This window comes from Danio rerio, chromosome 13 (assembly GCF_049306965.1).
Source record: "Danio rerio strain Tuebingen ecotype United States chromosome 13, GRCz12tu, whole genome shotgun sequence".
Lineage (NCBI taxonomy): Eukaryota > Metazoa > Chordata > Actinopteri > Cypriniformes > Danionidae > Danio > Danio rerio.
Window position 1 is genome coordinate 35,823,598 of NC_133188.1, and position 63,903 is coordinate 35,887,500.

Here is a 63,903-nt window from a genome sequence, read left to right on the forward strand (position 1 = left end):
ATGGCCTCCACAGAGTCCAGACCTGAATATTATATACAGTATGTATAGGCAATATTATAGGCAGAATGAGATTCAAATGGAGTAAAAAAAGAAAGATTAAACATGCTAAATCAAAGGAAGAACTCTTGAAAATGCTGAAAGATGCTCGATATTAAATAGCACACCATTTTAACAAAAAAGGTCAACCTGTTGCTTGAAGCTAAAAGGGTCACGTTAAACACCATCTTTTGATGTTAGTCGTTTGATTCCAAAAGTAATTTTGTTCTGAATGTTGTGTACATATTTCCCATATTTTCGGTTTGATATGGTTCACCCAAAAGTAATGACAATGCACTTGTTCCATACATTTTAGACAGAAAGATTTGTGCAAAAGTCTTAGGCTCCTAAATGTTACCTCCTAAACCTATGATGGCCTAAGACTTTTGCACAGTACTGTATGTAGGCACTGTGTCAACCAACAAGATAATACCAAACAAAATGACAACAATGTGAAAACAGCTGTTAAAAATGAATCTGATCAAAGTGATTTAAAGATCTGTAGATGCACTGACATCATCTCAACAGATGAGGGAATGATTTTTGAGACTACAGAGCATTTAGTCACACACTGGAAAACTACAGCAATTAATAGATTCACATTATTTCACATATAGCCCCTTTAAAAGGCTAATATCTCTAAATAGAAAATGCATAAATGATTACTACACTAAAGATTGTAGTCTATCTGTGATTTATAACCAAAAATAAAGTTGGAAGTTTGGAACAAAGTACATTAACAAGAGACATTATGGCTAGGGTAATACAATTATAGTATAAGTACCAATGATTTTACACCTTATATTTGTCTAATATTATACTTTTTTTTTTGTTTAGGTTCATTTAAATAATTCTGTACACAAAAAACAACAAATATAAAAGTAAATGAGCCTAACTGTTTAACATACAGTGCACCTGAAAAGTATTCAAAGCACTTCACTTTTTCCACATTTTTTATGTTACACCCTTTTTCCAAAATGGATTAAATTAATTTATTTCCTCAAAATTCTACACAATACGCCATAATGACAATGTGAAAAAAAGTTTTGAAATTGTCGCAAATTTATTACACATAAAAACCTGAAAAATCACATGTACATAAGTATTCACAGCCTTTGCCGTGAAGCTCTAAATTGAGCTCAGGTACATTCTGTTTCCACTGATCATTCTTAAGATGTTTCAGCAGCTTCATTGGAGTTCACCTGTGGTAAATTCAGTTGATTAAACATGATTTGAAAAGGCAGACATCTGTCTATATAAGGCCCCAGGGTTACCAGTGCATTTCAAAGCACAAACCAAGCATGAAGACAAAGGAAGTGTGTGTAGACCTCCGAGACAGGATTGTCTCGAAGCATAAGGCCGGGGAAGGTTACAGAAAAATGCCTGCTTCTCTGAAAGTTACAATGAGCACAGTGGCCTCCATCCTCCGTAAGTAGAAGAAGTTTGGAACCACCAGGACTCTTCCTAGAGCTGGCCGGCCATCTAAGCTGAGTGATCGGGGAAGAAGAGCCTTAGTCAGGGAGGTGATCGATAACCCGATGATCACTCTGTCTGAGCTCCAACGTTCTTCTGTGGAGAGAGAAGAAACTTACAGAAAGACAACCATCTGTGCAGCAATCCACCAATCAAGCATGTATGGTAGAGTGGCCAGACGGAATCCACACCCTGCCTGAAATTTGCTAAAAGGCATCTGAAGGACTCTCAGACTATAAGACACAAAATTCTCTGCTCTGTTGAGACTAAAACTGAACTCTTTGGAGTAAATTCCAGATGTTATGTTTGGAGAAAACTAGGCACCGCTCATCTCCAGGCTAACACCATCCTTACAGTGAAGCATGGTGGTGAAAGTATCATGCTGTGGGGATGTTTTTCAGCAGTGGGAACTGGAGGACTAGTTAGGATAGAGGGAAAGATGAACGAATCAATGTACAGAGACATCCTGAGTAAAAACCTGCTTCAGAGTGCTCTTGACCTCAGACTGTGACTACGGTTCATCTTTCAGCAGGACAATCACCCAAAGCACACCGCCAAAATATCAATGGAGGGGCTTCACAACAACTCTAAATGTCCTTGAGTGGCCCAGCTAGAGCCCAGATCTAAATCCTATTGAACATCTCTGGAGAGATCTAAAAATGGCTGTACACCGTCGCTTCCCATCCAACCTGGCTTGAGAGGTACTGCAAAGAGGAATAGGCAAAAATTCCCAAAGGAAGGTGTGCCAAGCTTGTGGCATTATATTCAAAAAGACTTGAGGCTGTAATTGCTGCCAAGGATGAAGTATTGAGCAAAGGCTGTGAATACTTGTGTACATGTGATTTTTCAGGGGGTTTTTTTATATAAATTTGCAACAATTTCAAAAAATCTTTTTTTCACATTGTCATTATAAGGTATTGTGTGTAGAATTTTGAGGAAATAAATTAATTTAATCCATTTTGGAATAAGACTGTAACATAAAAAAAGTGGAAAAAGTGAAGCACTATGAATATTTTGCAGATGCACTGTACACTGTAAAAAGCAACTAGTTACTTTACTTTAAAAAAGTGAGTAAACCCCTTGCTTTAAAAGTAGCAAGTTGATTTTACTTTTACAAGTCAGTAAACACCTTTACTTATGTTTTATGTTTTATGTTTTATTTATGCACATTGTTTCTTAAAATAGTAAAATTGTTAAGTAAAAAAATGTCAGTAAAATGGTCAAGTCATAATTTTCTCTTTTTTAAAGTCAATTAATGGCTTTTTACAGTGTACTCCATTTTACACTTACTCATTTACTGTAGCAGATGCTTTAGTGATAACTTACATGCTTCAGCAGTCCTTTTTGGCAAATATGTCAGTCATTCTATAAAAAAAAGGACATTTATTTTATTCAATTATCCTTCAACCCTATCACACATACACAAAAAAAAGGTGATGTGAAAGCAGAACTTTAAAAAATTGCACAAACACATTTTTTTACTTCCAACAGTAAGTTTTCGATTTAATTAACTTTCCACCACACAAGACTGAGAGTAAGTAGGGAAACTGAGATCAGCTCTGATAATTTCAGGGTGGCAACCACAAGGGTGAGCGGATAAAGATCTATCCACTGCTTTTCACGGACTGCCGGGTGGGATTTCTTTTCATTGAGAAGAAGTAAGCATGAATCCATGACTAATCATAAAATTTCTTTAAACTGCAGCAGTAATAACGTGAAGCTGGTTATGAGGAAACGGCAGACGCCAGAGCAGTTTATGGTACATTTTTGTCCAATTCAGATTAAAGGTATGGTTCACCAACCACCCACTGCTGGAATGATTGTGCAATGCTTGAGTTTTAGTTAATGGAGACCCCACAGAAATGACACACTCTCAGAATTATTCATTATTTTGTCGCCTCCAGGGGGCAGTGAGGTAAAGTCTCTTTTTTTGCTTCTCGCTATACTGTAGGCTTCTCTTAAAATATATTCCCCTTCATCGGTTTAATTAAAACCCAGACGAGAAAAGATTGAATGCCAATACTTAAACATGTCATATCCCATGATTCCATTCAACAGAGAACAAGAATGCAGATCAAAGCAAAGTTAATTCAATACATTTAAATTGCTGGCTTAAGGACAAAATTGGTTGCAGCCTATGGCTATCTGCAATTGGGAAAAGAGCAAAGCATAATAGGTAAAGGCCACTCTCAGTTGCTAAAGTAAACTGTACAATATTGAGATGAACTGTTTCAGCCCCCATGCACACGGCAATGGACTTAAGTCAATCCACAAAATTTTAATATTGTTTGAGTCCTTCATCCACACATCATTAGTACTGTCAGTGCCCTAAAATGTACAACCACTTGAAAGTAGGGTTGGTTCGATAGACGATGGCTGATAGACATCACAATGATGAGCCGGCATCGCGATCCTCTGCTTCGCCCCCATTGCAGCAGCAACCCGCACATGAAAAGTACACACTTAGGCCACATTTACACAAATGTATCTTATATATAAATTAGAATGAAAACGATCCACGTTCATACTGGCGTTTCACCTAGCATTTCTGAAAAGACCTCTGTCCACACTATGCCGCTGAAACCGCACATCATGTGACCACACACACTCTATCATGCACTGTAGCGTATGCGCACGTCTGAGCTCCAGCAGTCAGCGGGTGCTTTGAGCACAAAACCCCAGTGCACATCAGACAGTTTATCAGGATGTACCGCTGGATCGCATCTCACTATAGTTGGTAAAAATGTATTGATATTTAATCAGTCTTGTATCTATCTAACGACTCTTCTGTGTTTCATATTAGATATCGAATTATGTTAAATTGGTCGACATTGCCCAACACTGCTTGAAACGGGCCTGAAATTAGAAAGAAAATTCAGGCCATTTTTGTAAACCGATCGGATTGTTGAAAGACAGACATTACTGACAAAAAAAAGGAAGATTGACAAATGAACAAACTCAGACCAAAAATGAACCATAACTGATATGTCTGCCCTAAAGGAATTCTATGTGACCAGGAAAGAATGGAAGCCATTTGGAGGGGGAGGGAAGGTTATGCTATTCGATAAAAGTTTGAGAGCAAATGTATTATTACAAAATGATGAAATCCACAGATACATTGTTTATAACAAGAACTACTATATACATTTGAGCATGAGAAGATTACATTTTGGTGTCATGGCAACTTTAAAGGAAACATATTTTTAAACACATTAGGTGCAAAAAAGAAGCACGAATGTCCACAGTCAATCCACCAGAAAACCTACAGTAGCCTGTCGTATTGCGATCACATATTACCAAAAACTTGACAAATGCATATTGCAAGACTTAAAAACCAACCAATCAATTTGCCAAAAATTTACAACTGTTACGAATTGCCTCAAGAGCCTTTAATGTTGTGGGAATATGTACAGTATGTATATTTTATTTGTCAGTTAAAAACTTGACAGTAATTCTGATTAAGATACTGAAAACCACTGGATTACAGCACTTCAGCACAGATCAAATTGAATCCACTTACATCCTGCACAAATGCAAATTCTGGAAAGTGTTTTTTCCAATAAACTGCAACCAGTTTACATGCCGAACAAGTTCTGAGGTCTTCTACTCTGTTTGTCTTCAGTTAACCGACACATGAGAGTAACACCTGTAGAACATCTCGGACTGAATAAACAGTCCTGAAATGGTTGTTTTAGACTTCTCGCCATTAAACCATGTACTTAATTCCTCTAAAAGTTTGGCAAGCAGAATGACATGGAACGTGAATGAGCATTTGTCAGGGTTAAACGCGCAAGTCCTGCTCCAAAGAAAACAAATGCACAGCAAGGTGAGTCTACTCACAGCATTATAGAAGAGGGGAAATATCCATGTCTGCATATTTCACCTCAGAAATCCTCCGAGCCTGGGCATCCACCCAAAAATTCTCATGAAGACATGGCACACACTAGCTCCGCACACGGGTTGGGCACTGACACGACCAATCGTCCATCATGAGAGCTTAAATCTGTTACTTAATACAACCATTCAGAGTTATTGTGCAGTCATTCTTGAACAAATATTAAATATGAAGACTAATATCAATTTAAAAATGGTTTTCCGGAATACTGTAACTGAGCTCTTGTATGCAAATACGATATAGCCCAACGGAGCCCAATGGCATGGATCTGATCCGGTCTTTCCAAAGGAAAATCCTTTAATGAAATTCTGAGGTAAGCTGTACTGCACTACATCATGCTGTCAATTACATAATTTAACCACAGAAACCACCACCAACATCGCATTTGCTCCGTCCACAAGCAGTTTAACAAATACTGTTTTCTTTGAAAAAGCTACTCGACGGTCAGAAGTCATACATAAAAATAAATGGTGTGGTCAAATGTAATCAATTAGATCTCATAAAAGGCAGTGATAGGTGCTCGGGGCCTGTCAAAGGCCATGAGGTTAAGAGAAGCAAAACCCAACAGGAAAACCCCAAGTCTTGCGGCCAGCCAGCAGCAGGACAGGATTATGGAAGGTTTGGTTACTCTTTGGCTCGTCTTCCGCTTTTCATCAACTAACCTTGTCAATTCTCTCTCTCACACTTTCCGCTGGAATTTCCATTCGCTAATCTAACACATTACTAGCAAGATCCCTGAGCCTGACTGCCAGTACTTTTTCCCTGCTTCATTTTGAGCGAAGCCGTCACAGATGTAGTCCATGCCACGCTTTCAATCACTGGAATGCCTCATAACTGAGCATACTGTATATGGTGGATGAATAAATATGTACGGCACCGTTTTAGCCGTTTTCTGTATATTTGTAATGTTTCAGCTGCAGCTTTGTGAAGTTGACAGGGAAAGTGTTCTGCGAGAACGGGATTGGACTTAAACAGGAAATGCTTGAGCGTGGCAGCTGTATTTGACAAGGATGAATCACAGAACTCTGCAGAAAAAAAAATAGTTTTTTTTCTGTTTGTCTAGTTCTGCTCACTGTTATGAAAGATTTTACTGCCTGTATATTTACATGTAGGTTGATGAAAAACAGTATTTAAAACACACTAATATTAGCGCTGCATATATGCTATGAAAAAAGACCTGAAGTATGAAAGAAATCTACAGAGTCTTTAGCAAAAAGAGCTTTAATATCCGCATGACGTTTATTGGATTATAGGAGAATGTCTTGGGATAAACAGATGGCTTGAATTTGTTTACTCTCTAAACAAAAAATATCCAGATATATTTGCTGATTTTAATATGTATTATTTTAAATATAAAATTAATTTATTACAAATGTAAAAAAACAGTCATTTAACATTACGAACACAACAACTATAAACTGTTGATTTATCATATTTTATACTGAAGTCGTAAGTGGTAGTTTTAACTGCAAGTAGTGACAGATAAATCTGATTGGACATTCAGGAACAAAAAAAAAAAAGTAAAATGGTCGCCATAATCAGATTAAAATTAAAAGAGTGTCTAGGAAATGCTGAATACAAAGTAATCCATGCACATAAACCTACTGGTCACTTTATTAGGTACACCTTAGTAGTACCGGGTTGGACCCACTTCTGCCTTCAGAACTGCCTTAATCCTTCATGGCATAGATTCAACAATGTACTGGAAAAATTCCTCAGAGATTTTGGTCCAAAATGACACACATTTGCTGCAGATTTGTTGGTTGCACATCCATGATGCAAATCATTCGTTCTACCACACCCCAAAGGTGCTCTATTGGATTGAGGATCTGGTGACTGTGGAGGTCATTTGAGTACAGTGAACTCATTGTCATGTTCAAGAAAGCAGATTTGTGCTTTTTGACATGGCGCGTTCTCTGCTGGAAGTAGCCATCAGAAGATGGGTACATTGTCGTCATGAAGGAATGGACATGGTCAGCAACAATACTCAGGTAGGCTGTGGTGTTGACAATGCCCACTTAGTACTAATGGACCTCAAGTGTGCCAAAAAAATATCCCCACACTATTACACCACCACCACCAGCCTGATCCGTTCATACAAGGCAGGATGGATCAATGCTTTCATGTTGTTGATGCCAAATTCGGACCCTACCATCCGAATGTCGCAGCAAAAATCGAGACTCATCAGACCAGGCAGCGTTTTTCCAATCTTCTATTGTCCAATTTTGGAGAGCCTGTGTGAATTGTAGCCTCAGTTTCCTGTTCTTAGCTGACAGGAGTGGCATCCGGTGTAGTCTTCCGCAGCTGTAGAACATCTGCCTCAAGGTGGAACATGTTGTGCATTCAGAGATGCTCTTCTGCACACCTCAGTTGCAACGAGTGATTATTTGAGCTACTGTTGCAACAAGGCATTTGCAGCTACATAAATGCCACTTACTGAATATTTTCTCTTTTTCAGACCATTCTCTGTAAACCCTAGAGATGGTTGTGCGTGAAAATCCCAGTAGATCAGCAGTTTCTGAAATACTCAGACCAGCCCAACAACCATGCCACGTTAAAAGTAACTTAAATCCCCTTTCTTCCCTATTCTAATGCTCAGTTTGAACTGCAGCAGATCGTCTTGGCTATGTCGACATGCCTAAATGCATTGAGTTGCTGCCATTTTATTGGCTGATTAGACATTTGCGTTAATGAGCAGGTGGACAGGTGTACCTAATAAAGTGGCTGGTGAGTGTATATGTATGCAAATATATGTATATAATATAAATATACTTAGAAAAAATATAAATACACTTCAAATAACCTATAAAAAGATAGTTCCGTATAAATGGAGTCATTACTGAAAGGAAAAAAATGTAGCTTTCCATTGCTTTAACTACCAAGCTTGAAATAAAGCTTAATCAGAGTAAATTATTAAACAAGTCCAGTGTATGTCACTAGGGAAACTATTTAATCTACACTAGAATATTAGAAATCGAATATTAGCATATTAAAATCGATATTTACAAAATAAAAAAATAAAACATTTTGCATTGTTGTCTATTAAAAATAAATACAATTTTTCATAACAAATAAGTCATAAATCATTTTCATGTCTTTTATCTTCATTGTTTAAATGTCAAATCATAAAGTAAAGCAATTTTTTTGAAATGTGGAAATTTACTTTCATTGTAAAACCATTTCCCAGTACAAATCAATCTTTCAGTCCACATCATCTACTATACAGTATCTCATCTATTATGTATCTACAATGTTTATATTTGTCTCCTATAGGGGATGAAAGTGGCATGTATTTTTAAACGTGAGGTATGCATGCCGTTTCTGTCATGTGTGTGTGTGTGTGTGTGTGTGTGTGTGTGTGTGTGTGTGTGCAGTAGTCTGGGTTCCTCTCTGGCTGACAGGCCTCTCCACGTGTCTCCTGTATGACTGAATGTTTAGTTTGCTTCATACACATCCTCGAAACATCTACTTTAGTGTTTCCCGTCTTAAATATAATCCAGGTGCTGTGCCAGACCAGGAGAGCACAACAACCCTGCACTCATTCACCAGCATTACCACCTCCCATGCTCCTCACTCTCTCTCTCTCTCTCTCACACACACACACACAGCTGCAGATAGAGCAGGGGGTGGAGGCTTAAAGATAAAACATTTAGTGTTTATTATGAGAAGAGAGATGGAGAGCGGGAGAGAGAAAAAAGATGAGAGTGCAAGATAAAAGACGTGTGGACTGACAACATGAGAGAAAAAGCTCAATTTGTGGTATTAGAACAAGTGATGTCTTCATAAAAATTCCCAAGCTGATACTTTTATTTTCCTGATGATCTTGGTGCAGTTTTGAGTATCATACATGCACTCAACTTTGTAATCATTTCTATGGATTTGCCATTAATGGGTGCAGTTTATGGTAAAATGTTCATTTGTGTTTATTTTTTAACTACTGATAATGTGTCTTCAATGTTTCAGATCAGGGCATTATCATTTAGAGCATTTTTTTAGGTATAAGAAATAGGTCTTTATAAAATATTTCTTGTTTTCAGACCTTAAATATTGGGAAAAAATGGGATTTAAAAAGGATTTTTAATCCCAGATGTTCCTTGTGGTCTCAAACTTTCAATCTTAAAGTTAAAAGGATAGTTCACCCAAAAATAAAATTGTCATAATTTACTGACCTTTTACTTGCTTCAAACTTTTATGGGTTTCTTTCCTCTGTTGGACACAAAAGAAGACATTTTTAAGTAGGCTGGAAACTTGTAACCATTGACTTCCATTATATTTGTTTGTCTTACTATGAAAGTCAATTGTTTTTATTTTATTATTTATTAAATTATTTTATTAGGAATGTCCCATCGAGATCTCTCTTCCAACATGGAGTCCTGGTGAAGACAGGCAGTATAGGACAGAGTTACAAAAAAATCATATCACAACACACTGACAGTTTTAAAAATATTTTTAAATTTAGTGATAGTTGGTACAGATTTTATATGTAGTATATCTTGGAGCTCATTTCATAAATATGGAAAATTTACTAAACTCTGTTTGAAAAAATGGCATCTTAACCCTTTACCGCATGGTCTTGCCAAATGGCAAAATTTTATGTGTTAATTTCCCTGCCACCATTTCTTTAAGACCAACGTTCAATTTTTTGTTGTTGGAAAGAAAAAACCTTATAGCTTAGCCAATGATGTGCAGAAAATATTTATATTTACTGTATGTTGTGTAAATGATAATACAATATTATGTTTGTTTTCAATAATATTAATTTTAAAAAAATGGAATAAAAAAAGCTGCTGGAATATCAGTTGTTGAAAAGTATGTACAGTATAAGGTGTCATTTAAAAGTTCTGCGTTAAAGCTTATAATACTGCAACGATAATTAAATCATTTCATTCATTCATTCATTTTCTTTTCGGCTTAGTCCCTTTATTAACCAGGGGTCGCCACAGCCGGATAAACGGCCAACTTATCCAGCATATGTTTGACGAAATTTAGCTTACCCAATTCACCTATACCGCATATCTTTGGAGTTGTGGTGGAAACCAGAGCACATGGGGGAAATCCACACGAACACTGGGAGAACATGCAAACTCCACACAAAAACGCCAACTGACCCAGCCGAGGTTCGAATTAGTGACCTTCTTGCTGTGAGGCGAATGTGCTTCCCACTGGGCCACTGCGTCGCCCATTTAATCATTTCAAACATCAAAATAATTAATTTTAATTAAAATTCCTTATAAAAACGTTAGATCCACTATTGGATGCTATTGCCATATGGCAACATATCATAATTACCTTAAAAAATTTTCAAAAAATGTTTTACAGCACTTCAACTTAAGCCATTCTAAGAAAAGAAAAAGAGTCAAATATATTTATATTTTATAGATTTATCATAAATAGTGAGTAAACCTTCATTTTTGGGTTGTATATATGGAAATTTCCACTGCTCGCATCCACGGTGCAAGAGAGGACACCATCAGACTTTGGGCGCAAACTCTAGACAGACTTAAAGATTTACTAACTTGAATCAATGAGACATCAAAAAGCATGAACTTCTGGCTTCTGGCTTCTCACCCCCCTCCCCCCATTTTTTCCCCCTCATTTATTATTTATTCATTATTTCATTTTATTATTATATTATTTAATTATCTTTATTTAATTTTTATTTTTTATTTTCTCTCTTTCTCTTTTTATGGTAATTTAAGGTTCCCTGTTTGGGCTTCTAATAACTTTCATTGTCGTAGACTTTTTTCAGCACAGTTTTAAATACCTATCTCTGTGTATCACCATTCTTCTATTTAATTGTTCATTTTTGATTGGCTTAATTTTAACCTTACTTAACACTAAGTGCAGATTTGACTGATTGCCTTCTTTGGTTTAGAATTTTGTTTTATTTATTTGTATGCATGTGGCTATAAGTTTGTGTGTGTGTGTGTGTGTGTGTGTGTGTATGTATATCTGTGTTGATGTGTGTTCGTTTGTATGTGTATATACATATATGTATGTATGTATGTATATATATATATATATATATATATATATATATATATATATATATATATATATATATATATATATATATATATATATGTATATGTATATGTATGTATATGTACCAATTTATTTTATTTGCCATTTTTATTTGCATTATTATGTCCTTGTCATTATTCTTCAGTTTTTCCTTTTTACTGACAATATTGTTGTCATGGCTGACGCTATTATTAACACTATTATTTTACAACTTGTATATTGATTTATATATGTATATCTACACATTTTGTTTTATGCTGATTGTCTACGGCATGTTTTTCTGTGTTAAAAAAATACAAAATAAAATGAAAATTTGATGGAAAAAAAAAACTTCATTTTTGGGTGAACTATCCCTTTAAGTGTTCCAAACTGAGATTTTGTAGTAATGTGAGAGAATAAGCAATTTTGGATCTCCAAGAAACATGCAAGTGAAACGTTTTAAAAATAAATTTTGAATGAAATCTGAATATCTAATTAAAAGAATCTTCAAAGAACTGAGAGTTTTTATGAATGTCAAAGGTTCTTAGTGGAAGAGCTTTTAGGATGCCAATAAAGAACCATTATTTCTAAGAATGTGTGTGTGAGAGAGACCAATCTGGAAAAAGAAAGAGCAGGGGGAAAAAAGAAGCAAACAATCTGTGAAGTGTCTGCCGAGAGACAGATGGTGTAAAACAATGTCTTATTTCTGACCTCTAACCCTCTGCTTTACCCTACTGACGTGGATCTCTTATTATAACACTTCTGTACTCAGTTGAGCCTTTGACCTCAGCAGATCTGTGATCTTTCAGCGTGCACATGCATCTTTGTACACGCTTACAGAATAATAAAAACTATAATTCATCTTGTTCCATAACCAAATAGCAGAGTGATGACGTACAGGTTAATCTTGATCAACAGGTCACTGAGCAAGTGCTTACAAAGGAAATGACGTTCTCAAGTTGATAGACCTTCTAACAACTACCAGATTTCCTACAGCAGACCCAGACTTCAATTAAACCTTCACTTTAATACTCAGTCAAGTTAGTTTGTTCTCCTGATGTTTAGGCCTAGATGTACCTGATGTACTGGATTTACTGATGTCTATAAACAGCGGTAGACAGTAACAAATCTTAAATGTACTTGTTCAACCATCTGCACTTTGAGAATTTTAACTTCTCCACATTGCTTGGCAGCATCACATTGTACTTGTTACTGCACATATTCTCCATCATTTTGAACAGAAAAAACGATCGTCTTCTCCAAGGTGAGAATAGCAGTGTCTGATTTATGAACAGATTATTTTAAACAGTTAGGTCTATGAATTTGTTTGTAAACCACAGAACAATTTATTTGAGAATTGGACTGATCCAGGATTCTATGTATTTTTTTTTTTCAAATAAATAACTCTGAAAAGAAATTTGAATGATCCAATTGAGCCTCTAGTTAAAGGGAAACGGTCCAGTCACTGATTCAAATGATTCAGTCAGACAGAATGAGTGTACACTTAAAGATTCAGATGCAACAAGTCTCTGCTTAAAGATTTGATACAAATTATCAAATCAGAGTGAGTCTCCACTAAACGATTCACTCATTCAAATGATCCAGTTTAGTGATTCACTGATTCAAATGATTTAGTCATCTACACATTAGCAAATCTACTGTTAACATTTAATAAAAATAAAAAATAAAAATCACAAATCAAATTTTGATTTAATCATCATCAAATTGGTCCATGCCTATGCGAGTTTCTTTCCTAAATTGAATATTTTTAAGAAAAGCTGAAAAACAGTTCATAGTAAACTCATTCAAATGATCTGTTCTCCATTCAATGATTCACTGATTTAAATGATTTGATGTGGTTAGCAAAACTCACAAATCTCACTCAAAAACTTGCACAAAACACTATGCAGATCAGTAATTAAGTAAATAAAAATCATTTAGGTCTTGCCAGTTGTGAACAGGTAAGCTATTTTTTCCACTGTATGAAATGCTTGAATATGGACATGTCTGTATATGTGTATTACCGTATTAACAGGTTATGTGTTGGAAAGAATCAAATAATCAAAAATATTGTAAATTAATGCTTCTTTCCTGATCCAGTAGAACATTTTAGATAAAATGTTGAGTATATATTCATCAACATGTATTCTTTTAGATGCCTCATGGTATTTTTGTTTCGCTTGCTTGCCCTTTTTAACTCCAGCATTAAACGTCATTAGCAGTTAGTGTAAAACAAGGTTCATGCTAAAAGTTTACCTTTTTGATTCTAACAATTAAATAAATACAATTAAATCTGTTTTTGTGTGAGTGTTTTTTAATTAAGGCAAATTAAAAAGAAGTAAATAATACTTTTAGTAAAGTAATTTTTTTTAGGCATCTATATTTTTTTCTGGCCGTCATGGTGGCACAGTGAGTAGCCAGATCTCGCTGTCAAGCCTCGGCTGGGTCAGTTGGCATGTCTGTGTGGGGTTTGCATGTTCACACCGTGTTTGCGTGGGTTTCCTCTGGGTGCTCCAGTTTACCCAACAAGTTCAAAGATGTGGTAAAGGTGAATTGGGTAAGCTAAATTGTCCATAGTGTACGTGTAAATGAAAGTGTATGGGTGTTTCCCAGTGATGAGATGCAGCTGGATGGGCATCTGCTGCGTAAAACATATGCTTCATAAGCTGGCGGTTCATTCCACTGTAGCGACCCCAAATTAATAAAGGGACCAAGTTGAACAGAAAATGAAAGAATGAATTTTAAATACTTGACTTATGTACTGTGTCGATCATAGCATGCTAAAAAAAAAAACATTGGTTAATAAGCTTTGATAGCTAGATTTTACTAATTAACAGCATAATCCAACAGGCACATCAGCACCAACCCATCTTAAACAAACGTCGTCACAGAAATGCACACTGCTCTGAAATGCCAAAGACATGTTTTCCATTTACGAACATAAATGTTTGTCGCCCCTCAGTGGCCGCATATAAGAATGACCAGCTAACAGAAGGTTCATGTACAACAAACTGGCTGTTGCTTTGGCTTTTTTGAGCATCTTTATGTGTCGGGAATCTGCTAGTTATATTGATTGGAACAACACAGCAAGTATAAATCCAAAGTTATCCAAAAAGTTCTGAGGATAAACATACTGGATTTACCAACTAGTTAGCCAGAAAGCTTGCTGAATGCAGATTTTTTAGCAACATGACTGTTTCCCCTCTAACTTCCATAGCTGCTCGGATTGCTTACATCACTGTTTTGGCTATAGTTTGCACAGTAGGGGATCATGGGATGGTGAGAATGTGGCTACATCATGCCTGGCCTAATCCATTTCTCTTTCTCTCTTTCTCTCACTCATTCTTCAACACAAACAGTTAGAGGAAAGCACAGCACACTCGTTACCTCCAGTCCCGTTGCCAGAGAGGGGAAATAAACAGACCAAATTGGGAGTGTTTGGACTGAAATAAGATGAGCGGGAATCAGATTCAGCGCTGCTACGTCAAGTTCCCCAGCGCTGCTCCGCTTGGATCATCTATTAAACCCACTAAAGCTGGAAAAATAGAGAGATGTTGATGTTGGAGAGCGAGGAGGAGAGCAGAGTGTGCAGGTGTAGCATTATGTCAGAAATACAGAAAAATGAGGGAAGCAGAAGCATGTGATTGAGATGAGATTCTTTTTCCCACAATTACTCATTCACACATTCTCAGTCAAACACACACTTACACACACACCTTCCTTTTCCACATTTGACTCTCTCACACACACACACACACACACACACACTCCGGAATCCCTCAATTTTTTACTGTCAAATGTGATCCTTCCACTTGTGGTTTCAAGAAAGAAATATAACTACCCTCCAAATGTTTGGAAACATAGGTTTCAAAATGAGGTTATGGACAGTATCAGCATAAATCTTAATATTTGTTTGGCATGAACACATTAGCGTAACTTGAAATTGTCATTTTAAACATACAATAATGATTTTCCTTCTTTATTACTTAATATAGATGCCCCAGGCACACTGCCTTGAAGGCATTGATGAATGGGAATTAATCTGGCCATGATTAAACCGGTCAGAGTCTATTTTTGTGAATAGTATTGGTACAGCACACCTTTATAAATTGATAAATATTAATAAAACACATATAATTTGTTATTAAAAAAGATATAAAATATTTTGCAAAAACTTTTTAAAAACTTAACCTAGTCAGAGATGTAGTGTAAAAATTAAAATTCATTTAAAATTTCCTGTTAAATTCCACAAAGAAATGGCAAGTATTACGTCAATTTTAAGGGATGGTTTACCCAGAAATTACAATTATGTCATAATTTATTCTCGCTTTTGTGTTTTTAAACCTTCATGGGTTTCTTTGAACGCTCCTAGAGTGCATCAACTTCCATAGTAATGGGAAAAACAGGTCACTAAGCAATCCAGCAATCAGCATTCCTCAAAATATATATCTATATTTTTTGTGTGTGTTCACCGGAACAAAGAAACTCAAATAGGTTTTGAACAAGTGAAGGTAGAGAAATGATGGCAGAAATTTCATTTTTGGGTGAACTATCCTTTTAAACAATGTTTTGAAGTCATATTTGCAACTGTATTTTCTTGACAAGCCATACTCTTTTATTTACAATTTTTTACAGTGTACCGTTTCATACTTTAGAAAGGAACTTTATTGATGTAATTCATTCTTCTTAAGTAGACTATTTAAATCACATTTAAAAACTAAAAATTAAAAATAAAAAACAAACCAGATGTCCATGTTATAAAGCCTGATGCGGACACTGGCCAACAATAAAACAACAGGCCTATGGATGCAGGTTTACGAGAGTTTAGAACTGGGGTACCAGTATCAGCCCCCAACCCCCAAAATAACAATGCCAGTGACTCGCGACCCCCACATTCATACTGACAACACAAAAAAGTGCAAAAGTCTAACAGCCATAGGCTATAATTAATATAGTCATTTATTAATAGGTTTATTTAATATGAACCTCACCCAATGAGATGGCCACTCAGAGATCATCCTCAATGTTCAGTCGTAGCCTGTATTTACTGTATTTCAATGTATTTGATTGCCATAAAGGTGTCAGAAAGTTTAACTCAGAGCTATAAAATCAATCTGCTGCAGCTGACACTATTGCTGTGTTGTTAGGCAAGGCAAGTTGTATATTGTATACTTGTATAGCACATTTCATACACAGTGGCAATTCAAAGTGCTTTACATAAACATGAATAAGAATGAAAGAGACATGTATAAGAAAATAAAAACAAATAATAACAGATACAAACTAAAAACAAATTAAATACAAATAAAACAGAATAAAATTTGTTTAAAAAGGGTTATAAAAGAATGAAAAAGAAAAGAAAGATAATAGTGTGATCTGTCGGATATAGCACAGTGCTCATTCAGTAAAGGCACAGCTAAACAGATGTGTTTTCCGTCTTGATTTGAATGTGCCTAATATGTTGTAACCCATTTGACCATTTCCGAAAGCTGGTTCCAGCACCGGGGGGCAAAGTAGCTGAAGGCCGATTCACCCTGCTTTGACTGAACTCTTGGAATTTTTAGTTAATATGATCCTTAAGATCTGAGTGATCTGCTACTGTAGGTTTGTACTCAGTGAGCATATCTGTAATGTATTGAGGTCCTAGGCCATTTAGTGATTTATAGACAAGTAATAATACTTCAGAACTTATTCTGAATGTAACTGGGAGCCAGTGTAAAGACCTGAGGACAGGTGGGATCTGCTCTGATTTTCTGGTTCTGGTCAGAATCCTGGCAGCAGCGTTCTGGATGACTGTCTGACTATCTTTATGGTAGGGCCAGTAAGGAGTCCATTACAGTAATCCACCCTGCTGCTGATAAAAGCATGAACAAGTCCTCACTGGAAACAAAGCATCTAATTCTTGCACTGTTTTTGAGATGATAGTTTGCTGATTTAATTACTGCTTTGACATGGCTACTGAAACTCATATCTGACTCCAGAATCACACCAAGATTCTTGATCTTATTTTTTGTTGTTTGAGCCTTAGAGCCAAGATATGCATTTACCTTAACAAACTCATCTGTTCCCATATGCAATGACTTCATTTTTTTATTATTTTTTTGTTTAATTGAAGAAAGGTCTGGCATATCCAACTGTTCATTTCATAAATGCATTGGCAGAGGGTGTCAATGGGGCTGAAGTCATTAGGCAGTAAGGCTAAGTAGATCTGAGTGTCATCAGCATAGCTGTGGTAGGACATTTGGTTCTTTCTCATTATTTGGCTCAGTGGGAGCATATATAGGTTGAACAGGAGAGGATCTAATGTAAACAATAAAAAATAAATAATATAATTAATAAATAATTGAAAGGCTGACGCTTTTTATGTGCAAGTTGCTGCTTTTTTTAATGTAACTCTTAACTACTATTTTTATATTCTGTGGGTTATGAATAAAATACAGCAATTCTTACATTTTACAAAATTTATTTGAAGTTTGGAAATAACCAAGCGACCCCGTCATTGTCCTGCGACCCCTACTTTGGGAACCACTGGTCCAGAATATAAGCCCATACTAAAGTAATAGGACTTTTTTCCCTCAGAATTCTGAGATTACATTGAACAACGGACTTGTGCTGAACTGAGGTCATCTAATGAACAATTCATGGGAATGTAAAATCAAGTAAGACTTGTGAAGGGACCTGTACATGTGTTTTAGCTGATGACAACGTCAATGTTGGGGATGACAGTTTGATGATTCACCTTGGATGCAACCGAGAGTGAGCATAAAATGTAACACTGCAGAGTGAGTGCAATCAGAGCAGAAAATGAATGAAAATCAGCTTTCTCCTCAAGAGAAACTACTTCCAGTACACAGATTAAAAGCAAGGCTTGTAAACATGCCATGCACATTTCTGATGACGCAAGATCAATACAAATGCACTGTGGTCTAACGCAATCAAGCGAATGAAAAGTCACCTCCAGAATCACTGTGGTGTGAAACACAACGCCTGAAGATTTTCCTTAAATAAGAGATAAATCACAAGATAAATTGGAGAAAGGAACACAACCTTAAGTTTATAGGTTCACTTCTGAAACTTAGACCGCTGGAAGAACCCTTTTTCCCACTTCATTCCACCAGACCTCCCTGCTTTCAGGAAAAGCAGCGCAGTTCTGCACGGTCACCTGTGTACATTTTATCTGAAGATCGGATTATCTTCCAATGATGTAAACACACTTACAGATTGAAATAGGTTGTTGCTATGGACAATGGCGGTCCAGTGGAAGCTGATGAGCTCCTGGCAGCATCATCTCAGTAGAGAAGCCAAAGGGCAATCAGCAGAACAGAGCATGAAATGCAGACCATGAGATTCGCGAGGCCCCACACACACTCACTGACACATGCCTCACACGTTCATGAGCTCATACTGGCTGGTGGAGAGGCTGGATTTTTACAAGTGGCAGAGTCAATTGAAAAGATTAATTAAACTTAAAATCTGACAGTTTAACATATTTATCCAATTTAGTATTAATATGCTTTCATAATGCATAAACACTGTCAAATCTGTTATTTTACCCTACTGACAGCTAAGTTTGAACTGAAAGAAAAAAACAATGTATACTAAAAAATATGTGTTATTATTTGTATTAAATTACTGAATTAAAAAGAAAAGTAAAACACTAATATTTACAGTTCTAAATGAATACAATAGAATTAAATTGGCATATTGTCAGAGTCAACAAGTCGAATGCCCAACAGACATACTAGAGGGCACTCTAGACATCACAACTGCCACTGAACTGGAGTACACATCCCATATTTCTCAGCACCTCACACCTGATCTTCATGAACTTTGATTACACAATCTATACAAGTACCACTTTCACACACAATGCTCAGCCTTGTCTATCTGTATAGTGTGCATTACCAAGTATTTTCATTGTAGCCGTGTTTTGACCCATTATTTTGTTTATATATTTATGTTTGTTTGCCACCTGCCTTGACCTTTCGCCATTTTACACCAACCACTCTTTTGAAACTTAATCTTCCTGTACACACTACTCATTACACATATATTTGAATTCAAAAAATAAAATAAAATCACACACCAGCTTTTCATTAACTTTTAATAAAGAATATTTAATTAGTTACTACTGAACAAAATTGTAATCATTTGGTTTAATTACAAAATTAGGGTAAACTAACTTTAAAAACAATGTCTTTATTATCTAGAAAAAAAAGTTTGTAGAAATATATAGATATATATCTTTATGATGTCACAAAACATTATATATTACACTACGCATAAACACACAATTAAACATATTAGTCTGTATGTGTGTGTGAAACAAACTTGCATAACGTTAAAAACATTTTTCTATAAACATTTTTCTATACAATCTAAACCTAGCCATGTTTAGTGTCTGTTGGTAAATTTAATTCAAGTGGTAATCAGTATTTTTAGTGGTAAGACAATTTTGTTTACTCAATTCACTTTTACTCCATGTTTTGGAATGTAGAGGAAACGCATGCAATCACAGAGAGAACATGCAAACTCCAAACAGAAATACCAGCTGGTCCAGCCGGGACTCGAACCAGCGACCTTCTTGGGGTGAGGTGACAGTGCTTACCACTGAACCAACATGTCACCCAACCTTTTAAAATTTAACTAATAATCCTAACCCTAACGTAAAAACTAATGCTAAACTTTCTAACTTGCAGTCGTGAGTATGCAGCCAGCCCCAGACCTTCTAAAGGTTGATTTTTTAAGACTGTATTTCTTCAGCCGTTCTATAAACCAATCAACACTAGGCCTACAGTCTCAAGTGGACATTAAAGACAACAAGAGCCTGGAATGCTAACAGGGTTGCTGCTGATCCACATCAGGACCAGGCCCATATCTGTCAAACAGCCCCTCGAGATCTAGAATTCGCTCCCAGTTGTCTTTATGATTAGGTTTGTCAGGACACAACCTGAAAAATCTCTTGATGCCAGAGTAACCCTCTTCACCCGGAGCGGTTAAATGGGAACACAAAAGTGAGGAGAGGGTTAGAAAACCACCAAACAGCATCATTAATCATAGCACAGCTCCGGCCAGAGTCACTGACAGTCCATGACCACTTCAGTCAGCCAGCCCATTTGTTAACTTAGCTAAAGCTGGTTTTTATTAGCTACAAGACAAACCGACTTCTAACTGTTTTACGTATTCGGGTTTTGTGTCTACATGGGAGAACCCTGGGTGGATCGTGGGAATAATGCAGACTTCAAGGTGTGTTTTTTTGTTAAAAATGTTCGCTGCAGTTGATCAAACTGTTCATAATTTAGTTTTAATAAGATGAAAAAAGCCCAACAAAGGTTTTCCACAAATTGTGATGAAGACCAGCTAGATGTTCTGAACATGATCTCAAAAGCAGACGCTTGTGACTTGGATGAGACTTTGAAATCTTACACGCTATTAAGTAAAAAGCCATTGGTAATTCTAGCCAATAAATCAACTTCTATTGTCAGGTTGATCCAATAAGTTGTCAAATGCACTTATTCTGAGGAGGTCAAAGTTTAGGGTTATGGTGTGTTTAATGATGTACTTGTTTCTGATAAGTTTTTATGTTAATATAGCAACACTGACAAACTATTTCCATTCTGACAGATCCACAAAAAATGCTGTATCATGCATGCCAGGTCAGCTGTTTGTTTGTCACTTTTTTAAAGAAACTCGCCTGCATTATACAACTGTAATAGGTTTGGTTGTCATGTACTTGTCTGTAACGTGGCTCTAACAGTAAACAGACATCTTCTGTATACTTTCTAAACAGTGTACACAGTGAGGAAAAAATGAAGACAAAATAAATGGCATTATATTGCTGTATCGAGGTAAAAAAAATTATTAAATGTATTCAGGTCCATAAATATTGGGACATCGATACAATTCTAACATTTTTGACTCTATACACCAACACAATTGAATTGACTGTCAGCTTTAATTTAAGGGTATTTACATTCAAATCAGATGAACAGTGTAAGAATTACAACAGGTTGCATATTTGCCTCCCACTTGTTAAGGGACCAATGTTCCATGGCCAAGTGAGTGTTATTCTCTCATTATTCCAATTACAATGAGCAGACAAAAGTTCAAGAGTTCATTTCAAGTGTGCTATTTGTATTTGGAATCTGTTGCTGTCAATTCTCAAGATAAGACCCAAAGAGCTGTCAGTCAAGCAAGCCATCATTAGGCATCAAAGGCTATTTGTTTCATTTCAAATAAATTGTACTGTGTATAAAGCCAAAAATTGTAAAATTTTGTGTCTATGTCCCAATATTTATGGACCTGACTGTAAATGCATTAAATTATTATATAGTTTCCTACTCAATATTGATGTCAGGTTAGATTAGAATAGTGTTATTTCAGCATAATTTACTTTCGAATATAGCATTTTAATATCATCAAATAGCTTTAACTGTTATATTGTTATATTTAACCATTATATTATCAAATGTCACTCTTTATTTTTATGTATGTTTATTTTACATTCAATTTGCTACTGCATTAATTTTATTGTAACAGTTTCTAGCTCATTTCCAAATGTTCCTTAAATCTTATTCTAATTGTTATATTTGGTTTAATTTTGCTATTTTTGGTTCAACTGCTGTGTTGGATAACCTTTTAAATAAGAATGCTAATGTTCTAGCCTTTAAATCACTGATAGCCTGGAGACTATGTCTTCTTAACCTCTTCCCACTGTCTCATGGATGGATGTCTTTTCTATATACTAAAAATTTTAAGTTTAGATTAAGAGGTTCCACTAATATTTTTTTATAAAAACTGGAATCCTCTAATTAGTCAAGAATACAACACATTAGAGCTGCACGATTGTGGCTAAAATGAGAATCATGATTTTTTATTTTTTTTTGCTTAAAATCTCTATTCTGCAGATGTAAAATAAAGGTTGATATGAGTCGATTATTATTATTGTTACCCTCAAACATATTGTAAAACAACAAAATTATTACGCCTGTGTGTGTAGGCCTACTGTTGGTTAAAATGCTAAATTTTGTATAGACTTGGAATGGTGGACTTGAACATACTTTAAATTTGTCCTGGTCATTAATGCACAGTCAAAATTTTACAACAAAATGCAACTATTCATAATTTTAAAGTTGAATTATATTTGAGACATATGCTTGCCATTGACAACAATATTAGACCTTTTTGTTGCTGATAAAGTCAGACATTTTTCATTATCACATTCCCTGTTGAATTAAATTCAACATTATATAGGCTATACTATAGCAATACTATATTGCTATAAAAGAAAAAACATATCAAATGTTTGTAGAAATAATAACTTTACAATGCAGTATGATCATGTAAATGATGTGCGCGGTTTTGGTGTTACTTTCACTGCTGAGTGCAAGATAAATGCAAATCATACTTCCCACGATCGCTCCAAACTATCGCTCTGTGCAACAAACTGAACGTTATTAACAACTTTATTACCTGTTGTTCACAGCCTATGCAGGTTCTGTTCACTAAAGTATACATAATTCGTAGCTTGGCGAGTTTTCTCAGTAGTAAAAAAAAAAAAAAAAAAATGCGTGATTTCCACACCGCGAATCATTACATGAAGACAGACATGACATTTTTGGGTGAATTATTCCTTATAAATTAATTATATTACACTGTTAAAACCGTTTGGAGGTGTCCCCATTGCTGAGCAACATAAAACAATGTTAAGATTTGTGCAACCTCCTTTAAGCTGCTCCCGAACTTGAAAATATAATTGGCTGAATTGTAGAGATGCTGAATTAAGATCATGTGAGGGATAAAATTGAGATCACGCTCTTGTTTTCAATTAATTGTGTAGCACTACAACACAACTACTTGCTAATTTATAATGTTTGTTTGTTTTTTTTGTTTTTAACCAAGATCTCTGCCCTTTTAGGGCGTACTTACACTATGCTATCTGAACCGTGCCCAGGCCGGTTTCCCAGATCGTTTGAGAAGTGTGAGTGCGCTGAATCAGGCTCAGGCTCAGGCACAGTTCACTTGGCCGGCCCTGGCCCAGTTGGAAGAGGTGGGCTTGAGTGCGGTTCACTTGGGCTTTGGTGCGGTACGCTTGTGTGTGAGAGCAAACGCACCAAATCCCGAAACTGAAAGCGAGATAAGACTTTTAAGGGACTGTTTCATATAGATTTATTAATCAATCTTACTGTTCAATGAATGCAAACTGCCGCAAAAAAAACCCTCACTGCACGACAGCTGCGCACCTTCATTAAACCTTCTCATTCCTGCAGCACGAGGGTTTTATGATTGTTTATGAGCGCCAAAAGTCGTGGATCTGTTCGGCTAAATATCTGACTGCGTGTCACCGCATCCCTAAGGACTGTTTGGCAAAATATTTGATTGCATGTCACTGCATATCAAACGACTTAAACGATATAACTTGAGAAATCTCCACTGTGCTGAGCGAGAGCGCTTACTGAACAGTGCAGCATCGATGACGTAAACGTGCCCAGGCCCGATTGTAATGTGAGTGCGGGCCGTCAGAGGAGGCAGGAGAGGGGACAAGCGTGCTTTGACCCGGTTCGAGGCAACTGTACATAGTGCGAGTACGGCCTTAATTAGTGTGTGCATGTGTCATTTAGATTTTATGTATATTTGTTTAGTTGCTTAGACAATTCTTGTTGGTACTTGTTGTTGTGCTTGTTTTTTTTTATTCTCCTACTTGGGGGTAGGGGTGGGATGAGGGACTGAGGGTTTTTGAATGTTCTTCTTTACCCAAAGTCATTGTTTTAAAAAAATTAAAGAAAATGTTTAAACTATTAATCAATTATTGATGTGGGTTTTTTTGTAGACTCCACAAAAATAAACATTAAAACACAAATAAAAACATTACCAGCCTTCTTTCAAATTTCTCCTATAACTTTCTTGTGGCCCCCTGGTTCATTTTGTTGTGGTGTTTGACTCATTTAAAATGTTTGTTTAAATTTCATATATTTTTTTATATTTTGTTTAACCTTTATTATAATACGCAAAAGTGAATTTGTAATTGTTATAGTTTTACAATAATAACAAAACTGGTTGGACATACACATCTGAAAAGTAACATTGCCAGCCTTCTTTCAAATTTCCCCTTGAACTCTCTCGTGGCCCCCTGGAACCCTATTTTGAAAAGCCCTGCTCTAGACTTTTCAAAAGACCATTAAATGATCTTACATAGTAGACTTGTTGCATGTAAGAGCACACAAAGAGTGTTTTGTCACACGATCATGAAAAGAAAATATTAAAACATTCCTTTTAAATGCCATACTCTGTGACAGTCATGTTCCCTCTTAATTAGCCCGTGTTAATAAAAACAAAATTCATTCTCAACCTCCCTCTCAGGTCAGCTTGTAAAACAGCCTCTCTCTCTGTCTGTATCCACTACAAGCTCTCATTTCTGTGGCCTTAGTCACAAGTTAAATAAACGGCAGCTGCTGGCCGCACCACAGAGGGTGTTATGTAGCGGGAAACAGAATCAGGACTGATGACAGAAATCGGCCCCCATTTATGTGCGAGAGATTCCCAGGTGTGCCTGTGTGTGTTAGTGTGTGTGAAGTGAGAGATACCCCCACAGGATTTTGGGTAATTACATCATTGTTCTGAGTCTGAGAGAGCAGCGAGGTGAGAGCGATCATTTTTAACAGCATTCCCTTTAAAACAGTGTGTGCCTTTTGTGTGGAAACACACTTTAATGCACTCACATACACAGTCTGTGACAAATTTTAAAGACACAATACAGTCTCTTTACATGTTGTGATGATATTATCCAGATGTGGGCTTACTGGCACATTAGGTTCACAAACACGTTTAATAACTCAAAACATGCACGCACAGAAACTGATACAGCTTTGACAACAACAGCAGCATTGGGCTCCAGTGTGAGTGTAAAATGTGTGGGTATGTTTTGGTTGGCCATCAAGCGCCTTTAAATTCATCTGTTTATTTTTAGTATTATCTGGCAAACCAATCCTAAAGTGTAAAAAAATGCAGAGGAAAAACTGGGAAAAATAAGCATAGGTGTATATATTCTAAATGGAGAAATAATGGTGAATTACCACCATGACATTCAGGGTTTTATTTTAACATTCGAGGCGCAAAGTCTAAAAGTATTAGGGGTTTGTTTGAATGCACTTGTGATATTAGGCACGCATGGTCTAACACAGGAGTCACAAATCTCGGTCCTGGAGGGCCGGTGTCCCTGCAGGTTTTAGCTCCAACTTGCTTAAACACACCTACCTGGATGTTTCAAGTATACCTAGTAATACCTGATTAGCTTGTTCAGGTGTTTTTGATTGGGGTTGGAGCTAAAATCTGCCGGACACCGGCCCTCCAGGAACAAGTTTGGTGACCACTGGTCTAACAGGATTGTGCTTCTTCTCTTAATGAGTAATGGGAGTGTTTTGGGTGTAATGTGCATTAAACCAGAGTCTTATCTCCCATTTCCTTTAAGAGTCAGCTGCGTTGGGCCATGGTGCTTTTGCTATTTACATGGCAGACTTTGTATGAGGAAAAACTGAATGCTTCATTAGCGAGAAAACAGTTAATCAGACCATCTGTAGCATGAAAATAAAGAGCAAGCCTCCTCCATTTACATTCTCTTATACTCTTTACTTTCGTAGTAAGAGAACAGTGGAAACTCATTGCACTGAAGACATCCATTAGCTTAAATATTTAATTTTGCTTGTTAAGCACAAAGATGTCTTTCAAAACTCTTTCTAAATTCAGTTCTAATTTCCAGCAAACAAATAAATGAACAATATTAACAAAGTGTGGTCAAAACACACATCCTATTCTTATGCCCCATGGTGATGCAGACGTCTCCAAAACCTGACAGGGGGACAAATCTAAACTTGTTTTAATCAAAGCAAATATAAATATGCATATAATAAATAAAACTACTAATAATAATAACATCATACAAATGCAAATAGTCATATATAAACTGAAAAAGCCCCCGGAGGTGAGGCATGAAGGCAATGTTTTTCATATTTATGTAGAAAATAATCATTTTTGTAACATTTTGATCCTTTAATTTCTTTCATATGTAAAGATATTTGTGTATTGCTGTACATCCTGTGTGTATTAGGCAATGTGTAAGTTCGACCTGCATAGTTGCATAACTTACACACTCTGCGATGGACTTTAGATTAGGATTTAGTTGGTCAATGGCGCAGTCTACTTCAGTTCCTCAAATTAGCAACGAGCCAACAATATGCCTTAACACACCTCCTTTTTAGACCAGTACACTCATGAGTGCACAAAGTGGCGCAAATGGATTTGCTATTTAAACAACGTGGTGCAAAATATGAAAAACAGGGTTGTGCTTTTCTGAAAATAACAACAAATTGTGCCAAACGCATCTTGCGCCAGGTGTAAGATGTGAATTGAAGTACTGTACATACCCATAAAAAAAACAACAACAACAACAAAAAAACAGAAGTTACACAGTAATGACTAGGTTATCTACTATTAAATAATTGGTATAAAAACCAGACTGTGACAAATTTAGTATTAATCACAATGTATTGCAGACTATTGACTGCACTCTTTAATATGAGTCATTAAAACAGTAGCATTTGCTGAGGATAATTTTTCTGTCAAAAGAAAAGGCTAGTGATTACTCCATTGCCATCTTGCTGTCTGTGAGATTAAACTGAATTGATCCCAGAGCAAACCATCAGGATTTTTTCTATGCATCGACTAAAATAAAACAAACTTTTACACACACACAATGGCCACAGGTTTGATATTGTTATTTATAGAGTTGATTCATATTTACTGGTTATTTAGCATTCCATACTTCAGTAATAGTTTTATTGTGAAATTGACATTATATCAGCGAGATCTGTAAGGTTGATCATCAATTTCCCCAGAGTCCTGATGCCATTTGTACTGTGCAGTAAACTCTGATGTGTTGAATTTCAGGCTACCGTGAGTTAACAATTAAAGCTATAAATGAAAAGAGAATGATAGTAAAATAATGATAACGTGTTTATTTATACATCACCTTTTACAGAGGACACTTTACAATAGGAAGACAAATGTAAAAGTAATTTATTGCAGTCAGTATATTACATTTTTGCACAATTAAATAATCTCCTCAAAGCCATGTTTACTTCATTTTGCAATTACTTTTAAACTAAATTGTAGCTTTTACTCTATATTATAAGCTGATTTTGGTGGACAATTTATGAAATGAAGCAAAAGGGAGCTAAACATATTATCCAGCTGGAAAATGAGCATTAGAGGCCTGCCGTGTCACAGTATAAAATACAGCAGAAGTAAGTTTCATATGATGAGGCCATTACTTTCTGTGAAGCATGAAATTACGAGAAGGTATGCTGATGTTCCAGAGATAACCTTGAGAACAGTGATGCAGAGTTGCGAGTAGTGTTTGATTGTGTTTGAGATTTTTCAGATGAGTCTGACAGTATGGAATCAATTTAGTCTCAAAAGAAATTCATGCAAAAGACACGATGTACACATGCGTAGCCAAATTCAAGTGCATAAAATCAAATTCACGTGCGTAAAATATTTATTTATATTCACAAAACATTTTCACATGCTCAAAATAAAAATACATTTTCATAAAATATGTTTCACAAATGCAAAACACCATTTGCAAATGTATAAGAGTGTACAAAAAGTTTTGAATGTTTAAAACTTGCGAGTTTATCCTGAATGAGAATGTGCAAATCCTCTTTCACGTACGACTCCCCCTGGATACGTGTGTGAGTATTTTTGAGACTTTCCTGCCAGAGGCAGGGTAACTCGTACCCTTCATTTGCGCAGACTGTTTCTCTCCAGCATGGCGAACAGAAAAAGCAGCGGTCGCAGTCGCACTTTTTTCATTTATTTAATTATTTGACCATAGCCTCACTCTTTTTATCCATTATTTTGCAGCAGCTCCGCTCTTCTTATTTATTGTCTCGCAGCCTCATGAGCAGAATGTAGCCTGCAGAATGATGAAATATCATTCCGGTCATGCGAGCACAGCAGTACCATTGTGGTCAAGCGGTCAGCGCATTGCGTTAATAAGCCGCCGACCCGTGTTCGCTCCTCACCAGAGATTGACTTTTCTTTTTTTTTTTCTTTTTTATTGTTAACACATATAAAACTTTAAGGTAGTTAAACATTTGAAGTTCTAAAGCAGCTGTTTTCTTTAAAAAGACTTAATAGTGTAATTAGAAACTGAATTGGAAATGACCTTATTTTAATATAGTCAGTCGTGAACTGAGGTGGGCCGGTCAAAGGCTTGAAACTCCAGGGCAGAAAAGGAGTCCCACTCCGGCCCTGATTAAATCCAATGAATGTAAACAAGCTGTAAACAAGCTGAGTCGTACGTGAAAAAGGATTTGCACATTCTCATTCAGGATAAACTCGCAAGTTTTAAACATTCAAAACTTTTTGTACACTCTTATACATTTGCAAATGGTGTTTTGCATTTGTGAAACATATTTTATGAAAATGTATTTTTATTTTGAGCATGTGAAAATGTTTTGTGAATATAAATAAATATTTTACGCACGTGAATTTGATTTTATGCACGTGAATTTGGCTACGCATGTGTACATCGTGTCTTTTGCATGAATTTCTTTTGAGGCTAAACTGATTCCATATGACAGAGTCAACAATTTCTTTCAAAATGAGTGAGATTTGGAGAGGAGAACTTTGGCAGTATTAGAACTATTGTTCTAAAACTACTTGTACAGCTAAATCTCAGATGGCTCACTAGCTTAAGCCCTGTTATATTCCACTTGTACAAGCCACACAGCCTTGAAATTTGAAGAGGCATTTAAAGGAAACATCTAATCAAGGTGTTTAACATTGGTTAAAAAATTAAAAAATTAAATACAATTTAACATAATTAAGAATTATTTCTCAATATCAAAAAAGGGCCAACCATCATGATCATGTGGAATTATTTTTCAGGGCCCAAAGCGAGTTTTTTTTATCAGGACACTGTTATAATTTATGTACTGTTAAAACATACAGTACGTTCTGTACTTGGAAGTTCAATTAAACTGATTTACTGTCCAATGTACTGTATGCCTACTTGGTAACCTTGCAGGGTACAAGTCTAGAGACAAATAATACATTTTTATAAAATGGGACTATGCTGAAAGCAATTAAACCTTATTTGAGGACCTAATACCACATTAACAGAGCCTTTCAAAATGGATGAATGAATGAATGAATGAATGAATGAATGAATGAATGAATGAATGAATGAATGAATGAATGAATGAATGAATGAATATTCACAAAAACATTCACAGCATTATCATTGCTACTATACTGTATTTATTCATTTTAGGAAAGGTAAATTTAATTAGAATTTCAGGTCATGTTTTTTTTTTTTTAATGTACATGCAATAACAGCAAAAGCTGATTTAAGGTTTAGATGAGTTTATTATAATTAAATGGCGAAATTATTGAATAAACAATTTCCTAAATGTTCTAATATTGAAAGGCTATTAATGATATTAGTCCTGAACGTTTTATATTCCGTTAAAGACAGAATAAAAATACGCTATTTGTTAAATTTTGTAATTCTTTCTTAGTTCCTTTGAACAATATTACCTTGATAAGGTAAGGGAGCAGTAAACTGTTTTTTTTTTTTTAGAATGAGCGTATGTTTTTATCTAAAGGTAGGCTATTTCACACAAATAACAGACATATAACAAGCAAATAAGACGCATAAGTTAGGCTGTTGTTAAACAGGCGTTAAGCTGTAGTAACAACATAGCCTAAGGTAGTGTTTTTATAAACAGGGCGTCTACAACGCCACCTCCGAGAAATAGAAGCTATTTAAATATTGCTATTTATGGTGCTTTCCAAAAAGAACATGAAAAATATTGCATTAATATTACGTAATTCGTCATGCGAGGCACTTGCCTCGGTGACGTCACTACGTCGTACTGATGCTGAAAGGTACCGTACACCGCAGCAACGGGACGCAGGACATAACAATCCAGTTTTGTCCCTCTGTCACCACTACAACATGAGTAACCCTGATGGATCTGAGAGAGCAGGACAATCCAACTATGACAGCAGCGAAGAAAAAGACTGGGCAGCTGTCAAAGCCTTATTTGACAACTCGAAAACAACCAAGAAGCCGCGTCCGGTAAGCGACTGTTTGTGTCAAAACTGTGAATGACAATGACGCTCAGCGATACAGCATCTACACCACAGTCGACAACATGAACTAGAAAACAAACAACAGTTGTCTATATTAAAAACGAGTGCATTGTAGCTCATCGTGTAGTGCGCTGTCGGTATAGATGTTGTGTCATCATTATGCAAATGACACATACAGGTATCTCATAACGTTATATAAGCCCGGTTGTCTTCTACAGCTGTTGTAAACATTTGCATGCTTTTGGTTTGCAGCCCAAACCCAGCAACGCTGTGACCATTGCAGTGTCCTCGCGCACTCTGTTTAACATGATAAAGGAGAGGAAGGTGTTTGAAGAGGAGGGGCTGGAGAGGTACGTCGCACACCAACTGGAACTCGAGGATCAGCCTTTTCCCCCTGGGGTCTCGTTCCCTTTCGTTAAGGTAACAACAGGTTTCAGCCCTCAAGTATTTTATGGCACAATGCACTTATGATACTATGATATCACTACTGTCTGTTCATAACACTAGTTCTGCCTTCGTGATCACTGTCAGAATCCTGATGCAATTAGCAATGTAACTGGACCCTTACATTAGATTATAATGGAGTAAATAAACAATGCTTTTGGAACCAAACCAAATAAAGAAGTGAACTCCATTTTAATCTAATGTAAGGTATACTAGATTATAATTAAGTTCACTTCTTTACTGGGGTTGGTTCTAAAAGCATTGTTCATTGACTGTTCCCCTAGTGTTTTAAAATAAAAGTTTAAAGCAATAAATTACCAAATCTACAAACTTTCATTTAAAGCAAAATAAGGATAATGTTTGAAAACCAACAGTCTACTTAGCAGTGTTACTTATGGGGTAAAAAACAACAACATAATCCAGATAAAATGACTGCGAAAAACTATTAATTTCTTTAATGCTTGATTTAATTAATGGTCTGAACCAGCGTATCGGAGTGGATGCTGATTCTTTAAACAAATTATTTTATAATTATCATTTAAACTAAAGGGTGTCATGATGGCACAGTGCATTTGCATGTGCTCCCTGTGTTTGTGTGGGTTTCCTCCGGGTGCTTCGGTTTCCCCCACAAGTCCAAAGACATGCGGTAGAGGTGAATTGAATAAGCTAAATTGGCCGTAGTGTATGTGTGAATGCAAGAGTGTATGGGTGTTTCCCAGTGTTGGGTTGCAGCTAGAAGGGCATCCTCTGCATAAAACATATGCTGGAAACATTGGCGGTTTATTCCGCTGTGGCGACCACCCCTGATTACTATGGGGATTAAGCCGAAAAGAAAAAAAAAATACTAGAATTGTTTTCTCCTACATGAAAAAATATTTCTTTTTACTTCAAGAGCCTCTGTTTATATATAATATATATATATAAAATAGTGAAAAATAAGAAGTTCAGAATGAAGAATGGTGACTAGTTGTTTTACAAATTAATATTTACATCTTTTCATTAATCCATTCATTCCTTAATTACCACATTTAATCACCTGACACAATACAGTTATTGTGTACGTATATTTACATTGTACTTCTATTAAAATGTAAGAACATCTATAATTACACAGTTGTCTTTTACCCTACTCTTTAACCAACATTTAAACCAACTCATGCCACAACATGTCCCTAACCTTAACTTAACCTGACCTAATCTGCTGTTCCTTTCCATAAGCATTATCACTGAGGCGAAACACAAAGGTAATTCATAAAACAGCATGATGGAAAACAAATGTGTGCCTCCTCTTCTGCTCATGGACTTTAGAACTTTTTATTGCAGGGCAGGAATCTACTGTTGCATACTTCACTGCAAACTCCAGGAATTGTTTATTTCCTGCCCACTGTTTATGGTTTTAAGTTGCTAAACAACCATAAATCACAGTATCCTTATCCACCTCAAGAGCTGTTACTATCTCTGTTTTCCTAATCAACAGGCACTGATGAATGTAAATGCTCGTTTGAGAGATCTATATCCAGACAGCGAGGAGCTGTTTGATATTGTGCTGATGACTAATAATCACGCCCAGGTCGGAGTTCGTCTCATCAACAGCATCAACCACTATGGTATGGATAGAAAACATGTAATTCTGTCACAGACTTAACAGAAATCAAAACAATTAAAGTTGATATTTAAACAACGTTTTTAGTCTTTATAGATAGCATTCAGTGGAGACTGATAATACTCCATTAGCAACAATGGTTACATTCGATGTAGACGTGGTGTAAGTTCCACAAGACAAACTGCACTGTTTAGTAAATTTAAAAAAAGGCTATGTGCACACAAACTTTTAATTTTCAGCCAGGCAGCCCAAGGGCTTCCAGTGAACTGTCTTTCTATTACAAAATTGTCATGTTTAAGATCTGATTTCTTTAAAAAAAATCTGCGATCTTCACTGCCTGTTAGATATGCGATATAAAGTGGGTATCAGATCAGATAAGAAGCACTGCATTAAAATAGATTTCCCCCTGCAATGTCTTAAAAATATGACAGTTTGTTTTACCCCAGTAATTTCAATGGAATTTCTGCGCTAGCCTGTTGCTACTGACAACACTAGTGGTTACAATGGTCTTTCATCTCGTATTACGCTTGAACAACTAAATAAATGCTTAAGTCTATTTAACTGAATGCTTTAGCTCAGGGGTGTCAAACTCAATTCCTGCAGGGCCGAAGCCCTGCACAGTTTAGTTCCAACCCTGCTCCAACACACTTACCTGTAGGTTTCAAACAAGCCTGAAGGACTCAATTAGTTTGATCAGGTGTGTTTAATTAGGGTTGGAACTAAACTGTGCAGAGCTGCGGCCCTTTTGGAACTGAGTTTGACACCTGTGCTTTAGCTGGACCACCCTGTGACATTAAAAATAGTCACATTAAGCTTTCAACGGAAGTTTATCATTGGCTTTAAAAGCTGTGCATAGAGCCTGATAAACTTTTTTCAAAGACTATGGAATAAGCAAAGGAATGTCACTCATATAGTTCTGAATGGGGGAAATGCAATGGTCAAAATGAAAACTGGTGAAAAAAGCCCCACCTTCTAGTAAAGAGGAGGGACTCGGTCCAGTCGTGTGTTTTATTACGGTTTTTGCAGCTTCCTTCTTATGAATTCTCTGGGATCTGCAAATGCGCTGGAATCTCAGCTAATACTTTTCTCACAAACATGAGAAATGTATCTATACGAAGCTTGAAATCTTAACTTTTAAACGAACAAACTCTAACGGAGTTACATAGTTTGATTGACAGGATGATGGATAATTCCATCCTCCAGAAACTGCCATTAGGAGCTTGGTGTCGTAATCTCATTCCCTTCTAGTATGCATGCTCATTAGCTTCGGTAACCTAAAATAGTTCAGTTTTTGTTTAACTCAAATGTTTAGAAACAAAAATTGAGAGACATATGTTCAATTTCACTGGTTATTCCAAATATAACATTTAATCATAAGCTTGACAAACAGTATTGGAGAATTTGATGTTTCCCCATTCATAGAACCCTTTTTTTTCATTTTCTTTCTGCAGATCTAACCATAGAAAGATTTTGCATGACGGGTGGAGAGAGTCCAATTGGTTACCTGAAGGCCTACATGACCAACCTCTACCTGTCCAAAGATTCAATGAAGGTACAAGAAGCTATCGAAGAAGGTATTTAAAAAAAAAAAAAGTACATGATTGTTACAGTATTTAAATGGGATTTTAATTTCAATTAAGTCTTTCTTTAAATAATCAGGCATGGAATATTTGCTTTATATGGCCATTTCTTAGGAATAGCCGCTGCCACAATGTTTACCGGCGACAGTGAGAATGAGCTCAGTGACACACAACTGCGTGTAGCCTTCGATGGAGATGCTGTCTTGTTTTCAGACGAGTCTGAGATTATTGTAAAGGAACATGGACTGGACACCTTTTTTAAGCATGAAAAAGAGTTTGAGAATAAGCCTCTTGCTCAGGTAAACATTAAAAAAACTACTAATGTTTATTATTAGGGTGCATTTATATGAGATTGCAAGTAAAGATGCAAAGAAATAAAACATTCTGAAAATGCAAACTTTTAGATTTAAAGTGCAAGTTCTAGAAAATGATAATATAAATGGTAACAACATGTGTTCTGTCTATGTACCGATGTCTAGGGCCTTTACTGTGGGGGGAAAAGGAAGCTATACAGTGATTTTTGTCTTTATGGAAAAAAACTAAATTAAAACAAAAACAAATTAAAACTTTTCCATCACATTGTTTTCACATACAGTCAAGAAAATTCTGACTTAAAGTGCACCTATGAAGAAAATCTTCTTTTGTAAGCTGTTTGGACAAAACTGTCTGTTCAGTAGGTGACACTTAACTATGAGCATTACCGCCATTCCTTGTACCGCCGCCGCTCTAAAGGGGTAAGAACATGTTTTTAAGGTATGACCGCAGTTTGTGACTATGCCGCCAGGGAACACAAAGGGACGGGATGCAAACAGACAAAAATAGCCTATACAGCAGCTGTGAATATGCTACTTGTAAAAAAAGATGAAACGATAAAACAAAGCATTATAATTCCTTCATTATTCATTAAATATTTGTTAATCCTTTATTATCATTGTAAACTTAAGTGCAATGAGGATTCATTTGGGAAAGTAGAATTAAAGAAATAAAAGACAACTAAAATAAAAATACAAACATACAATACAAACAAATAAGAAGTTTAAAATAAATAAAGTCTAAATAAATAAAGCTGTTTTTAGCCTAAATATAGAGAGATGTTCAGTGTTTGCTATTTTGATAGGACTAAGACAGTCATCAAATAAGCTATTTCATTTATGTTTTCATTTACGTTTTTATTTACATTTTCATTGTTGATTATATTTTACTATCTTATTTTATGTCTCAATTATTGTGCATAATAATAAATGAATAATTAAAAATAAATGAATAATAAAAATAGGCCTAAATAATTATTTATTTAAAGACATTGCAGTGAAACACTAAGAAACGGTCCGCATGATCTAAAGGGCATACAGTATGTATAGTGTCCACTGTCATATTAGTAAGTAAATAAGTAAAAGTTTATTTATATAAACACAGGTGTAATGTGTGACCTCCTACCGGTGTTGGTTAAAAGCCTCGCCACTGCATTCTGCACAACTTACAATCGCTCCATGGAGGATTTGTTCAATATTGGAGTGATATAAACCCAAAAGTATGTTATTTTTTTTTTTAATTTCCTGACATTATACTTCCAAATCCCAGTGATTTTAAAGCCACCGCAACGTGACCTAGTAGTGCGGTTTTCCCCTCCCACTGAATCAATTGACAGGTGCCTTGTTTCTATAATAACACGTATACACATGTCCACAGAACTTTTTTTTTACAAATAAACTTGGATTCAAATATTTTTTACAACTCTCTGTGATGATCTTATAAGTTGAAAACATTTTAAAACAGAGCAAGTTTGTAATAAGGACAGTAAAATCGCTATAATCACCACGGCCGCAGGGTGTCAATAAATGATGGGCAGGGAGAAGCAGCTCATTTTTATTTAGAGCCACAGGGTACAATAACAGCTACAGTATACTCAGTCACCAAAATGGGCATAGCGTGGAGGCTATAATAAATAATCTGATGGGTGTTGAGCTAAAACTTTACAGACACATTCTGGAGACACCAAAGGCTTATCTTACGTCTTGTAAAAGGGGTAAAGTGGGTGCCCTTTTAAGTTACTTTTACTAGAAATGACACATGGCTTCTCCCAAAAGATAATAAGACAATGTACTAGAGGCATCATTTTGGGGGGAAAAAAAACATATTTAGGTAAAAATATTTTATCAAGACACTAAGTCAGAAGTTGGCAGGGGTATGAATAATTTTAGGCTTGACTGTAAATGTATCCTTAATTATCATACCCCTATACATTCCAATAGTATCTGGATGCAGCCTTTATGATGCAAGCTGAGACTGCATCACTCAGCGATGCAATGTCAGACACAATGCACTCAAATGGAGCAAGTGACATCACTGTGACGGGTAGGGTTAGGGGTGGAGTTAGATGAGCCCATTAAAAAACATTGGATGCAGCCCAGATTGCACTGCACCAGGTCTGCAGCCAGACCCCTCTCATACATTCTCTGTCAAGTTTGTTGCATGTAAAATTGTCTTCATCATTAATTTACTGTTTCATCATCCTCTTCTAGGGTCCCCTTAAATGTTTCCTGGAAGCACTGGGAAAACTCCAGCGCAAATTCTATGCAAAAAACCAACGTATCAACTGCCCCATTCGTACGTACCTGGTCACAGCTCGAAGTGCTGCCAGCGCTGGGGCCCGCGTCCTGAAGACCCTACGGAGCTGGGGCCTGGAGGTGGACGAAGCCCTCTTTTTGGCTGGGGCTCCTAAAGGTCCTCTCTTACAGAAGATCAAGCCTCACATCTTCTTTGACGATCAGATGTTTCACATTGAAGGTGCCCAGGAGCTCGGGACAATCGCTGCTCATGTGCCCTATGGGATTGGACAGAAGTATCATAAGGGGAAACGCATAGAAACAAGTGATGCTGAGAAAAAATGAAATGGTTTGATGATCAGCAAATGCCAGAGTCCCATTTCTTTTTACCTCAAAACCTATTCAGTGTCTTAAGACTCCTCTATAGACCATTTTGAGGGACGTAAACAAAAACAATGGTCCCAACGTATTTCCTGTTTTCGAATTTCTATAGCTTCTGAGAATCCAAGAAGAGACACATATTGCTAATTAATGTTATTATAGCTGTTTTAACATGAAGTTAAGATTAAATTGCCCCTTGTTACGGTTATAAAAATAGTTTGATAACAAGCTGGAAATGTTCAAGGGCCAATGACATGACCACATTGAAATGGTCTATACAACAGCTAATATATAATTGTTTACTTAGTATATTAATATATTACAGTGATATATTATGCGATGCACATAAATGAAAGTCTCTTCAAGTCACAATTAATTTTATTTATTTATTGTTGCTCAAGGTAGTATTTTAAACTTTTATCTGATCAAATGGATTTCTTGGAGTGTAAAAACGAAGAACTACGGTGCTCAAAATGACCTAGTATGTATTGCACTGCTCTAACACATCAGCACTACTCTAACATATCAGCGCTATAAGGGTAAAACAAAGCTCTTTCTTTTTAATTTTAAAGACAACAATGTGCAATTGAACACATCTTCCAGCCTGGATCATTAGTTTTTAGCATGTTTAAACAAGAATAACATCTAATAATATCTCAGGGAATGTATTTTCTATTTTATTTATAGTGTAAGATTTTACTCTTCAGTGTAAACATAGCAGATTTTAATGGATGTTTAACTATGTGGTTTTGAACCTTTTCATTGTTGTACTTCTACACATGGACTCAGGCTCTTTCTCCCATGGACGAGTAAGTGGCCCCCCACCAGTGTTCATGAGAATAAAGTAAACTGATAGGATATGTGAATAATCAACTGATTCTTGTATTTTGAATGTATTGTCTGTGTTTACCCTAAGGTGTCAAATTAGGATTAAAAATGACAAATGCTGGATTTGTTCATTATGAACATTAAGTAAACAAGTGCTGTTACGTTGTGTGTATGTGTGTTTTAATTTGTGCCTGAATGTAGCAGTTAAGTTTTTAGCTCTGAAACACGTATTTAAAACGGGTAGTACAATAATAGGTAAGGACTAAAAAAATACATCACAAAAACGTAGGTTCGTGAAGTTACAAACAAAAAAGAACGTACACAATGTATAAGAAACAAACGTTATTTTTTTTAGCTCAGTTTAAAATAACTGTCATTTTAGTTTGATAGATTAATGTTATCGTTATTCATATCGTTGTTATCGTGTACCACAGATGCACGTGGTTTGGGATTGACCCGCAATGACTTCTGGGTTATGTAGTTGAAAAACATTCTTGCTGCTTCCCACATGCGTGAATGTTTACGCCTACAAACCTACTGATGTCCGGGTCGTTGTCGATGGCTCCAGAAGGATCAGCAGTTAAGCATTTACTCCCCGTTACAAACATAAAGACGAAAGCGTCGACATGTTGCGTGGCAAAACTGTTATCGTGACCGGGGCGAACAGTGGCATTGGAAAAGCCACGACCACGGAGCTGCTGCGGCGTCAGGCCCGGGTGATTATGGCATGTAGAGACCGAGAACGAGCAGAGAAAGCGGCCCAGGAGATCAAGCAGGAGGCCGGACCAGAGCATGGGGAACTGGTGATCAAACTCTTGGACCTGGCGTCGCTAAAATCTGTCCGCGTGTTCTGCGAAGGGATAATAAAGGTACCTCACCAAAACAAGCACATAATGTGTTTGTCCTTTTTGGATATGTATAAAGCATAGGGTGCGTACGTTATGGTGCTTTACTGTATAGTTTTCTACTAGTAACAAGTGCTCTATTCTACCAACAAAGAGTGCACAAGAGTCACGCGCTTGTATCTGAAAGCGCGAGATGTTTGGGAGGTGCACGTGGCTGCGCGCGCATGACTAAAGGGCGTAGTGAACCATTTTTAATTATGACAGGTTTATTTTTCAAAGTCTGTTTCTAAATGCATGTTTTCTCATCCATTAGAACATTGTCATTATTATTGCTTAAGAAAAATAGGATTTAGAACATAAATTTTACTGTAATTTAGTTGACTCTTTATTCCAAAGTGATAACTACTAGTGCATAAATAATTAAAACTATTTCAAGCCATTACATTGTTTTAGGGCCTTAAATATTGATTCTAGTTGAATAGAGTAGCCTAATATAGGCCTACTTTAACATTCCACCCTGAAAAAAATATCTTACATGGCTAAAAATAGTTTGTAACTTTAATTTTTCCTATTTTTGTCCCTTCTTTTAATAGTTATTGTTCATTATAAAAAATGATTTTGTAATATCATATTATCTTACAAAACTTACGAAATTTCAGTTGCTGGGATGTAGCACTGATTTCACAGAAAATTATAGAGGTCACCCCATAAAGTTTGGAAAATACAGAAAAATCACATCCATACATGCATTAATAGGCAAGAAAAATAAACACTTGGATAATGTCACGATGACGTATTTCTAAAAACATTTTAAAGGGATATTGTACTAAAAACAGTAAGTTAATATACTTAACGTTTTTAAATTTATCGGTTTAATTTTGTGTAAAAAAACTGATTAACTGAATAAAATGTTCATTCTAGAACACTGCAAAACCTTCAACTTTGCTTTTGTTTGTATCTCTAACAGGAAGAGCCGAGAATCGACATCCTGATTAACAATGCAGGAATTTACCAGTGCCCTTACACCAAATCAGAAGACGGCTTCGAGATGCAGTTTGCTGTCAATCATCTGGGTCACTTCCTGCTCACTAACCTCCTGCTGGACCTCCTCAAGTGCTCTGCCCCAAGCCGCATCATCGTGGTTTCCTCCAAGCTCTACAAGTATGGCGAAATAAACTTTGATGACCTAAACAGTGAGCAGAGCTACGACAAAGCTTTCTCTTACGCCCGGAGTAAACTAGCCAATCTTCTGTTCACGCTGGAGCTCTCGCACAAACTTAAAGAGACGGGAGTCACAGTAAACGCTCTCACCCCAGGAATTGTGAGAACTAACCTGGGCAGACATGTCCACATCCCACTGCTGGTGAAGCCTCTGTTTAACTTGGCATCAAGGGCCTTCTTCAAGTCCCCTGAGGAGGGGGCGCAGACGTCTGTCTATCTGGCCTGCTCTGAGGATGTGGAGGGGGTTCAAGGGAAATGCTTTGCTGACTGCAAGGAGGAACAGTTGTTAGCTAAAGCCACAGATGAAGAGGTGGCCAAGAAACTGTGGGACATCAGTGAAGTAATGGTGGGCATCACAACCTAAATCTTACACTTTACAAGACGTATGTCCATGATTATTTCAAAATTGGCAACTCTGAGAAAATAAAAGCTAACAGATTATCCCCATCATGTATTCTGGACAAACTTTTAAAACATACTCATGCTAACATCCACAGGGGGGAGCTGTTTTTGACATGCATGTATTGTGCATTTGAAATGCTAACTCAGTAACAGCAGGCAGATTTGTAGATATGCTGCAACAGTAACAATGCTTTTGTCAATATATATTTAAGGAATTTATATTTTAATGAAACTGATCTGTTATCACATTTTATTTTATGTTTTTTTATGACACGTTGGCTAAGGCTATACTCAATCTAAACAGGGGGACAAGACTGCAGTCAGTAGTGTACAAGGACACTTCACTGACTGAGACTAAGTGCACATAATGAGAATTTTTGATCGCAGTATTGGGTTGTTACAGTCCCTTCTGTTAAGAGTGGAATGTTTATGCATTTAATTGTACTTTACTTACTCAACAACCTACATGCTCAGTTTTAAGATACTCTAAACAAAGGAAATGTACAGTAGCAATACCTGCATTTCATGTGTGTGTGTGTGTGTGTAAGTGAGTGAGTGAGATATAACTAATAATATTAAAAGAAAATAATATTTTTAAAGGAATAATTGCTGATCAGTGTATTTTGACAGGAATAAAATAAAAGTTTAGTTTTGAAAGGGTTTCAAAAAATTACTTTCTTGTTACACACATACTCGCTGGCCACTTTATTAGGTACACTTTACTAGTACTGGGTTAGCCACATTTTTGTCTTCAGAACTGCCTTAATCCTTTGTGGCATAGATTCAACAAGGTACTGGTAATATTCCTTGCAGTTGCTGCAGATTTGTCAGCTGCTCATCCATGATGCGAATCTCCCATTCCACCACATCCCAAAGGTGCTCTATTGGATTGAGGTCTGGTGATTGTGGAGGCCATTTGAGTACAGTACACTTTTTGTCAGGTTCAAGAAACCAGTCTGAGATGATTCGTGCTTTGGTATGGAGCGTAATCATGCTGGAAGTAAAGGGATGAACATGGTCAGCAAAAATTCTCAGGAATGGCACCCAATGTGGATCGTCTTGGTCCACATGCCTAAATGCATTGAGTTACTGCCATGTGATTGGCTGATTAGCTGATTAGAAATTTGCGTTAACAATCAGTTGGACTGTTGTACCTAATTAAGTGGCAAATGAGTCTATATATATATATATATATATATATATATCCCCGTTTATACCAAATTTCTGTTTAACAGAGAGAAGATTTTTTGCAACACATTTCTAAACAAACGTTTTAATAACTAATTTCTAATAACTATTTTATTTTATCTTTGCCATAATGACAGTAACTAATATTTTATTTGATATTTTTTAGGTTACCTAGGCAGATTAGGGTAATTAGGCAAGCTATTGTTTAACAATGGTTGTTCTGTAGACTATCGAAAAATTTATAGCTTAAAGTGGCTAATAATTTTGACCTTAAAATGTTTTTTAAAAATGTAAAACTGCTTTTATTCTTGCAGAAATAAAACAAATAAGACTTTCTTCAGAAGACCAAGTATTATCAGAAATAGTGTGAAAATTTATTTGCTCTTTTAAACATCATTTGGGAAATATTAAAAAATAAATAAATAAATGGATGAAAAAATATATATTTTTTATTATTATTATTTTCATATGAAGGCTTTTAATTTTTTAAAAAATATTCTGATATATTTGTTTATTTTTTTCATCCATATGAAGGCTTCTGATTCACACTACATGTGTGGTACTACCAATTATGAACAGTTTTCTTGCTAAACATTTTCATTTCTGAGTGTTTATCCTGGTAATTTTGCAGTGTGTTTTGTTTGTGGGAGGCTTTTTGGTCTAACAAATAAATATTGCACTGTACAGATGACATAGTTCAGATTTTAACTGCAGCTTTATTTAATTGAAAAATAGTCTGATGGTTGTTTTTGTGAGGCTCATTAGCAGAACAATTTTGGAATTAGAGCAATAGCCTGCTTTACTTTCAGAGTTCACTTACTGTCTAATTAAGCATTGGAAGAGTGGTTACAGTACAGTTCAACTGTTGCCTACATAAAGAAAGCACACACAGCACACTCTTCATCACCACTGCCTTCAGTGTTTTCTCTTAGCGTTAGCTGTCTGTATATGAGAATGGTAGCGGCCCTGATGTGTTCGTAATGCTTTTCCCACCTGTGTTTGCCATTAGTGCTTTTTCAGGATCATTTAGAGTATGTTTCGATCAGCCAGAAAGCCCCCAAGATATCCCAGCGTTCATCTGATAGCTCCCTGTGAAACGGGAGGTCTTGGAGCGCTTGGCCGTAAAAAAGCTGGAGACTGTTTGTATTTGAAATAAAGAAAATTGGGGAAATTACCAAAGTTAATGGCTTTAATGACGCGTTTCGAAGTGGTGCCACATCAGCGACAGAATGCCAAGCTGCTAAACAAAGTGATGCTTTGATTACAATCACATTAAGTTGTTTCACCTCCACATTATTTTTTTTCCACCTCATCCTGTTTTTCCTCTTCCAGAAGACAAAATATCACTCAGCAAACACCCTGAGGTATATAGAAATTCATGGCAAAGCCCTTATATCTTATCTGGTGGTTTGGCTTTAGGTTAAGCATTTCTCTGGTTGCGTTGCTTTGCTCACCTCAGCTCCATTCGCAGAACAAACCTGCAGCCAGCATCCTTTCCCACCGTTTGTGCTAAGCGTCTCGTCCAACTCAAACACAGAGCTCCTCTCTCGTTTATTATCCCGCATGTTTGTTTTCTGTGATAGAAAGAAGGAAGGGAGATATGAACGTTATTTTTTGCAGTCAAATTTTCCAGCCTTATAAGTTGCTGAAAGCATTTCCAGGATGATGGCACCAGAATGTCTAGGTGGGATCACTCTTGCAGTTCAGTTTTCATTTTAGGAATAAAGATCTCGGTCCTGGTTGGCTTAGTGTTGACAATCTTAAGAGCTAACCTAAAGATGAGCAGTTCAAATGTCAAACTTATGTTCAACAATATAGTGAAGCACTTTTTAAAGTTTTTGTGTGTGTGTGTGTGTGTGTGTGTGTGTGTGTAGTTTAGTTCTTTACAGTCATGTAAAAATACTCAATGTACCTGTCAGCAGTTTCAAACAATATTTGATTTTTCAAAGTAACTCAAGTGCCATTTTCACATCTGCCACATGCGTAAAGGAGAGATTTATAACCAAGCTTTTTCCTTATAAATGCAAAAATGTTAAATTAAATACGTTTTTTTGTGTGTGTTATAGAGAGCCAACTCTTATAATTTTAAAAAGCATTATTTATTTTGCGTTGTACAGCTTAATATACAGAATTTTCACAAAAATGTGCACATGTGTTTTATACTGTAAATCAGGGTGTTTAAACTCGAAGGGTTGTTGTACTGGAGAGTTTGGCTGTTTCTCAATTCCAAGAACGCAGAGAATGGACTTGTGTTCTTGCTGAGACCGGTCTAATGGTCATATCGGAAGAACGAACTTGGGAGACTTCAAGGACAGAAAACGTGTCCTGTGAGAAATGAGATGCTGCATTCTTCCTGATGGTCACGTATGACCCTCACGCATCTTTAACCAAAAATTATTTAAACATTACAGCATTCATACAATGATTTATTGTTTTCCCCCATTTCACAATATATACTATGCATAAAGACTTTACAAATATACGTTGCACATCACTAATAAAACAGATTTTAATATGAATTTCAACAAATAAACACCCTTAATGTGTTTTTTCTTTTATTAAGATTTTCATGGTGATGTTTTCTTTCACCATCTCATTTAGGGAAACTCCTGCGGTAAATAAGTTATATCTCTGAATTTTAATAATAAACCTATATTAAATGCTGCGCTTCCCACCTCAGTCGCAATGACTTCTGGCACTTCTAGAGCGAGTTTGGTGCGTCCTTGACATCAAGAACACAACCGGGAACTTTCACGTGTCCTCTGTACTTGCGGCCTTGAGTATTGGAACTGAATTTTGATGGATGATGTAACATTACACGAGAACATGAGGACTCAAGATCGCTGAAGAACGCATATTGAGAAACAGCCGGTATCTCCAACCCTAATCAAAGACACCTGAAGCAGCTAATTAAGCTCTAACTGGATAAACTAGAAATCTAGGCCCTCCAGCGCTGGTCACCCCTGCTGACAATTTTTGGTCACACCTATAACACATGGTTATTTCCCTCATTTAAAATATAAAACATGTTTAGAGATTGATATTTTTATTTGTTAGTTGTTTTGGAAAACAAAAAGAATGTCTGGTTTTAGACGACAATAATTAATTCGTATGTACCACCCCCATGCTTTACTCTGGGCATGCAACAGTCTGAGTGGTACACTTTATTGGGGTTTCTCCACACCGTAACTTTCCCGGATGTGTAAAAAACAGTGGACTTATCAGAGAACAATACGTTTCACATTGTTCACAGTCCAGTATTTTTGCTAATGGCACCATTAAAACTGAGGTTTGACATTTGCATGAGAGACCAAAGGTTTGGTTTTAGCAGCCTGACTCTTTACTGTATACGGACCCTGTGGCGCTCTTGACAAATCATTTTAGTGGAAACAGTAGTGTTGAGGTGCAAGTTTAATTTTGCAGTGAGTTGGGCAGCTGTGGTATTATGTTTTTTGTATTTTAGATACAATCCGGGTTACCACCAGGACATCCCTTTCAGACAAATTGCTCTTGTGTCCACAGTTACTCCTGTAGAATGTGGTTTATCCTTCTTGATGTTGATTGCTGTAATAGCCAATAGAAGCTTCTCTATAGATTATTGAGAAGGGTATGAAAAGTTTTGGACATGCCACTCTTTGTTCAAAGGTAAATCAAAGCTGATAAATATTTTTTCCACATTGATACATACTCTTGCACATCATAATATCATTTGGCAAAAGTTTGAGTCATTTCAGGTAAAAATAAAAACTAAAAAAACTTAAGAATAAAAAGAAAAGTCAGAATTTGTCAGGGGTATGAACAATTTTAGGCTTTACTGATTTGCCATTTGACTTAATTGTTTAATGCACATTTAATCATCAATGCATATCTGTCCTAAAAAACTAAACACCATGATACAATGCTTTGCCAAAGGGAAAAATGATAACAAAAGGCCTGTAAATCTGGTAATATCCCACTTTATTAGTAACCCCAACCTTAGATCAAACCTGTGACCTTAATGTTTTCAGCCCAGCCTTAACCGTGACTGCACAAGAGCTTTCAAAAACACTTTCAACAGAACCAATACAGATCTGCTGGCACAGAAGCTGAGTGAGCGGTGAACGAAAACATCTTTTCAAACTATTTATTATTCTTTATTTTAGCAGGTAATTTGATTGATTGCTCGCTCTTCTGGAGCAGTGACCTGGCCACGGGTTGTGTGTGTACAGACGTATGGTAGAGTCTTTCCCCTGAGGTAGAGCCCAGTGTTTTGACACACTCTTCAAAACAAAAAAGAGCTTTTCTCCGGGTTTGGAGAAATATTTTGGTATGTAGCAGGCTAAGTAAAACATTTCAGCATTTTTCAGCATTATTCGATCATACTATTCGCACATGGAAATGATTCCTGAGGTGTAAATCTCTTCATGGGAAATGTGTAGATTTCTTGAAGCCAAACTTAAACTGATAACTCAAGACATTTCACAGATTGCACTAGCAGAGCTTTTTGGATGCTTTCCTGGGGTCTGAGTGTGGATTTATCGACATGCTGACCAGACTGGTAAATCCAGGAGTAATTCTTGACAAAAGAACAATGCAACGTTTAAAAAAGCTCCATTAGGGAGGGCAGCTGAAATTACTCAATGTTATTTAAAACGCTACTCCTAAATGTCTTATTTGACTTCGAAATGCTAATATATCGAGATGTCATTCGCTAATATAATATGCATATCAATTGTTTTTACAGGTTATCATCAAAATATAGAGATAAATCTTGTTCTGCTTTAGTTTTTTATGTAAATGATAAAAGCTGACCTTAAAAGTGCTACATCAAGGATTACAGTAAATAAATGGCAAATCACACTGACAGTGTAAATGACGCGAGACAGCAGTGTCTGGAGTCGCATCAGAAATTCAATCTAATAAAGAAATTAGCAAATCATGAAAAATCATGTGACCTCCGAGAGACCTGTCACCTTTCTCACTTTCTAAATGATCGCTTATCAGCATCCAAGCCTTTCATCAGAACAAATGGCAGATCATTACAATCCAGCATGGTATAAATGCAAATCTCTGAGCTGAAGGCGTTTGGGATAAAAACAGCCAAGGGTCCAAACATCATTTTACAGGAAACCCTTAATATCACTCAATCAAGAGCTCTACGGTGAGATCCGAGCCATTAATGTGAACTCTGGGGCTCCATTTTGTCATGATTTACAAACGCTGAACATTGCCGCAGATAGAAATGTGGAAGGCAGGAGGGGTGATTTCTGTCCAAGTGCTTGTGAAAGTAAAAACATACCAAGCGTCCAAAACAAGCACAACTTAAGTTTTAAATCTCAGTCTGAGAATGGCTCGAGCAGTTCATGAGAATCAAACAGTGAAATCGGGGTTCTCTGTGTGGTTCTGGTTGAATGCTTGACCATGACAGCACATATAAGCGTAAGTCAGATTGTATTGGACTTTCCAGGTGGCCAAGTTATGTAACGCATCCATACAAAAATTTAAAGGGAAAAAAGTATGTCTTTGAATAGACAACAACAGGTCATCATTGCTTGCCATTTATAATGATGTGTGTAATGTCTTTGGAAAGACCAGACTAAGATGTTAATATTAGTTTAGATTTAGGTTGTGATGTCAAGTGACCAAAATTCATTGTCTAGCCAGCATCTAAGGACATTATTTTGACGTCCAATAACTACATCAGATGACATTGACATTTTAGGTTGTGTTGAAAAATGGCCATGCCAACATCTTAAACCAATGTCATATTGATGTCAAATACTGACATTTATTCATCAGGTATGGCAACCAAAATCAAATGTCTTATAGACGTCATAAAGGTAACAGCCACACAACGTCAAGCTGTAAAACTATTAGACTTTAATATTTGGATGATTTAAGATTGCGTTGAAAAATTACCAAAATCTAACATCTAGCCAACATCTTAAACCAACTTCACGTTGATGTCAAATACTAAAATTTATCCATCAGGTATGGCAACCAAAATCCAATGTCTGATAGACGTCATGGTGGTAATATCCAAACAACACCAAGCTATAACATCATTAGATGTTGATATTTGGTTGATTTTAGGTTGTGTTGAAAAGTGACCAAAATCTAACGTCAAGCCAACAGAATAAACCAACGTTATAATGATGTCAAATACTGACATTTATTCTTTAGGTATGGCAACCAAAATCTAACGTCAGATAGACGTCATAGAGGTAACATCCACATAAAGTCAAACTGTATCATCATTAGACGTTGATATTTGGTTGCTTTTAGGTTGTGTTGGAAAGTGACCAAAATCTAACGTCAAGCCAACATCTTAAACCAACGCCACACTGACGTCAAATACTGAAGTTTATCCGTCAGGTATGGCAACCAAAATCTGGTAGAAAAAGTCTGATAAATGTCATAGTGATAACGTCCACACAACGTCAAGCTTTAACGTCATTAGTCATTAATATTTGGTTGATTTTAGGTTGGATGTTGGAAATTGACATCGGCCTAACGTTGGGTTCTGATGACAACACAATTTTCATTTCCAAACAAATTGCAATATCTCCACGATGTTGAAGTACAATCTAACATCATGTTGACGTCTTTTGCCTGCTGAGTAGCGGCTGTAATTAGCTACAGAGAAAAAGTAATGGCTACTGAAGCAGCTTGTTTTGAAGTGCAGGTGAGTATGGATTATTGTATCTGTCAATGATGGCTTTTCTGTTGGGGTGTTGAGAAGCATCTCAATTTATACTATGAAGTGGTCCACTGTACATGATGAAAGGATCTTTGATTTTTGCACCATTCAACTGGATCATACCAAAAGGCTGATTTTGACAGCAGTCTTTGAGAGAAGACAGTGATTTATTCATTTATTCCATTCAAAACAACTAATTCAGCAACTAAATGAATTGCCCATTACTTCAAATAAACAAGGAATAAAAAAGTGATTGGGATTTTAAGGAGTGATTACTGTCTTGATGAGTATGTTATTGAATCACTCAATTCACATACATACAGGAAGGAATCACATAGCTGTGTGACAATGTAACTCGCAATACATTGTGCATAGAATGTAAGTTCATTCATTTATTTTCCTTCGGCTTAGTTCCTTTGTTCATCAGTTGTCGCCACAGCGGAATGAACCCCCAACTTATCCAGTTTATGTTTTACACAGCGGATGCCCTTCCAGCTGCAACTCAGTACTGGGAAACATCCATACACACTTATTCACACAGATACACTATGGCTTATTTAGTTTATTTAATTCACCTATACCACATGTTTGCATGAAAACATGTTGGACTGTGGGGGAAACCAGAGCTCCCAGAGGAAGCCCATGCCAACACGAGGAGAACATGCAATCTCCAAAGAGAAATGCTAACTGGCCGGACTGGGACTCGAACCAGCAACCTTCTTGTTGTAAGGCAACCGTGCTAACCACTGAGCCACAAGAATGTTAGTAATTAAAAGTTTTTATTAAAATGTTTATAAATGCAATTCTACACTCACAGGCTCTCACAATGTTCTTTTCTCCAAATATCATAGCTATGATTGCTCTGAAAATACAAGGCTGTATAGCTTATTGTAGTGCTCTGAGACGGGGAAGAGGCCGACTCCAGTAACACATAAAAAGGCACTAGATTTGTAGTGGCACTTGGGGAGTCTACAAAGTTGCTAAGTTGGCAACACTGTGTATTAGTGCCCACCCACATTTTTAGCAGTGCTAAAATCAGAAAAGTATATTTCCGATAGGAATTTTGAAAAACATTTTAGTTCAAAGATGAAAGTTTTTAACATTTATTCAGACTAAACTGGTTGTGAACTATTATTATTATGGTGGCTTGAAAAGCCAACATACTGTTATCTCACTTAAACTTATTATTAGGCTGGCTTGTGTAGCAAGCCAGACTACTGTTATCCTATTAAACTTATTATTAGGCTGGCTTGTCAAAGCCAGACTACTGAAATGCTATTTAAACTTATTATTATTTTTTTTATTTTTTTTTATTAATCTTCTGAGACTAAATTTCTAACTCTATCTCCTCCTAGAGCTTTTGAGCTATTACCACCAAACTTGCTCCAGACCTCCAAACTATTCTGACTCGTGTTGCTATATCTCCTCAGACTGATCCGACTTTCGGTTTTCCGAAAAACGTCCCGGGACTGTCGGAAAAATCCCATAGGCTTAACATTGGATCAAACTTTGTGAGCTCAAAACTCTGCATCAGACTGTCACACAGACTTCTAACTGGGCTCATTTAACTCAGACTATCAAACTGCCAATGACTGATCACCTTTAAACTTTCTAGCCACGCCCTAGCAACCACTTTTGGACCCTAGTAACTGTCCCATAGACTTCTATTCAAAAGACTCTCATTGACTTAACATGGGATCAAACTTTGAGCTCATAACTCTGCATCAGACTGTCCTACAGACTAATGGCTGAGCTCATTTAACTCAGACTACCAAACTGCCAATTACTGATGAGCTTTTAACTTTCTAGCCACTCCCCTAACTACCACATACTGCACCCTAGCAACTGTCCCGTAGACTTCCATTCAAAAGACTCTCATTGACTTAACATGGGATCAAACTTTGTGAGCTCATAACTCTACATCAGACTGTCATAGAGACTAATGGCTGAGCTCATTTAACTCAGACTACCAAACTGCCAATAACTGATGAGCTTTTAACTTTCTAGCCACACCCCTAACTACCACATACTTCACCCTAGCAACTGTCCCGTAGACTTCCATTACAAAAGACTCTCATTGACTTAACATGGGATCAAACTTTGTGAGCTTATAACTCTGCATTAGACTGTCATAGAGACTAATGGCTGAGCTCATTTAACTCAGTCTAGCCAGCAGCCAATCACTGATGGCCTTTTAACTTTCTAGCCACACCCCTAACTACTACATACTGCACCCTAGCAACTGTCCTATAGAATGTAATTAGGTGTGCTATCGAATGCTTATAATTCTAACATGCTAATGACATGCCAATCATGCTAGCAACATGCTACTCATATGCTAATCATGCTAATGACATGCTAACTCATACTGGAAACATGCTAATGACATGCTAATTTGTACAAGAATCATGCTAGTAACATGCTAATTCATACTAGACTCATGTTAATAACTGGCCTACATGCATATCTTTGCTTAGCAGTGTCCTATTGACTTGGGGGATGGCTCATCTGACTCAGACAACCAATGAGCATCTCAATATGATAATAAAGCTCACAAGCCACGCCCCCAAATTGATTCCATAGACTTCCATTAAAATAGGCCAAGATGCATATCTTTGCATAGCAGTGTCATAGAGACATGGGGGTTGGTTCATTTGACTTAGACAGCCAACCACATTCAAGTGCACTCTGTAACCTCGCCCATAGCAACAAAACAGAGTACCCTAGCAACCATTCATCAACAGCTATATCTCAGCATCAGAACATCGTAGAGACTTGGAGATTGGCTCGTTTGACTCATGATAGCAAACGGAACTTCCTAAATGCTACACATGCTAGCAGTGATTAGCTACATGCTAATATTGACTAGCCAAGTACTGTAACTTGCTAGAAATGCTTACTAAGTATAAATGTTTTATCAAGCATGTATGTAAGGCTTGCCTAGTAACCAACCAGGGTACCCTAGCAACTGCCTAGCAACCACCCAAATTACCCTAGCAACCGCCTAGCAACCACCTAGCAACGGCCTAGTAATGCCTTAGTGAGGGCCTAGCGACCACTCAGGACACCCTAGCAACCGCCTAGCAACGCCTTAGCAACCACTCAGAATACCCTAGCAACCACATAGCAACACCTTAGCAACCACCTAGCAACCACTTGGGACAACTTATCAACCGCCTAGCAACACCTTAGCAACCACCTAGCAACCAGTCAGAACACCCTAGCAACTGCCTAGCAACGCCTTGGCAACCACCAAGCAACCACTCAGGACACCCTAGCAACCACCTAGCAACACCTTAGCAACCACCTAGCAACCACACAGGACACCCTAGCAACCGCCTAGCAACGCCTTAGCAACCACTTAGAACACCCTAGCAACCACCTAGCAACACCTTAGCAACCACCTAGCAACCACCTAGCAACCACTTAGGACTCCTTAGCAACCACCTAGCAACACCTTAGCAACCACCTAGCAACCACTCAGACCACCCTAGCAACCACCTAGCAACACCTTAGCAACAACCTAGCAACCACTTAGAACACCCTAGCAACTGCCTAGCAACACCTTAGCAACCACTCAGAACACCCTAGCAACCACCTAGCAAGACCTTAGCAACCACCTAGCAACCAATCAGAGCACCCTAGCAACTGCCTAGCAACAACCTAGCAACCACTCAGAACACCATAGCAACCCACCTAGCAACACCCTAGCAACATCTTAGCAGCCACCTAGCAACCACTCAGGACACCCTAGCAACGACTTTGCAACCACTCAGAATACCCTAGCAACCACCTAAGCATGCTATGTGACATGCTAATTCATACTACAATCATGCTAATAACATGCTAATTCATACTAGAATCATGCTAATAACATGCTAATTCATACTAGAATCATGCTAGTAACATGCTAATGCATGCTAGAATCATGCTAATAACAGGCTAATTCACGCTAGATTCATGCTAGTAACATGCTAATTCATACTATAATCATGCTAATAACATGCTAATTCATGCTAGAATCATGCGATTAACATGCTAATTCATGCTAGAATCATTCTAGTAACATGCTAATTCATACTAGAATCATGCTAATTCATGCTAGAATCATGCTAATAACCTGCTAATTCATACTAGAATCATGCTAGTAACAGGCTAATTCATGCTAGAATCATGCTAGTAACATGCTAATTCATGCTAGAATCATACTAGTAACATGCTAATTCATGCTAGAATCATGCTAGTAACATGCTAATTCATGCTAGAATCATGCTAGTAGCATGCTAATTCATACTAGAATCATGCTAGTGACATGCTAATTTATTCTAGAATCATGCTAGTAACATGCTAATTCATGCTAGAAGAATGCTAATAACATGCTAATTTATACTAGAATCATGCTAATAAAATGCTAATTTGTACTACACTCATGCTAATAACATGCTAATCCATGCTAGAATCATGCTAATTCATGCTAGAATCATGCTAATAACATGCTACTTATACTTTTTCAAACTGTTTTTAAACTAAATAAACTATTACCAACAAGCTTTGTCAAGCCAGCCTCAAAGTTTGTCTCGACGAACTTTACTGTCTAGTTAGGCTGGCTTGTCAAAGCCAGACTACTGTTCTACTATTTAAACTTATTATTATTAGGCTGGCTTGTGTAGCAAGCCAGACTACTGAAATCCTATTTAAACTTATTAGGCTGGCTTGTCAAAGCCAGACTACTGAAATGCTATTTAAACTTATTATTATTTTTTTTTTTTTTTTTATTAATCTTCTGAGACTAAATTTCTAACTCTATCTCCTCCTAGAGCTTTTGAGCTATTACCACCAAACTTGCTCCAGACCTCGAAACTATTCTGACTCGTGTTGCTATATCTCCTCAGACTGATCCGACTTTCGGTTTTCCGAAAAACGTCCCGGGACTGTCGGAAAAATCCCATAGGCTTAACATTGGATCAAACTTTGTGAGCTCATAACTCTGCGTCAGACTGTCACACAGACTTCTAACTGGGCTCATTTAACTCAGACTATCAAACTGCCAATGACTGATCACCTTTAAACTTTCTAGCCACGCCCTAGCAACCACTTTTGGACCCTAGTAACTGTCCCATAGACTTCTATTCAAAAGACTCTCATTGACTTAACATGGGATCAAACTTTATGAGCTCATAACTCTGCATCACACTGTCATAGAGACTAATGGCTGAGCTCATTTAACTCCGACTACCAAACTGCCAATAACTGATGAGCTTTTAACTTTCTAGCCACTCCCCTAACTACCACATACTGCACCCTAGCAACTGTCCCGTAGACTTCCATTCAAAAGACTCTCATTGACTTAACATGGGATCAAACTTTGTGAGCTCATAACTCTACATCAGACTGTCATACAGACTTATGGCTGAGCTCATTTAACTCAGACTACCAAACTTCCAATAACTGATGAGCTTTTAACTTTCTAGCCACACCCCTAACTACCACATACTGCACCCTAGCAACTGTCCCGTAGACTTCCATTACAAAAAACTCTCATTGACTTAACATGGGATCAAACTTTGTGAGCTCATAACTCTGCATCAGACTGTCATAGAGACTAATGGCTGAGCTCATTTAACTCAGTCTAGCCAGCAGCCAATCACTGATGGCCTTTTAACTTTCTAGCCACACCCCTAACTACCACATACTGCACCCTAGCAACTGTCCTATAGAATGTAATTAGGTGTGCTATCGAATGCTTATAATTCTAACATGCTAATGACATGCCAATCATGCTAGCAACATGCTACTCATATGCTAATCATGCTAATGACATGCTAACTCATACTGGAAACATGCTAATGAAATGCTAATTTGTACAAGAATCATGCTAGTAACATGCTAATTCATACTAGACTCATGTTAATAACTGGCCTACATGCATATCTTTGCTTAGCAGTGTCCTATTGACTTGGGGGATGGCTCATCTGACTCAGACAACCAATGAGCATCTCAATATGATAATGAAGCTCACAAGCCACGCCCCCAAATTGATTCCATAGACTTCCATTAAAATAGGCCAAGATGCATATCTTTGCATAGCAGTGTCATACAGACATGGGGGTTGGTTCATTTTACTTAGACAGCCAACCACATTCAAGTGCACTCTGTAACCTCGCCCATAGCAACAAAACAGAGTACCCTAGCAACCATTCATCAACAGCTATATCTCAGCATCAGAACATCGTAGAGACTTGGAGATTGGCTCGTTTGACTCATGCTAGCAAACGGAACTTCCTAAATGCTACACATGCTAGCAGTGATTAGCTACATGCTAATATTGACTAGCCAAGTACTGTAACTTGCTAGAAATGCTTACTAAGTATAAATGTTTTATCAAGCATGTATGTGAGGCTTGCCTAGTAACCAACCAGGGACCCTAGCAACTGCCTAGCAACCACCCAAATTACCGTAGCAACTGCCTAGCAACCACCTAGCAACGGCCTAGTAATGCCTTGATAAGGGCCTAGCGACCACTCAGGACACCCTAGCAACCGCCTAGCAACGCCTTAGCAACCATTTAGAATACCTTAGCAACCACCTAGCAACACCTTAGCAACCACCTAGCAACCACTTGGGACACCTTAGCAACCGCCTAGCAACACCTTAGCAACCACCTAGCAACCACTCATAACACCCTAGCAACCACCTAGCAACACCTTAGCAACCACCTAGCAACCACTCAGGACACCATAGCAACCACCTAGGAACGCCTTAGCAACCACTCAGAATACCCTAGCAACCATCTAGCAACCACTTAGGACACCTTAGCAACCACCTAGCAACACCTTAGCAACCACCTAGCAACCACTCAAAACACCCTAGCAACCGCCTAGCAACACCTTAGCAACCACCTAACAACCACTTAGGACACCCTAGCAACCGTCTAGCAACACCTTAGCAACCACCTAGCAACACCTTAGCACATGCTAATTCATGCTAGAATCATGCTAGTAACATGCTAATTCATACTGGAATCATGCTAGTTACATGTTAATTCATGCTAGAATCATGCTAATAACATGCTAATTCATACTGGAATCTTGCTAGTAACATGCTAATTCATGCTAGAATCATGCTAATAACATGCTAATTCATACTAGAATCATGCTAATGACATGCTAATTCATACTAGACTCATGCTAGTAACATGCTAATTCATACTGGAATCATGCTAGTAACATGCTAATTCATGCTAGAATCATGCTAATAACATGCTAATTCATACTGGAATCATGCTAGTAACATGCTAGTTCTTCCTAGAATCATGCTAGTAACATGATAATTTATGCTAGAATCATGCTAGTAACATGCTAACTCATGCTAGAATCATGCTAATAACATGCTAACTCATACTAGAATCATGCTAATAACATGCTAATTCATACTAGAATCTTGCTAATTCATATTAGAATCATGCTAGTAACATACTAATTCATGCTAGAATCATGCTAGTAACATGCTTATTCATGCTAGAATCATGCTAATAACATGCTAATTTATACTAGAATCATGCTAGTAGCATGATAATTCATACTAGACTCATGCTAGTGACATGCTAATTCATACTAGAATCATGCTAATAACATGCTACTTCATGCTAGAAAAACACTAGTAACATGATAATTTTACTACAATCATGCTAATAACACACTAATTCATGATAGAATTATGCTAGTAACATGCTAAATCGTGCTAGAATCATGCTAATAACATGCTAATCCATGCTAGAATCGTACTAATAAGATGCTAATTCATGCTAATAACTTGCTAATCTATGCTAAAATCATGCTAATAACATGCTACTTATACTTTTTCAAACTGTTTTTAAACTAAATAAACTATTACCAACAGGCTTTGTCAAGCCAGCCTCAAAGTTTGTCTCGACGAACTTTACTGTCTAGTTATTATGTTGGCTTGAGAAAGCCAACATACTGTAATGCTACTTAAACTTATTCTTATTATTATTATTATTATTATTCTTATTATTATTCCGGCTTCTGACCAAAAAAAAGCAATCGCTTCTCCTCCCAGGGCTTAGATGCTACAAGCCCCAAATTTGGTCAAAAGCTGTCTATTGCCCATGAGATGGTTGCTGTATGTCCTCATGCCGATAAGATTTGTAGTTTTTGAATTAAAAATTTTTTGAATTAAAAAATTGTAAATATTACAATCGAGTATTTGGGGCATATAAAAAAAGTATACAATCCTCAAATTTGGCCAAAAGATGTGCTTTAAATTGAAGATAATTATCATATTTATTTGGTGTAATTATAAATAACAGTTTTCCTATAAATATTTTTTTATATTAAATTTGTAAAATACAGACTCAAAGCGTGTCAGAGTGTCCACGAGATGGCGCCAGAGAACCATTTTTGAGCCCTTTGTAATTTAGTACTGGCCCTTTAAGAGGCGGGGATATCCGTGCTGACTGTTTTGAATCTACAGAAATTCGGGCTCATTTCAGACGTGCTTGTTACAACATTTGAAGCTGAAATTGCGACCATTTTGGTCGCATATGCGCCTGAAAATTAATCTATGCGACCTCATAACATATTTGGGCGCATTAGTGCGACTGCTGATAATGGTAGTAGTGCAACCTGTTTTGATTTTTTGTAAAAACGTGCTGAATCGCTCTTCCCTGCTGCTATATTGGTTCATATTAGCTGTCAATCACTCAAGGTATTCCGCTGTCAGATGACAGGGAAGGAGCTTTTATGACCACGGGAAATGCAAACGGCTGAAGAGTAAAAACTTAAAGCACACAGGTTTGCAAACCCCACCTAAAATTGAGGTGTAGATGAGAGAGATCGTGACACGTCACGTGGTGAATAATGATCCACCAGCTGAGATCACTGAAACTGCGGCTCATAACAAAGACCAGTATTGCGCCGATGGTTAGTGCAAGAATCCTGCTCTGCCTGCTCATAAATTGGGTCGGCTGACTCGCCAGCTTTTCCACAAACACAGAAAAAAGAAGATCAGCTCAGACTGAACCTTTAAATTGACACAAACTGAAACCAAAACTTTTAAAGAGTGATAGAAGTGAGACTTTACTTTCTTTCGTCTATTCTTTTTTGAGGTGTATATTATTTTTTTATTTATTTACTGATGACTGCTTTGCAGCTTTCATCATTGAATTGAATTATTTATTATAATCTTTTGTTTGTTTTGTAGCAGAAATATTATTTATTAAATTGACATGCATATAAAAACAGCAGTACAAAATCAATATTTCTAACTGCAATGCTTCATTTTTGTTTGATGCAAACTATACAATTATTTTATATAAAGTAACAGACATTTTATAGCAGATAACCTACATTCATGCACATTCAAGGCAGTATCATAATGAGAAATGGAATTCATTGTTACTATTATTGTCATTTTCATCATCATTAATATTCTATGGCCTAATTATTAGACATTCATTTTAGAATTATTGCACACAAATATCAATGTCTTCACAGCATTAGTTAGATAGTTGTTTCTGGTTTTTGTCAGTCCTATTGATGTTGTTTTAAAATACAATAAATCCCTTAAAAAGCAATTTGCAGCGGTGCTCATTCATTTTTGGTGGGTGCTCCTAAATTTTTTCTGGTGCTCCTAAATTTTTTTTGGTGCCCCTGAATATTTGAAGTTGGGAGCACCGGTGCTACCAAGTAAAAAAGTTAATTTCGAGCCCTATATATATATATATATATATATATATATATATATATATATATATATATATATTCATACAGTTGATGTCAGAATTATTAGCTCCCCTGTTTATTTTTTCCCCAATTTCTGTTTAATGGAGGGAAGATTGTTTCAGCACATTTCTAAGCATAATAGTTTTAAAAACTTATTTCTAATAGCTGATTTATTTTATCTTTGCCATGATTACATTAAATAATGTTTGACTTGATATTTTTCAAGACACTTCTATACAGCTTAAAGTCACATTTAAAGGCTTAACTAGGTTAATAAGGGTAACTAGGCAGGTTAGGGTAATTAGGCAAGTTATTTTATAACGATGGTTTGTTCTGTAGATTATCAAAAAAAAAAATTGCTTAAAGGGGATAATAATTGTGTCCCAAAAATGGTTTTTAAATAATTAATAACTGCTTTTATTCTAGCCGAAATAAAACAAGTAAGACTTTCTCAAGAAGAAAAAATATTATCAGACATACTGTGAAAATTTCCTTGCTCTGTTAAACACCATTTGGGAAATATTAAAAAAAGGGAAAAAAAATCAACTGGGGGTTAATAATTCTGACTTCAACAGTGTATATATATATATATATATATATATATATATATATATATATATATATATATATATATATATATATATATATATATATATATATATATATATGTGTGTGTGTGTGTGTGTGTGTGTGTATATATAAATATATACACATACACACACACACACATTTATGGTTAGGGTTATAAGGATTATTTTTTATCCCCCTTTTATGTTGGCAAAAACATAAGTTTACTTCAGATATTTCTTTCAAAACAGAATATTCTGTACCGCAAATGAGCCTTCTCCTCACTTGTGATAATGACAATGAAAGCCAAGCTTTTGGCCTATGCTGTACCAAAAAAATAAAATCACCCAGGTGATGACAATTAAATATTACGATTATAACATTGTGTTAGTGGCCAGTGGGGTGAAACAACGTCATTGGTCAGAATTAACCACGTGATGAAGATGGCCTAATATTGTATTTAATGCGATTTTCTTCCTGTAAACTGTATATATAACTATATAACTATAACTATATATATAACGCTGCAAATTACTGTAAATTGACTGTACTCTTTATTAACTGCAAAACTGATAAGACTGATTAAATAAAAGACAAATTAACTAAATGTATGTGCTATTGTTTCATTAGTATTTTAATTTAAAATTTTTCTTTATATGATATTTATTATAATGTAATTTTGTTCAGATTATAATATATACTATAAATACTAACTATACTATAGTGATCTGCATTAAACAACCTGAACAAATCAGTTCTCTCTCTCTCTCTCTCTCTCTCTCTCGATTTGATCAAAAATGTAAATGAGGCCTTCCGATTAACAGTCCAGTGGACCCTAGCAACAGCCTAGAAACCACTCAGAACACCCTAGCAACTACCTAGGAATGCCTTAGCAACATCTTAGCAACCGCCTAGCAACCACTTCTCAACCGCTGTGCTTCCTGCCAACTGCCTTTGAGTCCCCGGCGCAGTCACGTTGGCTTTCTCAAGCCAACATCAAAGTTCGTCAACGAACTTTAGGTTCTAGTTATATTTTCTTCTTCTGAGACTAAAAATCAAAACTCATCTCCTCCTAGAGCTTTCAAGCTATGACCATCAAACTCGGGTCAGACTTCCGAACTATTCTGACTCGGGTTGCTATGTCTCCTCAGACTGATCCGACTTTCGGTTTTCCGAAAAACGTCCCGGGACCGTCGGAAAAATCCCATAGACGTAACATTGGATCAAACTTTGTGACCTCATAACTCCGCATCAGAATGTCACACAGACTTCTAACTGGGCTCATTTAACTCAGACTATCAAACTGCCAATGACTGATCACCTTTAAACTTTCTGGCCACGCCCTAACAACCACTTTTGGACCCTAGAAACCGTCCCATAGACTTCCATTGCAAAAGACTCTCATTGACTTTACATGGGATCAAACTTTGTGAGCTCATAACTCTGCATCAGACTGTCCTACAGGCTAATGGCTGAGCTCATTTAACTCAGTCTAGCCAGCAGCCAATCACTGATGGCCTTTTAACTTTCTAGCCACGCCCTAACAACCAGATACTGCACCCTAGCAACAGTCCCATAGACTGCCATTAAAGAGGTTCAGACTGATATTGTCATGCTGCAGTGTGATAGAGACATGGGGGTTGTTTTTAACTGTTCATACTGGCAAGAAGCTTTGATACATCATCAGTCTAAGCTGTCAATCAACTCCATAGCAACAAAACAGACTAACCTAGCAACGATATAACACTAGCTATATCTCAGCATCAAAACATCGTAAAGAAGCGGGGGTTGGCTTGTTTGACTCATGCTCGCACTCTATCTATCTATCTATCTATCTATCTATCTATCTATCTATCTATCTATCTATCTACATCTATCTATCTATCTATCTATCTATCTATCTATCTATCTATCTACATCTATCTATCTATCTATCTATCTATCTATCTATCTATATACCTCTACATATCTATCTATCTATCTATCTATCTATCTATCTATCTATCTATCTATCTATCTATCTATCTATCTATCTATCTATCTATCTATCTATCTATCTATCTATCTATATACCTCTATCTATCTATCTATCTATCTATCTATCTATCTATCTACATCTATCTATCTACATCTATCTATCTATCTATCTATCTATCTATCTATCTATCTATCTATCTATCTATCTATCTATCTATCTATCTATATACCTCTACATATCTATCTATCTATCTACCTATCTATCTATCTATCTATCTATCTATCTATCTATCTATCTATCTATCTATCTATCTATCTATCTATCTATCTATCTACCTCTATCTATCTATCTATCTATCTATCTATCTATCTATCTATCTATCTATCTATCTACCTCTATCTATCTATCTATCTATCTATCTATCTATCTATCTATCTATCTATCTATCTATCTATCTACCTCTATCTATCTGTCTATCTATCCATCCATCTATCCATCATGCTAACAATTTGCTAATTCACACTAGAATCATGCTAGTCACATGCTAATTTATACTAGAATCATGCTAACAACATGCTAATTCATGCTAGAATCATGCTAGTCACATGCTAATTCATGCTAGAATCATGCTAACAACATGCTAATTCATGCTAGAATCATGCTAGTAACATGCTAATTCATGTTAGAATCATGCTAACAACATGCTAATTCATGCTAGTAACATGCCAATTCATGCTAAAATCATGCTAACAACATGCTAATTCATGCTAGAATCATGCTAGTAACATGCTAATTCATGCTAGAGTCATGCTAGTAACATGCTAATTTATGCTAGAATCATGCTAGTAACATGCTTATTCATGCTAGAATCATGCTAACAACATGCTAATTTATGCTAGAATCATGCTAGTAACATGCTAATTCATGCTAGAATCATGCTAGTAACATGCTAATTCATGCTAGAATCGTGCTAGTAACATGCTAATTCATGCTAGAATCGTGCTAACAACATGCTAATTCATGCTAGAATCATGTTAACAACATGCTAATTCATGCTAGAATCGTGCTATTAACATGCTAATTTATGCTAGAATCGTGCTAGTAACATGCTAATTCATGCTAGAATCGTGCTAGTAACATGCTAATTCATGCTAGAATCGTGCTAACAACATGCTAATTTATGCTAGAATCATGCTAGTAACATGCTAATTCATGCTAGAATCTTGCTAGTAACATGCTAATTCATGCTAGAATCGTGCTAGTAACATGCTAATTCATGCTAGAATCGTGCTAACAACATGCTAATTCATGCTAGAATCGTGCTAACAACATGCTAATTCATGCTAGAATCGTGCTAGTAACATGCTAATTCATGCTAGAATCGTGCTAACAACATGCTAATTCCTGCTAGAATCATGCTAGTAACATGCTAATTCATGCTAGAATCGTGCTAGTAACATGCTAATTCATGCTAGAATTGTGCTAACAACATGCTAATTCATGCTAGAAGCATGCTAATTCATGCTAGAATCATGCTAACAACATGCTAATTCATGCTAGAATCATGCTAGCAACATGCTAATTCATGTTAGAATCATGCTAACAACATGCTAATTCATGCTAGAATCATGCTAGTAACATGCCAATTCATGCTAAAATCATGCTAATTTATGCTAGAATCATGCTAGTAACATGCTAATTCATGCTAGAATCATGCTAGTAATATGCTATTTTATGCTAGAATCATGCTAGTAACATGCTAATTCATGCTAGTAACATGCTAATTCATGTTAAAATCATGCTAGGTACATGCTAGTTCATGCTAGAATCATGCTAGTAACATGCTAATTCATGCTAGAATCGTGCTAACAACATACTAATTCATGCTAGAATCATGCTAACAACATGCTAATTCATGCTAGAATTATGCTAGTAACATGCTAATTCATGCTAAAATCATGCTAACAACATGCTAATTCATGCTAAAATCATGCTAGTAACATGCTAATTCATGCTAGAATCATGCTAACAACATGCTATTTCACGTTAAAATCATGCTAATAACATGCTAATCTATCTATCTATCTATCTATCTATCTATCTATCTATCTATCTATCTATCTATCTATCTATCTATCTTTTCATACTTTTTAAAACTGTTTAAACTAAATAAACTATTACCGTCAGGCTTTCACAAGCCAGCCTCAAAGTTTGTTCTCAAACTTTAAGAATCTAGTTAGGCTGGCTTGAGAAACAAGCCAGACTACTGAAATCCTATTTAAACTTATTATTTTTTTTATATATTATTCTTCTTCTTCTGAGACTAAAATTCAAAATCTATCTCCTCCTAGAGCTTTCGAGCTATGACCACCAAACTCACACCAGACCTCCAAACTATTCTGACTCGGTATGCCATATCTTTTCCGACTGATCCGACTTTCGATTTTCCGAAAAACGTCCCGGGACCGTCGGAAAAATCCCATAGACTTAACATTGGACTAAACTTTGTGAGCTCATAACTCTGCATCAGACTGTCACACAGACTTCTAACTGGGCTCATTTAACTCAGACTACCTAACTGCCAATAACTGATGAGCTTTTAACTTTCTGGCCACGCCCTAGCAACCACTTTTGGACCCTAGAAACTGTCCCATAGACTTCCATTCAAAAGACTCTCATTGACTTAACATGGGATCAAACTTTGTGAGCTCATAACTTTGCATCACACTGTCATACAGACTAATGGCTGAGCTCATGTAACTCAGACTACCAAACTGCCAATAACTGATGAGCTTTTAACTTTCTAGCCACACCCTAACTACCAGATACTGCACCCTAGCAACAACTGTCCCATAGACTTTTACTGCAATAGACTGTCATTGACTTAACAATAGATCTAACTTTGTGACCTCAAAACTATCTATCTATCTATCTATCCTTTTTCAAACTGCTTTTATCTATGTATCTATCTATCTATATATCTATCTATCTATCTATCTATCTATCTATCTATCTATCTATCTATCTATCTATCTATCTATCTATCTATCTATCTATCTATCTATCTATCTATCTATCTATCTATAAACTGCTTTAATATATCTATCTATCTATCTATCTATCTATCTGTCTATCTGTCTATCTATCTATCTATTTATAAACTACTTTATTCTATCTATCTATCTATCTATCTATCTATCTATCTATCTATCTATCTATCTATCTATCTATCTATCTATCTATCTATCTATCTATCTATCTATCTATCTATCTATCTATCTATCTATAAACTGCTTTAATCTATCTATCTGTCTGTCTATCTATCTATCTATC

General features: G+C 36.5%; 2 protein-coding genes across 2 annotated transcripts; both read left to right on the plus strand.

Moving 5' to 3' along the window:
* The first annotated feature begins 30,344 nt into the window (after positions 1 to 30,344).
* On the plus strand, positions 30,345 to 38,108 carry nt5c1ba (5'-nucleotidase, cytosolic IB a). The gene is given in 6 exon segments (NM_001089444.1): positions 30,345 to 30,551; positions 30,818 to 30,985; positions 32,487 to 32,616; positions 34,064 to 34,186; positions 34,307 to 34,491; positions 36,715 to 38,108. Coding segments are annotated over 6 exon segments (1,098 nt in total). The 5' UTR covers positions 30,345 to 30,428; the 3' UTR covers positions 37,084 to 38,108.
* Positions 38,109 to 38,477: 369 nt separating this feature from the next.
* On the plus strand, positions 38,478 to 41,018 carry rdh14a (retinol dehydrogenase 14a). The gene is given in 2 exon segments (NM_001006031.1): positions 38,478 to 38,816; positions 39,760 to 41,018. Coding segments are annotated over 2 exon segments (861 nt in total). The 5' UTR covers positions 38,478 to 38,573; the 3' UTR covers positions 40,378 to 41,018.
* Positions 41,019 to 63,903: the final 22,885 nt, after the last annotated feature.